The sequence below is a fragment of the Miscanthus floridulus genome, chromosome 8, assembly GCF_019320115.1.
Source record: "Miscanthus floridulus cultivar M001 chromosome 8, ASM1932011v1, whole genome shotgun sequence".
Taxonomy (NCBI): domain Eukaryota; kingdom Viridiplantae; phylum Streptophyta; class Magnoliopsida; order Poales; family Poaceae; genus Miscanthus; species Miscanthus floridulus.
In genome coordinates, this window is record NC_089587.1 from 203,793,613 (window position 1) to 203,865,701 (window position 72,089).

At 49.9% G+C, this 72,089-nt stretch overlaps 1 pseudogene; it reads right to left on the reverse strand.

The window, feature by feature from the left end:
- Nucleotides 1–2,519: 2,519 nt before the first annotated feature.
- On the reverse strand, nucleotides 2,520–5,269 carry LOC136477961 (abscisic acid 8'-hydroxylase 1-like; annotated as a pseudogene).
- Between the last annotated feature and the right edge of the window lie 66,820 nt (nucleotides 5,270–72,089).

The window sequence follows — 72,089 nt, forward strand, 5'->3', positions numbered from 1 at the left end:
TAAGAATCCATTCTAATTGGCATCAACTTGTGAAGGTCCATTCGATTGGTGCCAAATTGTGAAGATCATATTTCAAGTGCTATTTGTGGACTATATTTAAAATTTGGTATATCAAGAAATTTGTCAATACAACAAGAAGTTTTCGTAAGGTTGGCAATCACTGGATCCATGCTATTGGTGTGTTTAATGTGTGCTCCATCTTAATATTTTTATGTTTATTGCATTTTAATTACAACAGGGGAGAAGGAGATGGCATATCCAAGCCTTGTGAATGTAGAGTTCTTTAGGATCCTTGTACCTGGAATGTATGAGGGGGCATTGGTATGTGTTATTTCTCTCACAAGAAGATATGAGGTGACAGAGATACCAACGAGAACTTGATCTATGCCTAATATGATGGACCTACGCGCATAGGCTTTTGACAATCACATTCTGATTATCACGGTTCATAGAAATATCCGGTATAGGTTTTTAAACCATTGGTAAATCAATAAGGAGTTCACGAAGCAACTCGGTCTCAACAGTGGTGGTATACAATGCTATGAGTTATGCTTCCATAGTTGACCTCATTAAGATGGTCTGCCTGCAATACTTTCGTGAAACAGTGCCACCTCCAAGTGTAAACAAATATCCACTTGTGGCATAAATCTCATCAGTATGAGATATTTAGCTGGAGTCACTGTAACCCTCAAGTACCCTAGGATACCCAGCGTAGTGAATTTCATAGCTTATAGTACCTTTTAAATAATACAATACTCTCTCAAGAGCACGTCAATGATCATCTCCCGGATTTGACAAACTGGCTAAGTTTGCACACAACAAACGAGATATTAGGCCTCGTTGCTCTAGCTAGATACATAAGCGAACCAATGATTGGGAATATCTTAATTGATCCCTTGCTATTCTTCGGCTTTTCCTTAATAACACAATAGGATCATAAGTCGTTGGAGCAGATTTGCAGTCACTATACCCAAAGCGACTCAAACATTTTCCATTGTAACCCCACCATATAGTGGGATTGCAGAAGTGTAACCCCACCATTTCCTTCTATCGGTAGCTTGATATTAAGAATAACATCAACCACTCCTAAATTCCTCATGTCAAAATTATTAGACAAGAAGTCCTTAACCTCCTTTCTGCGTATAACCATTAGCCACAAGTCTTGCCTTGTACTACTCTTTAGTACCATCATGTCTAAGCTTTTTCTTGAATACACCCATTTGCATCCTATAGGTTTGCACCCGTAAGGACATTTAACGACTTCTCAAGCTCCATTAGACATCATACAATCCATTATCCATCTAACTCTATATTGCTTCCTTCCATAAGTCAGCATCAGGGGAAGAATATGCCTCTTGAATGGTTCTTAGGGTGTCATCCACAAGGTACACAATAAATTGTGTGTCATCCTCCTGATTTTAAGCATGAGGCTCCTCAATGTGTTATATCAGAATAAATTGCTCATATGGTATTATTGGTTCATGACTAGACATGTTAGGTGTATGTTTCATACAAAATCCACTCTAAAAAAATGTAGTCTCTGGACTCCATAATAGTACAACATGCATGTTAGGTCCTCCAGAGTTTATAATTAAGAACCTATATACAATGTTGTGCTATAAAGAAGGAAAAATAGTCACCAAAACTTTATTAAGCAATGAAAAACTATTTACAAAAGTCATTTTTAAGAAAAGTATTAAAATGCCATCAAAGAAAAGTAGCTACCCACACTATTTGTGTGGGCCACCTTGCTAGTTTGTATTTCCTTCGTTTCAAAAAACAATGCAATTCTAGCTTCATTCTCGATTAAAGCGCTAAAGTTTGACTAAATATATAGGTGAAAATTTTAATATTTATGACGTGAAATGATTATATTATGAAAGTATGTTTCACTACAAATCTAATTATACCTATTTAGTATGATAAATATTTTTTTTGTGAACAAAATATTATTAATTTTTAATATAAATTTGGTCAGACTTCACCTATTTTAACATAACACTATTCTATAACTGCATGCATTTTGGACGTACGGACGGAGGACCAGTAACCTGTAGAAGATAATTAATCATTATATATATAGAACGAGAATAATGGTACAGAGTCGGAAGATCATCATAGCCGGAACATGCGCCCTGTTCGCTTGACTTATAAGTTATACTTTTTTCAGCCAACGAACATTATTTTACTTTCACAATAAATTAATCAATAGTATTTTCAGTCATGGCTTATCAGCCCAACAGGGAATGATCATGGTTTCTTCAGTTTGACCCGGGGAAGTCCGTATGACACCCCAAAGTCCAGCAGATTATTTTTCTTCTTTCTTCAGAGTTCAGAGCTGCAGTGGCAGTGCATTGCATCCTTGGAAGCGTGCACGGACACAGCACATTATGCGATCGAGGACCACTGATATTGCTTAATTAACAACTTAATTAATCGCCGGAGATGGAGTAAACCGAGCAAAGCAGACGCAGACGCACTTAGAGAATTTAATTAGTACGGGCAGGGAGAGCAGTAGCTGTTCTGAAAGCAGTCGCTGTCTTTTGCGTTGGACGAAACAAATACAAGGCGGGGTCGCCGTCGGAGTCCCGGGCCTTAGCTGCGGGAAGGCGACGTGGTTTCCTTTTGACTCCGGCGATGCATCCAATCCATCCATCCGTCCAAGGATTATTCGGCCTAGCTGCCAGCCTGCTTTCAGGCGGACAACCTAGCTGCTAGCTTACATACAATCCCAATCAGGGCCTCTCTCTTTCTTTTATGGTTCTTCTCCTATAGGTGTTGGCTGGCTGGCTTATAAAAAATCTAAAGAAGAACAAGATGAAAAAAAAATGGTTTGGTTTTCCAATTAAGCAGCGCCACTTCTTTGTGGTGCTGCGCTGGGTCATCTGATGCCTACTGGAGTACTAGTAGCTTAGACTGAGTGACACCTACGCGGCTACGCCTAATTTTGTGTTTTGGTCTTGTCTTCCGGCTTCTTGGGATCCGGCCCTACTAGCTGAAGAAGAAGAATCTGTACACGGACTTGCGTTATCTTTCTCTGATCATCCCATGCCTGCCTGATGATGCCCGTCACCGTCCTCGTCCTGTCCGATGGCGGCCGCTGCACGCGGCCGACGCCCAATCCCGGAAGCGGTTTTCGGCGTTCCTAGGTATTACTAGTAGTAGTACTAGCATATACCACCATCCATCCATCCATCCGCTTGTTTGGTGTGGCTCCGATCCGATCCACATCTCGGGCTCGGCTCATCAAATCAGTCCTTGCGAACGAAGGTCATGGGCAGGCCGTTGAGCGGCAGCGCGAAGGGGCCGAATTGCACGCCGCTCTCGGACTTGGAGGTGGACCACCTGTACTTGGTGGCGAGGTGGTGGAAGAGCACCATGCTCTCCAGCTTGGCGAGCTCGTTGCCCGGGCACGAGTGGGTCCCGTTGCCGAACGGCATGAACGTGTTGGGCTTGGGAGCAACCTGCATCACAGAGAGCCATTCAGATTGTTAGAGGACATGGTTTCCCTTTCCCACCCACATCAGTTGTTGAGAGAAACACAAATGGCGAAGCAGCAGCCGGAGAAACTGAGACTGACCTCGAATCGGGAGGGGTCGAACTTCTCCGGGCAGGGGAAGTGGTCGGGGCTGTGGTGGATGTTCCGGAACAGGGGCATCACCTTCCAGCCCTTGGGGATCAGGTACCCTGCAGCCAGCACACACAGCACATACGATGAGTTAGTCTATTCATTTCGGTTAGGAACCCGTCCCGTCCGTCCAGTTCATCCGCAGCAGCGCACGACAGGGACAGGGGGACACAGCCCCGCCTCCAATCTAGCGTGAAACGGTGGCTGGTGGCGGGAGCCGACTAATAACTCTACTGGAGTATTTGCTATCGGGACGGACGTGACGCCTCACCTTGGTACTCCACGTCCTCCACGGCCTCCCGGAAGGTGAAGGACAGGATGGACGCCACCCGCATCGTCTCCTGGATCACACGGCTCGTCATGCGCATCCGCCTCGTGTCCGCCCACGTCAGGGGCTCGTCCGAGGACCCCTTGGACCGCGCGATCTCCTGCTGCTCCTCGATGACCGCCTTGAGCACCGCGGGGTGGTCGCCCAGGAACTTGACCATCCAGGTGAGCACGCTGGCGGTGGTGTCGCGGGCGGCGAAGATGACGCCGATCACGTTGTCCGCGATCTGGGCGTCGGTCAGCGCCTCGCGGTCGTCCAGGAACGACGCCAGGAGGTCGCTCCCGCGCTGCTGCCGCTCGCGCCGGGCCTCGATGATGTGGGCCACGATGGCGCCCAGGCGCTTGCGGGCCTTCATGGCCTTGTGGAACAGGGTGCCCGGCAGGTTCACCGGCATCGAGTTGTACCCTTTCTCCAGCGTCAGGTAGCACTGCTTCAGCTCCTCGATGTACCGCAACTCCTCCTCGCCGAAGATGGACAGCAATGCCACATTCAGCGCGTACTGCAGCAGCGGGAGGTCACAGAATCAGCATTTACAACGCAAGGATGGAAGGAACAGAGCGGCAGAACAGAGCATATCATGAGGAAGAAGAACAAGAACAACAGCAACCCCAGTCCCAACCCACCAGCTTCATCTCTTGGAAGGTGTTGACGAGGCGTCCGTCCCAGGAGTGGAGCGAGCGCAGCGCGATGGCCTCGATGGCCGGCACGGAGCCGCGGATGGCCTTCGGGGGAGAACGCGCGGGAGACGAGGCGGCGGAGGTGGGCGTGGTAGTCGCCCTGCTGGAAGAAGATGGCCTGTGGCCCCAGCATGCGCTCCTTGCTCGCCGGGAACGTGGGCTTGAAGAGGTGCGCCTGCGTGACGAGCACGAAGCGCGCCGCCTCGGGGCTGGACACCATCACGCAGGGGCACCCCAGGATGTGGGTCTTGAAGATCGGCCCGTACCGGTTCTGCTTCCGGGCGAAGAACACGTTGGGGTTCTTGGACGAGTAGAGCTGGAACGTCTCGCCCACGTACGGCCACCCCATCGACCCCGGCGGCAGAGGCAGCGCCTTATTGCCGCACGCCGACGCTGGCGCCGGCCGCTTCCGGCCGCGGACGGCGCAGGCGAACCCGATCATCGGCGCCAGGAGGCAGACAAAGAGTAACAAGGCGCCCATGATGATGGCTTTTGCCTTGCTCGCTCTCTGCTTGTTGCGGTGAAAGGAGGTAAGCAGCAGCTAGGAGGGAGGCGGAGGAGGAGACTGCAACCAACGGCGGACGAGGAGGAGGAAGGCAAGAGAAGAGATGGGGTGTTGGGGTGGAGGGAAAGGCGAGGGAGGTGGTAGCTATTTATAGATTGGCGGTGAGCCTTTTTAGTCTCTCCCCAAAAATCTACCACCACGACGCATCGGCATCGCACTCCACAGGAGGAACAGGGGCCATGCGACTGAGCGAGCGAGGGGGGAATTATTGCGAGCGCGCGATTAATTGAATCCCTCGCTTGCTCCAGCTCAACCTCTCCCTTTCTGCCCCTGTCTGTCTCCGGGCTAGCGGATACCGGACACGCACGCTCTCGTACTGCACTGCACACTGCCGTAGCTCGGTTTGGCTGCTTGCTTATCCGTCCTCGTCCTCCTTGCCTCTCGCCGCTGCATCAGCTGGCAAACCTACCGAAGTACAACTCTCTCGGCTTAGGGCATTCTTAACAATAAAAGATAGTTACTAGTTCTAAGATAATAATTATTTTAAACAATAGTACTAATTTTTTTCTCCCATCAAATATGATTATCATTTCTGGACAGAGAAAGTAGTAGCTCGTAATACGAATAGCCCTATATAACAGCTTCATGTGATTTTGAAAAACAGAGACCTGAATACGTTTTTTTTCTAAAACACATGATATTGATGTGTGTATGAAACTTGAAACTAGATCTTGATCGAGAGATAGTTTTCTCTCTCTACTAGTAAAACATAAAGGCCCCGTTCGCTGGTCTAAAACTTGGCTGAAACGGGCTGAAAAACACTGTTCCGGTTGAATTGTTGTGAGAGAAAAACACTGTTCTGGCTGAAAAAAGAAGCCGAACAAGCCGAATATGGAGTAAGCCGAACAGGGCCAAAATAATATAATTAGAGCTAGCTTATAATAAGTAACCATTGAAGATGCCCTTAGTTGCTGGCTAACCCTCTCAAATTAATTCCTTCCGTCTCGAACATTTCTAGCGATTGGCCTGCTCGGTTTAATTAATTTTACGTAGTGTACACTTTCTTTCTCATAAACGAAGTGAAATAAACCGCTGCAGCAAGGAGGCCTTTTACTAGGAAAAGATTGACATGAGCTTTGCGCGGTGCTCTTGTGTGTTTTTGTTGTGATTATTACTCAGAACCCTCCAAACCCTAATTGTCTAAAAATGTGGTAAATAATCATAGTCATTGTTCATTAAATTTGTACGACTTGGAACTGTCACTACTACGCAAATGATTTTGCAAGACGGTGCCCTTTTATTAACGGAGGCGGCAACAAAATCCAACCGCCTCGGTTAATGCGTACGATTAACAGAGGCGGGCACTTTATATTTACCGAGGTGGACACTTTTGCTCGCCTCGTAAAATCGATTTACGAAGGTGGGCAACTTAAGACATCTGCCTCCAAAAATAGTCTATTTTTAGAGGTGGTCGTCCTAAGTTGTCCGCCTCGATAAATCAATTTTCGGAGGCGGGCGCACTACGCCCGCCTTCTAAAAAGGTCGAGGCCCAATAGGACCAGGCGAGGCCCAATAGCTCTTTGTATATATACCTCAACTTAGGGTTTGGCGGCTTCCTCAGCCATTCAGCCGAGCAGCAGCCTCCCTCTCTCTCCCAGGCCCAGGCGGCGGCCTCCCTCACTCACCCGTCCTCCCTCCCTCTCACTCACCCGTGCAGATCCGGCGTCCTCCTTTCCTCCCTCTCTCTGCTCAGATCCGGTGGCTTCCTCCCTCCCTCTCCCTCAACGGGCTCCCTCCCTCCCTCTCCGTCGGTGGCGGGCTCCCACTCGATGTCAGGCTCGTCGCGCCTCCTCCGCTCAGATCTGCCTCAGGTACGACTCCCTCCTTCCCTCCCTCCCTCTCCCTCGGTAGCGCGCGCGGGCAGATCCGCGCGGCTCCCTCCCTGGTTTTCTCCTCTCCATCTCGCTCACCCTCTCTTCATGGCAGGACGATGCGTCCAGCAGGAGCAGCTGTGCGCGCGTTCGCAGGAGTAACAGCGGCGGCGCGTTCACATGAGGAGCAGCGGCGGCGGTGCACCAGTGCTCGGCATGGAGGAGCTCGGCGTGGAGGAGGACCAACGGCGCGGCGGCGTGGCGTGGATGCTAGCGGCCCAGATGCGGCAGCGTGGACGCGACGGCAGCAGGCTCGATTGGGCTCGACCGTGGGCTCGATTGGGCTTGCTCGGGCTTTTTTTAAACAATTAACGGAGGCGGGCACCCTAATGCGCCCGCCTCCGTTAATGGATTAACCGAGGCGGGCAGGACAACCGCCTCCGTAAAGTCACGATTAACTGTGACCTTTGATTGGAGCTTGTTGCAATGCCCGCCTCCATTAACCCTTTTTGTCCACCTCCAATAAGATTTATGTAGTAGTGTGTGTTTTGTTTCACAACTCTAATTGTCTAAAAACATGGCAAATAATCTTGGCCGGCATTCATTCGACACTACAGTGTATGACTTTGAATTCTATTTTTTTCCACGATTAAGTATAACTCGTAGATCTTTTCTTAAAAAAAAATCTGATGCTAGCAACAGATGAAGGGATCCAAACAGTCCCTTAGAACCCTTTTGGTACTGTTTTGTCTAGCTCGGCTTTTGCCTCTTATAATAGTGTACAGAAGTATCGGAATCAGTGAAGCAAAAAATACTAGTTTCGTCGGTTCATGATTCATTTTAAAGAAAAAGATAAAAACAATACCTTACTACGGCGTATCTACAGTACGCGGAGAAACCAAACCCTAAACCAGTCGGATCTATCTCCACCTAACGAGGCCTTAATTTACAGATCGATGAGTGACGCAGCAGGTAACATAAGAAGGACGACAGGCTGAGGTTGCCGCTATGACTGACCGGTTGAAGGGTTAAAAGCAGCCGGAGCACATTTTGAAATCAAAAGAAGCAGAAGAAGGAAGAACGAAGAAAGGAGCATGCGAGTAAGAACGCTGAACGAGACTCTGAATCTTAAATGAAAGTAGCACACGTGTTGAACAGACGCCTAGTCGGTCTTCCGGGGGAAATGGTCGTACGCATGCTGCTGTGCCCTTTTTTTCAGTTTTCTAAAAAGAAACTAATTCTTTTTCTCGTCTCTTTTTCGGAAGGAGGGTCACCAAAAATCAAAATGTGGTGTGATATACTCCATCTTTTGTTAGGCCTGGTTTAGATTGAGGTTAGGAATCAGTATCTGACACTGTAGCACTTTCGTTTGTATTTGACAATTATTGTCCAATCATAGCCTAAGCTCAAAAGATTCGTCTCGTAATTTACAATCAAACTATGTAATTAGTTATTTTTTTTATCTATATTTAATACGTCATATATGTATCTAAAGATTTGATGTAATTAAAAGAGAGTGAAAAAACTTACAATCTAAAGTAGGCCGGCCTAAGTAGGTTAACATCCCGATCAAAAAGAAATTCAAAACCATGTGCTGGTCAGACGAGTTGACCTTGTGCATGCACGGAGCTAGGTGACAGCTGTGAGGGCGTAAATCAATTCGCAGTACAATGAGACTCGTTTTCTCCGCCCCAGATTCCAGTGTACTTCCTTCTGAACAATAATTTAAACTGATCAACAAATAAATATTTATAGTTTTATCGTACGTTGTGATCGAAGATGGCCTAGCACTTAATGACATAGGGTTTATAGCGGTTCAGGTAACATGTCCTACGTCCAGTTTGGGTCGGTCGGTGACTTTATTACTGAGCCCAGGTGCTCGAAGTTTACAGTGGGGTTACAAACGAGAAGAAGAAAGATGAGGTGTACAAGAGGTCCGGTCGGAAGGACCGAGACCGACAGGAGCTCTACTATGAGCTAAGTATTCAAGCGTGTGCTTGAGGTCCGAACCTAACGGTTCTGTGATTGTGAGCTAGTAAACTTGATCGATCCAATGAATCTAGAATCAATTAAATCCATATTGTTGGGAGAGAGCGCATCCCCTTTTATAGATGAAGGGGATGGCCTTACAAGTGAGAGGGAAGGAGAATGTTTGCTTCTAAGCCTTGTTGCCTACGCTGGTGGGTATAGGATGATGGTAGGCGCCCAAAACACTGTTGGACGTCAGATGCATGTGGGAGGTTGCGTCGTCTTGTTGGGGCAGGGTAGATGTCGGTACCTACATATATTGTTGATGCCCAGAGGCATGTGAGGAATTTCACCATATTCACTCAGTACGGTAAATCCCGGCGCCCTCAACACTATCGATGCCCAGAGACATATGGGGAGGACCCTTACCGTATGAGAGTTAATGGCGTCCACAATACTGTAGGTAAAATATCAACGCCTACAACACTGTTCGTGTTAGGGCGGGTGCAAAGTACTGTTCCTACAGGTGTACAGGGTACGGTCCCTGGTATCGTGGTTTGACTTGTGCGCCTTACCTTGCTTTTCTCCGTTCGTTCCCTAGTCCTTTTCGGGTGGACGTCCCCGGTCGGTTGGTCCCACTCGGCTTTAGTTGCGCTAGTCGGAGAAGAGCGGTGAGTAGGGTCTTTACATACCCTGGTCGGAGATGTGGGGTCGGAGTCGAAGGTAGTGCTTTGCCAGGTCTTCTAGTCGGAGAGACCGTCCGAAGGTGGCTGGGGACCGAAGTGAGCGCTCTGGTCGGAGAGGTGGGCCAGAGTCGACAAACGGACACTGCTCCTCCTCGGCCAGACCTTTCGGTCGGTGATTGGATCGCCTTTCTAGCCTGTTGTTTAGACTCTTGGGCCGGCCCATGAGTTGCACGCTGTCTGCTTGGGCCGAGCTTTTGCAGGGAAGCCGGTCCGCGTGGGACCCTGGGTTTATGAACCAGATAGGAGACCCCGAGCCCCCGGGCGATTTGGACAGAATCGTCTAGGAGATTTTTGTCTTGACAGCGGGTGCACGCGAGCGCACCCATGGGTGTAGCCCCCGAGCCCCCGGGCGGTTCGAGCAGAACCGTCTGGGGGATTTTTCATGTTGCCAGCAGGGGAGGTTTTTATTTTGTCAGTGGGTGCACACGAGCGCACCCGCGGGTGTAGGCCTTCGGCGATTCGGGTAGAATCATCTAGGGGTGTTTGTCAGCGGACGTGTGTGCGTGTTTTTTAGCCAAGATGGAGTTGGCAACCAAGGCGCCATTGCACAGACGAGGCGTTTAGTTTTTTAGGGATCGTGTGAGATGAACCTCGCGGATCCTAGCATCGATGCATGCCGTGGGATCGGTCAAGGCAGTTAGTCAAGGGATCGGAAGAGACGGAGCTCCGCGAGTCCTGGTGTCGGTGTGCGTCGTGGGATCGGGTGAGGCAGTTAGTCGTGGATCCTGGCCTTGGTGCTACCTATGTAGCCGAGGCGATTAGTTAGTTTAGCTTAGGGATCGGTTGAGACGGAGCTCGCTAATCCTGGCGTTGGTGCGCGCCGTGGGATCGGGCGAGTCAGAGTCGTGGATCCTGATGGGGCGAGTTCGGGGTCATAGACCTAGGTAGCTTTGGAGTGTAGTGGAAGCGTAGCCGGATGGGGCGAGTTCGGGGTCGCAAACCCAGGTAGTTTTGAAGTGCAGTCGAAGCATAGCCGAATGGGGCGAGTTCGGGGTCACAGACCTAGGCGTTTTGTGTCTTGAGCCCCCGAGCCCCGTTGGGCTTTGTTAGGGGTCGGTGTGAGTTGTGTGCGTTACTCCGTCCTCGGTTCCTCACAACCGGAGGGGCTAAGTTTTGTCGCTTGTCTCGATAGCTCGGGCTCGAGTGACGCGCTCGGTGAGTTCGCTAATGGGAATGATCGAGTGGAATTCGGGTCCATCGTTCGTGATGGGGTCAGCATAGCCCTCTTGTGATATTCCACTACTCCTTTACCTGCAACCCGACAGATGGCTGGGTTGTTCCGGAGACCGACCCGGGTGACCTAATGGTCTCTCCTCGATGGAGATTCTGTGGGCTTGGCAGAGGCTTAGGATCGAACGAGAAGGTTGAGATGACCCTGTCTGTCAGACTGGGTGAGGGCCGCACGGGGCTCATCTGTGTTTTATCTCCTGACTCTGTCGTTGCTCATATCGAATGAGGCAACTACCGCATCGTGACGCAACATGGAGCGTTGTGATGCATTTCGTTGCATGTGCGATGCTTAGTTCCCGAGCCCCCGGGCGGTTCAGGGCCCGAATCATCCGGGGGGCACGGACATATGGAATGAATGCGTGTATGGATGTATGAAATGATTTATAAAGAAATAGAGGGGGTCGGTAGTGTTACCTTGATGACTCGAGTGACAGGGTTTGAAGAGCTCAAGTCAGAAATGTTCGACCGGGACCCGTGCTCGTCGTTCGTGATGGAGTCGGCATGACCTGCATGGGGCGTCCCTTTGCTCCCTACCTGTCTCTCGGTGTGTTTTTCTGAGTCCTTTGATCGACTTAAGAAGTCCGACGGTCTCTCCCAGCGGAGATCTCATTTTGGGTTTTTTCTAGGAACCATCTAGGGATGCGGAGAGCCTTCTGTGTGCGGTGGTGCTTTGGTTCTTGTGCCCAACATGCGGTAGTGGCTGGCGTGCGGTAGTGGTGGGACATACCCAGGCCACGTCCTGTCTGATCAGGAGCCGTTCCATCGGGCAGGGCATGTCTCATCGGTTAGGGCGCGTCTTATCTGCATTAAATGAGAAAGAGAGAGGGTTTTTTGCTCCACCATTTCGTCTTTCCCGATCGGCATGCCTCCCCTAACTGTTGTACCCTTTTCCTTAAGTAGCAGAAGGGAGAAGGTTTCGCCCTGTTCTTTCGCCTATTCCTCATCTGCCGCCTCCTTTCCTTTTCCTTCTTGCCGTGAGCGTTCTTGAGAGCCACGGCGGTTTCTAGGAAAGAAAAGGGAGAGAGCGAGGGAGAAGAGAAAGACTCACCAATCCTTTTGCGATCTCAGAGTGAAATGTCAGACTAGAGGTCATCCACTGTGAGGGAGTCGGTGTTGAAGGCCTTCGTCGTGAAGGGGTTTCTACCACCAAAGGAGGTGGCGCACTGGAGGGCTCCTGGGAGGGAGGAGTTCCCGCAACCTCGGTCTGACAAGGTGGTTTCCTTTCTCACCTTCTATGAGCGTGGGTTAGGATGCCCCACGCACTAGTTCCTACGTGGGCTCCTCAATGAGTGGGGTCTGGAGTTGCAGCACCTTAATCCGACAGGGGTGCTGCACATCGCCGGCTTTGTCACCATCTGCGAGGCTTTCCTCGGGATGGAGCCACACATGGACTTCTTCCGATGGCTGTTCTCTAGGAGAGCTTTGACAGCGGGGAATCCGACCGAGGTCACGCCGGTGGGGGGTTTCACCTTGTAGAGGAAACCGAGCACGGGAGGCTCGTATCCCGCGTACATCCCCTATGACTCCAACCGGGGGTGGCATAGGAAGTGGTTTTACATCAGGAATCCAGCGAAGGCGCCGTTCCCGGCGCTCACCGGCGGGAGGCCGAAGAAGCAGGACAGTTGGTCATGGGGTTGTGCCCGTATGGAAAAGAAGAAGGTGGAGATTGTCGAGGAGGAGCTCTAGAAGCTTGAGTGGCGTGACCTCGATGGGGTGTGGGTGTTCCACACCCTCTACCGCCGTCGGGTTGCTCCGTTGGTGGAGAGGGCACGACCGATGTGGAGGTACAGTGGCACGTCGGACCCTAATCGTGTGTCATCAGAGGAGCTGCCGGATGACGAGGTCTGGAGTCACCTCAGCCGGGTGCTGCAGCTGAAGCCCAAAGAGAAGTTAAGGGGAAGCCCATACCTCTCAGTGCCTCGGTGGTGTCCAAACTGGTATGCTCCTTTTTCTTTACTTCATGCTCTTTCCCCCTTTATTTTCTTGCTTTTTTATCTTGAGTCGCCTGTTGCGTAGGGGCTTGATGCTTATAGGTCCCAGCTGCACCTTCCGAAGGGGTCGAAGGGCACGTCCCGGTAGGCCACCCAGAAGGAGGCGACAGATGCTAGGAAGAAGAAAAAAACCAGGGAGGTTCAGTAGAAGCAAGAGAAGGAGAAGGAGATTGCCCGACACATGAAGGCCGGGGAACGTAGAAGCGACGTCGAGTCAGAGCTCACGTTAGAGGATCCCATGGATGTGGATGACATGGTTTTCTCTAAGGAGGAGGAAAGTCAGGAGGTCGTTGTGACCATGATGGAGCGTTGCGACTCTGCGGCGATGTCTGCTGGTGATGAGCAGGAGGCAGAGAGGTGCACAGTGGTTCCCATGCTGAGGCAGCGTGTGGTGAGCGCAGACGCCATCGGTGAACGGGAGGCAAAGCGGACGCGGTCACCGCGCCCCTTGGTGGCATCGCCGGTCCCGTCACCGCCTGCCATAGATGCGACCGAGCAAGCCGAGCGGTCCGAGGAGCGGACTGACACCCATGCATCGCTGGGACCGGTGCCAGCGCACAACTCATAGCCAGAGGATGCCTCGCCTGCCGTGGATGCGATCGAGCAAGCCGGGCGGTCTAAGGAGCGGACTAGCACCCGTGCGTCGCACGACTCATAGTCGGACAATGCCCCGCCCGCTGCTTCGGTCGAGAAGTCCCGAGCCGAGGGTCGTGGTGACTCGCTGGCCAAGCAGGAGACGGTTGGGATGACTCCGCCCCCGGCTGAAGTAAGGGGGCATAGGTCATAGCCTGGGAGCGGTCCTTGTCCTGCAGGCCCATCAACATCGGGTCTTGCCTTTAGAGTCATGCCGCACACTTCTCAGTACATTTTTCTTTGTTTCTTTTCGATCTTTTGCTATTGAGTCTTTTTGAAGTGTGACTTATTTGCACTTTTGTCACTGGCCGGGCCATGACGGGGGTGAGCATCGCCCCAACTCCTGTGTAGGAGACTTGGAGGCCCACCCTGCAGCATGTCACGGTGAGCGGCGGGGGGGACAAGGTGGCGGCAGGAACCATTTTCTTCTGAGGGTGGTGCCCCCCGGGTCAGTTGCTGGTATGGTGGCAGCGGCGGCGTCGGCATTGGCGGCGATCCCGGTGCTAATGGTGGAGGTCACATCGGAGGTAACTCTCACGGCCCCTCCTCCACCAGCTACGGCGAAAGAGGAGAGGGAGACCGAGCTCCCTGCCTCACCGGGTGGAGGGCTGCACAGCTCACCCTCATGGTCAGAGCCAAAGGCGTTGAAGGGAGGCGTGGCCAGGATGGAGTCAGAACGCCCGACGGTGGCCCGCGCAACCGAGGTGGTGGATATCCCACCCGACGACGAGGCTGATGACATGGTGGAGCTTCCAGTGTCGTCGCGGGAGCTGGTGGTGGTTCAATCAGAGGCTAAGCCATTCGGCAGGCTGCTAGAGGGTGACCTAGAGTGGCCCTACCCTGAGGACCAGGAAAGGTGCGGTTCGTCCTTCGGAATTCCCAAGAGTGTCAGCTATGGGACATCCTTGGGAAAAAGGACTCGCCACGGTGTCCGAACTCGCCAACCTATCCACGAAGCTCGGGGACGCCGAGGAGTGGGTTAAGTCTGCCCAGCAGTTAGTTGAGGTCGACCTACAGATCACCTTGGAGGTGAGTTTCTCGTATTTGTCCTTGACCTCTGAATCTTTTGTTGGTTGCCTCAGCATGCTTGTTTTTTGTAGGGTCTGAAGGAGATGTCATCTCGCAAGTCCCGCTTTCTCTGGATGGAGCATGCTTGGGTGGCTGAGCTTGAGTGTCATCTAGAGTTTACTCACCGTGAGTCCTAGGACCGGGCGGTAGAGGCGATGGTGGTGCGGGCGAAGGGGCAGTGTGCAGCAGAGTGGGCGACCGCCACCGAGCGAGGGCTTGAGGCGGTGAAGGCCCGCTAGGCGAAGACCGAGGTGAGGTTGCGGACATCCCTGGTGGACACTGAGGTGGTGCTCCAGAAATCCCTAGAGACCCTTGTTCCGGAGCGGAGTGCCTTGGTGTTGGAGCGGAACACCCTGGAGTCGGAGCGAAAGGCCCAGTCAGAGGCAGACCAGGGAAGTGCTCGCGCTTAGGGCTGGGTGATGGGGATGGAGGAGGCGAGCGCCTGACTACGCGAGCAGGTGGCCCGGCAGGCGGAGGAATTCTCCACCCTTGAGAAGTTCCACATTGGTACGTACCTTTTTTGTTTTTCGTCGTGTTGGTTTCTTCCTTTAGCCTGTTTTTGAGCTTGTCGCCCTTCTTTCAGAGCTGGGCGGAAAGGTGAAGTCGTTGGAGCAGGACCTGGAGACGGTCAAGGCGACTTTCAGCCAGAATGCAGAGGAGCTGGCCAAGTCCCATGAAGAGCGACATGCTCTCGAGGGGGAACTTGACTAGATCCACAACGTTGCCTAGCTTGTCGTCTTGGAGGTCTTCAGGTCGGCGCCAAGCACTAGCGCGCCTACCGTCCAGCTGGCAGAGGTCCCGGATGCGGTTCGGGACCTTATCACATGTGGGCTATTCTACGGAGCGTCGAGAGTGTTGACTTCGATGGCGACGTACCACCCGAACCTAGACTTCGTCACTATCTACAGTGGGTACGCTGATGGCTTGAGCACGGAGGACATCAAAACGCTCGGGGAGAGCTTGTTGCCGCACGCAAGGTTGGTGGCAGAGCAAGTCTCTGCTCAGTGGGTGATGGACGTCTACCATGAAGACATGGCCAGAAGCAGTGCGTCAGCAGGACGTTGCCCAGCCCGCGGATGGCACAGAGCCTAGGTTGGAGGTGGACATCACCCCCAGCTTCGACCAAGCCAAATGTCGTCTCGCCGGTGAGTGAGCCGCCCACGCCTTCACCGGTCGCACCGACAGCAGATGCCGCCGAGCCGGCCCAATAGCTTGTAAAATATAAGTAGTTCAGTAAACGTAAAAAGTTTAAGTTTTTGGGGGAGCCCTTGTGTAAACATTCTTGTGTATTTAATGACTACAATCGGTTTTGTTTTTGTGATGGAGTCACTCCGTTCGGGGAAGCTTGTCCCTTTCATTCCTTAGTTTTTTCTTAGCATAATTTTATTTTTTATTATTTCTTTCTCGTACTTGCCCGTTTGTCCCGTAGGCTGCAACCTTGGGAGCCCAGGGTGTGGCCCGCGAGGCTCAGCTGCTTGTAACCTGTAGGTAAAGGCGGGGTGCGATCGGTCAGAATGTTTTAAAGCAAAGCTTCGTAAGGCGAATTAATGGAACGAACTACCCTTTTGATCGGGTAGGAAGAAATTTCTCCATATGATAGTAAACAAAATAGAGAGATAGTAGTGCATCCTCGTGCAGCCCCCGAGCGACCCGGGCCGAAAAGTGTTCGGGTTGGGGTGCTCCTGTCGGAGCAAACACTAAGTAAATAATGGTAAGACTAAATTTTACGGGATGAAAAACGACATAGCTGTTCCAAGCGTTCGGTGAGAATGTCATCGTTGTTGTCCTTCAGTCGGTAGGCATCCGATCGGATCACTTCAACCTTCAGTCATCCGGATCCTTGCCCACTACGCCCCCTTTCTCGGTCGTTGCTTCTTCGCCTTTTTCTTCCTTTAGCCCACCGGCCTGCCACTAGAAGGCACTTGAGGAGCTGGCAGTCCTTGTAGAGGTGTTTGATGGGGTAGTCATGGTTGGTGCACGGGCTCTCCATGAGCTCAGTGGAAGTGGCCCGGAGGGTCCTACTGGGGTTGCTTGCCCACGTGATCAGCCATGGCGACCAATGTGGAGCTGGTCGGTCGGCGGGCATCTTTTCTAGTTCTTTTTCTGCCTCTGCTGTGGAGGGGCCCTTGTGCTGATCCTAGCGCTTGGCCTTGCCTTTGCCTCGGCCTTCCGTTGGAGCACGGCGGGAGTGGCTGCTTGCTGGAGGTGTTGGACAAAGGTCCAGTGGTCCAAGGCCATCAGGGCTGGGACTCTGGTCGCTGCTGCGTGTGTCTCGGTTCGGCCTGAGCTGCGCATATATAGGCGGTCGGTGCTGAAGCAGGTTGTCAAGTCAAGATGAGGTGCCAATGTGGCCTCCTATGCCACTGCTCGATGGTTGTAGCGGTGATCGGGTGGAGCAACCCATCTGCTTGCGTCCCCATTCCCCTGGTGGGGAGTGAGGCCATCAGTCAGCGTCGCGATATGGAGCTCTCCGCCTTGTTGAACGGCGGCGGTCTCCACTAGTGCCCAGAGGTTTCCGATGGATCGCCTGTTCATGAGGGTCGTTTGGCTCGGACAGGCCACGCAGAAGTATTGCCGCAACAACTGATGTTCTGATTGGCCTGAGCGAAACTATGGGAGATCGTTCCCCCTATCCATGGTGTTGCGCTGGATCCCGACGGTCATGACCCCGGGTGCCACTCACCGGTTTATGCGCACTGGGGCATAGTGTGGTGCGCCGAGCGCGCTTGGCGCAGTCAGGTGGCTGGTGCAGCCACTATTGTCGTAGTGCCTCGCCATGCTCCCAGTGTGAGCTCGGGGGTCTCTACACGAGGATCCGGAGGGGCATGTGTCTACAAGGACTTTGTTTCCACCGGTGGCTGTCACGGAGCGTCCGCTATAGCGCACTCCCTGGGACTGGTCGGTGGCTAGGCGCCACATCTCCGATGTTGGAGCCAGTCACTCTCAACATCGTCATCCATGGGGTCGAGGAAACAGGTGGGAGCATAGCTCGCCATCCCCACGAATTCGGACGTGAGAGGGGGTGGCGCTGGCATCCTTTGGAGCCCCCGGGCGTACGCGTCCACGAGAGACTCGAGGCCAGTAGGGGAACCGATTGTACGACCATCACGACAGAGACAACGGGATCCCTCCTGGATAATTGGTGGAAGATAGAGAATAGTAAGTAAATAACAGCATGTACATTACTCATAGTAGAGTTTGAGCAGAGAGTTTGCTCGAAATGAAGCACAGATGCCGCGTCGTTGAAGTTGTTGTGCGTCCCGAAGCCGACGGAGGGCGCCCCTCCAACGGGCGCCGGAACATGTGCCACCTTCGCGGAGGTGTAGTACGCCGAGCCGGTCGGCGACGAAGTCCAGGCTTCTGAGGAGGAAGGCTTAGGATGGCTCGAAGATGGGTGGAACCCACATCCCAACTGGTGGGAGTGCGGGAAACTCCAGTGAGCCGAAGCGAATCGTATCGCCTGAGCCTACCTATGGCGAAGGTGGCAGAAAAGTGGGCCATCCGATGACCAAAAAGTGTTGAACGTACAACGTCTTCCCCACGGACGACACCAACTGTCGGTGTAGAAAGTGACCAACAAGTAGATATTTGTAGTTTTGCCGTACATTGTGATCGGAGGTGACCTAACACTCAATGACACATGGTTTATACTGGTTCAGGCAACGTGCCCTACGTCCAGTTTGGGTCGGTCGGTGACTTTATTTCTGAGCCCAGGTGCTCGAAGTTTGCAGTGGGGTTACAAACGAGAAGGAGAAAGATAGGGTGTACAAGAGGTTCGGTCGGCTCCGGTCGGAAGGGCCAAGAGCGACAGGAGCTCCACTATGAGCTAAGTGTTCAAGCGTGTGCTTGAGGTCCGAACCTGGCGGTTCTGTGGTTGTGAGCTAGTGAACTTGATCAATTTAATGAATCTGGAATCACTTGAATCCATCTTGTTGGGAGAGAGCGCATCCCCTTTTATAGATGAAGGTGATGACCTTACAAGTGAGAGGGAAGGAGTATGTTTGCTTCTAAGCCTTGTTGCCCACGCTGATGGGTACAGGATGATGGTGGGCGCCCACAACATTGTTGGACGTCAGATGCACGTGGGAGGTTACGTCGTCTTGTTTGGGCAGGGTAGATGTCGGTACCTGCATATACTGTTGATGTCTAGTGGCATGTGAGGAATTTCACCATGTTCACTCGGTACGGTAAATCCCGACGCCCTCAACACTGTCGATGCCTAGATGCATGTGGAGGGGGCCTTACCGTATGGGAGTTAATGGCGCCCACAATACTGTGGGTAAAATGTCGGCGCCTACAACACTGTTCATGTCAGGGCGGTTGCAGAGTACTGTTCCTGCAGGTGTACAGGGTACGTGGTATCGTTGTTTGACTTGTGCGCCTTACCTTGCTTTTCTCCGTTCGTTCCCTGGTCCTTTTCGGGCGGGTGTCCCCAATCGGTTGGTCCTAGTCGGCTCTGGTTGCGCCAGTCGGAGAAGAGCAGTGAGCAGGGTCTTTGCATACCACGGTCGAAGACGTGGGATCGGAGTCAGAGGTAGTGCTTTGCCAGGCCTTCCGATCGGAGAGACCGTCCGGAGGCGGCTAGGGACCGAAGTGAGCGCTCCGGTCGGAGAGGTATGCCGGAGTCGACAAACGGACGCTGCTCCTCTTCGGCCAGACCTTCCGGTCGGTGACTGGATCGCCTTTCTGGCCAGTTGTTTAGACTCTTGGGTTGGCCCATGAGTTGCGCGCTGTCTGCTTAGGCCGAACCTTTGCGGGGAAGCCGGTCCGCGAGGGACCCCGGGTTTATGAACCCGACAGTTTCTGATGGGGGAGTTCACTGTGGAAAACTGAATGAAATATCTGCTGACCCAGCTAGGCTCGCGCCACGTGTTCCCTGAAGATGCTGCCTCTCTTCTTCCTCCGGATCCTAATCTTTTTCCTCGTCCCATGCAAGCAAGGGACAAGTGGCAGCGAGGCAGGGCACAGGCTCCTTTATTTTATCATTTTCATGTGGGAAATACACGAGAACATTGCGAGAGGGTGTGTTGTTGCCGCGTTCCAACTTAACTTCCCCAAACGTATACTCAACTCGTTTTCTCTGATCTTCTGTCATGGCTGAGGCCATGACCTTCTAGACTCCAGAGACGTTGCATGCATGCACCATCTTCCCATGCATATATGGGAACAAAGCATATACATGTCTGAAAGTTGTTTGTTAGAATTGTGACGACGTTATGATCAGTTCGTCTGCATGCATAAGCTACCAGCAGTGTACAAGTATGTACTACTACCTGTCTGTCTAGCTCGAAAAATATCGTGGCTGGGAATCATGCATGCTTCACGTAAGAGAACAAGGAAGTATATTTATATGTCTACTACTTCGTACAGCATTTATCTTCAAATCAGAGTTTGATTTGATACGCATTTCTTTTATCTTGACGAGAGATCTGGTAAGATATTACATTCTGGCACAGCAAAATGTGCATGTGTGTTCGATCAAGACAGTGTTACGTGCAGGAATATCATATCTGTGTCGATCCTTGGAGTCAGCTCCCGTCCCGCGGGCCGCGGTTGTGGGAGCAAAGCATGCATGCAGCGCTATGTTTCGTCCACAGAAAGTGGTAGAAGATCAACAGCATGAAAAGTTTGATTCGGATAGATTCTGCTGCGGAGAAAGAAGGCGTGCATGGGTGTAGTAGTATCCTAGTTGCATGTGCATTTGGCTTGGCACGCACTCGTGGATATGCACCGTGGGGGTATGGCTCCCGTATCCAAAAGACAAGACATGAGCCGCATAATTAAAGGTGGCTTAGCCCATAAGATCAAAGCGTGTACAGGCGCTACTCGACGTGCACCGCAAGATATTATAGAACGCACCTAGGAGAAAAATGGCGCCGCATGCGCTCTCTGCGGTGGGTGTTTGTCTGGGACGTACGAGCCAGGAATCCACATGGATGCATGCCCTCGTGCATGGTACTTGCCCGCCATCTCGACCGAGCGAGCGTTTGACGGTGGAGTTTGGATCGGCGCGGACGTATCGGTCCCCTGAGCCGGCCATTGCGTGCTCTCCCTCTCATCGCTTGTCGCGGGGGTAGGGGCCGGGGTATGTGTTGTGTAGGGACCGAGAAATATCCCCTAGCCTAGCCAACGATGACCCAGCCGCCGCCGGCGCTCCCGCCGCGGAAGGCGTTGCGGCGCCGGGACGAGCGGGCTGCGCAGCGCCGCAAGCCACTGCAGCCATGCGCGTGCGCACACACACATGAGCGTCCGCACTCGGATGGTCGGTCGATCGGCACACCGCACACGGCAGGTACGTGCATCTACGCTTCGGGTGAGTTCATCCGGCCCGGTCCACAATCCACTGCATGCATGTCTGTAACTCTGCATTGCATGGCGTCCCAGCAGATGATGATGATCTGGAGCATGCAGTGGACCCTCCATTTTGGGCTTTGCCGCCCCGGCACGTTGCAGCTCGATCGAGTCGAGTGCCCAACGGATTTGCATCGTTGCCAGTTTGGGCAAGTCACTGCTATGAATTGGACATCACTGGGTCTTATCATTGCTGAATTTTAAATTCGTTTTTTGGTAAAACCGACAGTGATAGGATCAACCGACACTGATACTCGGGTATTCACTTGTCGGTTTCATATCACTGTCGATTTTAGCCAAGAACCGACAGTGATATTGGGTCATCACTGTCGGTTTTAACAAAAAACCGACACCTGATACTATCATTGTCGGTTCGTGGCTTGAACCGACAGTGACTACGTTGGAAGAAAACTTCATAAGTTTCTCATATGATATCCGATGAAGATGAACTTTATATCAAAGTCGTAGTACTCGACGAGATCTACAACTTTGAGGTTCAAACTTTTTAAATTTGAGATCGTTGGGATATCCAAACTATTTTCATTTGAAATAATCTATCTAATGAAAATTACGTTTGATTTCTAAAATTTAAAATTAAAATTTTCAAACGGCCTTAGATGGAGAAACGCCAAAAACAAAAGTTGTAGATCTCGAAAAGTTATGCAACTTTGTAGTTGAAAACTTTTTCATTTGAGATCGTTTACTACTTGAAAATACTGTTTGAAATTAAAATTTGAAATTATTGAAGAACTATTTCTCTTTTTAATCTCTGACTAAAACTTGTAACTAACCTTTCTTCCTCGTACTAACTTCAAATTTGATAATTTTTTTTCTAAAATTTTTTAAAATCATGTTCTATTCAATTTATTGTGTTCTTACTGCTATTATTTTATCTATCTTTTTATGTGACTGTGTTTTATCTATTTGAATTTTGAATTTCAAAAAATGACAATTTCAAACGTTATTTTGGAACACTAAATGATTTCAGCTAAAAAAAATCATGAACATAGAAGTTGTAGAACTTAACAAGATCTACAATTTTTACTTTGGTCATTTCTTCATCCGATAAAGTGGTAATAACATTGTTCACATAATTTACATATCTCTCTTATAGTTTCATAAACAATAAGAGGGATATGTAACATTTGTGAACACTGCTACTGCCACTATGTCAGATGAATAAATGATCAAATGACCAAAATAAAAGTTATAGATATCGGAAAGTTATAAAACTCTGTAGTTGACAACTTTTTGATTTCAAATCATCTTGTGAAGGAAAATAATGTTTGAATTTCTAAAATTTGAAATTTAAATTTTGTAAATGATCTTGGATGAAGAAACTACCAAAATAAAAGTTATAGATCCTAAAAAGTTATGAAACTTTGTAGTTGACAAGTTTTTAATTTGAAACCATCTTCTCAAGAAAAACTACGTTTGACTTTCAAAAAAATTGAACTTTGAATTTTTTAAACGACCTCGGATGGACAAACAGCAAAAACAAAATTTGTAGATCTCAAAAAGTTATGAAATTTTGTAGTTGATAACTTTTTGATTTGAAATCATCTTGTCATAAAAAACTACGTTTGAATTTCTCAAATTTGAAATTTAAATTTTGTAAACGACGTCGGATGGAGAAACTACCCAAATGAAAGTTGTAGATTTCGAAAAGTTATAAAACTTTATAGTTGACAACTTTTTCAATTAAATTCGTTACGGTCTTAAATACTCATTTCAAAATTAGATGAACATAAAATGGCTAGGGCGAAAATCTGGTTTGAACACAAACAGCTTGCAGGTGGAGTGGTTAGGGGCTGAAGACACGAAGCATGACGACAAGGGTTCGAACGCTTGTGGCCACGAAGCACGCGATTTTCAGGGAAAAAAATCGCTTGACTCGTGACTTACGACACGCGACCGTGTGGCTGTCCAGTGGTTCCTCTCCCGGTATTAAAAAAAATTCCCTATTTTTTCAATGATTTTTTTGGCTTTCCTATAAACCACATCACAGTCGGTTCATATTACTGTCGGATCATATCCCACACCGCTGCCGGTATACCATTGCCAGTTTAAAATCTGGCAGCCAAGAGGTTTTTAACCGGCAGTGATGGTAGTGAGTAATCATCCAGGAGCACCGAAAAGTACGCGCACGGCACGGAGGCAGCCCTTTGCGACGTCGCGCGTGCCCAGCCGCCCAATAATAAACTACTAGCCCACAATCAGGAATATCGCCGTGCGTGGCAGCGCCCAAGTCACCCCCGCGGCGGCCAGCGGCAATGGCGTCTCTGCGTCTGATCAGCCGGCGGCTCGGCGCTCGCTACGTGGCCGCCGTGCGCGCAGCGGCGGGCCAGCCCTGTGCGGGGAGATATCTGATCAATGATCATTACGAATTCCACCACTGAGCGAACGCTTGCATGCAACAGGCAACAGGCAGGCAACAGGCAACAGCTGGGTTGTGTGATTGTGACTTTGTGAGTCGACACGGATAGAAAGCACTATTCAAGATGGCTTTCTTCTTCCCATGCTGAGAAGACATCCGGTACTCGAATTTCCTTATCAAGACACGAAGTTGGTCGCTCATCGTCGGCCCTAGCCAGATAATAACTCTCATGGATTCAAATGGTATTCCACGTGCACAAGTTAACATTCTGGAGGGTTTTCATCTTTAGCTGAAGCCCAATCGGATCGTATGAGCACATTAATTCCAAGTTTGAGCACAATCTTACTCTTGACCAAAGAAATGTATAGCACTTCTTGCCAATGATCTAGACCTTAGTGGGCCAGCCTCAATCTATATCTATACCAAATTTCAATATCTAATACTAAAGAGAAGTGATCTTTTTGTCTGTGAGAGTGTCCTTGCGTTCTCCTTATCCCGTACTGTGACTTAGACTTATGACTCGTGCTCATACGAGTTAGCATGCGGCAGTGGTGGTATGGAGTTCGATTTCGATATACATTGAAACAGGGACAATCGTTAAAAGAATCTCAGAGCCACAAATCGTTCAGATGACCATGCAACAAGATGTATGTTCCGTTGCAACGTACTAACACGTAACATATGCTAGTTATATTAGTCAGAGAGAGAGAGAGAGAGTTGATAAGCCGAGCCGGTCAATAACTACAAGATGCAACATAATTCTGCCCTAAAAGTTGACCCCTTGAAAAGGCATACAGTATATATATAGCCTCAACCCAACCCAGCCCATTTAATTTAATTTCTTCTCTCTTAAATATCTCGCCTCTTTTTTTTTTTACTAACTAGCTTGAAAAGTCTGCGTTGAACTAAAACTGGAACGTGAAGCTCTAGGAAGGAATGGAACAAAATATATTTTGCATATTTTAATTTACTCCAATTGCCGTGCATAGAACCTCTTAGAATTTTGTTTTATTGAGTTCATGATGTTTGGTTTATCACTTCAAAGTTTAAGCCACATAAGTTGACCTCGGCCCTCAGAAGGAAAGGATCGCCTAACTCAAGTTCAATTCAATCGGTTATGAAATTCTAGCTAAATATACTTCAGGCTTAGTGAGTTTCCGACTTTTGAAAGAGCTTGATTTATTGCGATTAAAGCCGCACATCATGATCCAAACGAAGACCATGGCGCAACAATGTGCCGATATGGTGTTTATATCTAAAAAAGATATCATCATATTGGCACCTGTTGATTACGGATCTCCAAAAGCATGCCATGGGCGCCCAACCTTCTTGCCACCTGTGTGACCAATAATAGGAGATCGTGACCATATCTTCATATAGTTTGCTCATTCATGGCTCATGACTAGTTCCAAATGCTATCAGTGCTTGGCATTTAGCAATACTTGTCATCACCAATCAAGCAATAGGGTGTTTGGTTTGAGGAATGAGTTACTCCATTATCTTCTCACTCCTCACAATTTTTTGTTAGTGGAATGGAATACATTGATGCATCAACACCTCATTTCTCACAAGCCAATAATTAGTACTAGTGTGAGGAATGAAGTCGATCATTCCACCAAAAATCCGAGGAATGGATTCATAATGCACCATCTCATCTAGAGTGGTTTGATTTCTCAAACCAAACACCTTACAAACTCTTTGTTCGATTGGTAGGCCCGGTCGTATATATGAGCCTAGCCCGGTCTGGCCCAACCGATTTCACTTTATAAAATAGCTCTCCCCCAGCCAACCCCCTAAAAAATCTAGTTTGTACTCTCTCTCTCTCTCTCTCTCTCTCTCTCTCTCTCTCTCTCTCTCTCTCTCTCTCTCTCTCCGTCCACAAAAGGATGCAATTCTTATTTTTTGATGAGTCAAACAATTTAAAATTTGACCATTATACAAAAAAACATTAACATTTATGATACAAGATAAGTATCATTAAATTAATTATGACATATATTTCCGTAGTTAAACTAGTTTGAGACATAAAGGTTAATACCATTCACTATAGATTTGATCAAAGTTAAGGTAGTTAACTTACATAAACACCATAGTCGTTGCATCCTTTTATGCACGAAGAGAGTAATACACAAAGTGCATCACCCAAATGACATAAATTGATCTCGGTCCTCAAACTCGAGCTAAATTTTCCGTTCATCTTAAAGGCAGGACACCATTAACATTTTACTCATACTTTAACCAACAATATTTATTCAGTTACCTAAAGTAAAACAAATACCACTAGATGTATCACCAAAAGTTCTTAAAGTGCGCCTTATATATATGTCTATTAGTACAAAATATTTATAAAAAAGAAGAGTAGTCAAACAAATGAAAAAAGACGACATGGGCATAAACGAGGTTTGCACATAATTCAAATAAAATCATTTTTTGTTGTTGCGAAGCCCTTTTGGGGTGTCCTTGTTGCTTTGTTGTAGTGTCCAATTTGGGTTTCTTATTTTTATATAATCACCAGTTCTCCTGTCACATTCTTTCAAAAAAAATGCAACCAGTTTACACGATTATGGATGTCTGCACAACAATTCAAATAAAACCTATTTATACAGCTGTGAAATTTTAGCTAAATATACGAGTTTTGAGAGAGTTGATCTATTAGCACTTCGCCCCAATAAGATGCCAAAGTACATCATAAATTAAAGTATTTTAGATATGAATTAAGCATGCTTTAGTTGGTTAGATTTCTTGTGGTAGAACTGGTTTATCCATATTTGAGCTTTTAACTTAGCATGGATACTTGCATCTACAACCATCATTCTTTAAATGCATCGTAGGTGGTGTGTCCGTCAATGCTGAGGCGTATATTTGATGAATCCATCAATCTCCATATCTATGAGTTCAAATGCACCCATGTCTGTAACACTCTCGGTGTTACACTGTAAACCATTTGCTAAAACATGTCATGAGCATCATGTTTATGTGTTAATGCATATAATAAAGAGTGTAGATCAAGTTCCATAACTCAAAACGATCAACGGAAATGCGAAACAAAAGTTTATTTGATAGTTATGTTGTATCACTTAGGGTTTAAAACCATTTTTTATTAAGCAAAAGTGCTATAAAACATATATGTGCACCATAATAAAGTTTGAAGCACACATTTTATAGAAGATAGTGCAACTTTTGTTTTCACAATATAGTAATGATAGATAACATTTCAAATAGCTTGGAAATCGAATTTGAAACAAATCCAACTCAAGACTTAGTTGATTTCTTAAGTCTGAAAATAGATTGACAAAGCTATGTTTGGTAATTTTTGTTGAGAAATTAGGTTAAGGAGTGGTGTGGTATTATAGCTGGTTTTGGTAGCTTATTATATCCTCTAAAGCATAGCAAAGGTGGTTTGGGGATTGGATCAACGGTTTAGATTTTCCGAACGCTTTAAAAAGCGTGCAGGGCACAGCCTCGGTCGGTTTCCTCACGTTAGGCGCAGTCACCGTGCCCCTGTGCCACGGCATTGACGCTGCTGCCGCTCGCACGCACGCCTGGCAGCTGCTCGGCTGGCTGCTATGTCCGACAGCCCTGGCGCGCGGCTGCCCTGCCTTAGTGCCGCGCCACAGCACGCTGCCTGTCGCGTCAGCCTGTGCCTCTACGCCGTCGTCGTCCCTGTCACCGCGCTGCACGCTAACTCGCTGCCCCATCGCCCACTGCCGCTGCCGTCATGTCACCATCCCGCTCTCGCTTGCCGCTGCACCGCGCTGCATCTCTGCTCCACTTGGGCGCTGTGCGCGCGGGGCCAGACCGCCGTCGTCATGCCATTTATGGCATTGCAATGTGTGGGCCACGCCGACCTCGTGTGTGTGCCATTGGCTAGCGCCGGCCGTGGACTGCACTGGTTGCGCTAGCCGCATCACGCGAAGGTGCACTCTCTAGCTACCCACCACTTCCTCACCGCCTCCCATCCTTTGTTTCTCCCCTACTCGCCTCTGTTTCTGCCGTCGCGTCATGGCCACGTTGTGCTAGGGTGCAGGCGCTCGCCTTCAATTTTGCGTGCCCGTGTATGCGCTGGACGTCCGCGTGCCAACCGTACCCACCCCACTTTGAATTGAGCCACGACGAACTCCAATTTGGAAGTTCCCCTCTGCCATGCCATTAAGGCCAGGAACTGGCCGTGGCTAATGGCAGCCACCTGCCGCACCACCCCTCGTCAATCCAACTTCACCACGAGCTCCGCCTCCACCTCCACTTCACCCTGCGCACCTCACTTGCACCTCTTCCGCTTTGTCGTAGCCACTGACATGGTTTCCCTGTCTCGGAGCGTCGCCGCATCCTACCACACGCACGTGGCCAGCCCTGTTCGGGGAACCTCCGACCAAACCACCACCATAGCTACAACTTGGGTAAGATAGTGATGCTGCAGCGCTAGCTAGTTCACCCCGCGGTGGCTTAGGGTGGCCGGCATGGCCACGCCGCTATCGCGCATGGACGCATGCCGTGGTCACCACTTTCATGAATTTCGCCGCTCCTGTAACCTAGGCTAGTGGAGGCGCTAGGGTTGTAGGTGCAGATCGGCCCGCTATCTGGGCCGGGGCAGGTCTCGGTTGGTCGGCGTGGTCGTCCAGTGCTGCGTCCACTGCCCCAGCGCGTGCAGGGGTGGCCAGGGACCTAGCCGTGGTGAAGGTGATAGATTGCAGGGTCCTATTCGCATAGTCTCTCTCTTGGGAAATAGTGATGTGGACTGCGGGTTGATTTAGTGCCGCGCCACAGCACGCTGCCATCGCGTCAGCCTGTGCCTCTACGCCGTCGTCGTCCCGTCACCGCGCTGCACGCTAACTCGCTGCCACATCGCCCACTGCCGCTGCCATCACGTCACCATCCCGCTCTCGCTTGCCGCTGCACCGCGTTGCATCTCTGCTCCGCTTGGGCGCTGTGCGCGCGGGGCCAGACCGCCGTCGTCATGCCATTTATGGCATTGCGATGTGTGGGCCACGCCGACCTCGTGTGTGTGCCATTGGCTAGCGCCGGCCGTGGACTGCACTGGTTGCGCTAGCCGCATCACGCAAAGGTGCACTCGCCAGCTACCCACCACTTCCTCACCGCCTCCCATCCTTTGTTTCTCCCCTACTCGCCTCTGTTTCTGCCATCGCGTCATGGCCACGTTGTGCTAGGGTGCAGGCGCTCGCCTTCAATTTTGCGTGCCCGTGTATGCGCCTGGACGTCCGTGTGCCAACCGTACCCACCCCACTTTGAATTGAGCCACGACGAACTCCAATTTGGAAGTTCCCCTCTGCCATGCCATTAAGGCCAGAACTGGCCGTGGCTAATGGCAGCCACCTGCCGCACCACCCCTCGTCAATCCAACTTCACCACGAGCTCCACCTCCACCTCCACTTCACCCTGCGCACCTCACTTGCACCTCTTCCGCTTTGTCGTAGCCACTGACATGGTTTCCCCGTCTCGGAGCGTCGCCGCATCCCACCACACGCACGTGGCCAGCCCTGTTCGGGGAACCTCCGACCAAACCACCACCATAGCTACAACTAGGGTAAGATAGTGATGCTGCAGCGCTAGCTAGTTCACCCCACGGTGGCTTAGGGTGGCCGGCATGGCCGCGCCGCTATCGCGCATGGACGCATGCCGTGGTCACCACTTTCATGAGTTTCGCCGCTCCTGTAACCTAGGCTAGTGGAGGCGCTAGGGTTGTAGGTGTAGATCGGCCCGCTATCTGGGCCGGGGCAGGTCTTGGTTGGTTGGTGTGGTCGTCCAGTGCTGCGTCCACTGCGCCAGCGCGTGCAGGGGTGGCCAGGGACCTAGCCGTGGTGAAGGTGATAGATTGCAGGGTCCTATTCGCATAGTCTCTCTCTCGGGAAATAGTGATGTGGACTGCGGGTTGATTCAGTCTTAGCGCGGGGGCGTTTTTGTGAAGTTGGCAGCGCACGCGGGCCTCCCCGTTGTGGGCCACCTCGCGTGGGCTACGTCCGCTTGGGCCACGCGGTGATGGGCCGTGGGTGGAATTCATTTTTCCTTTTTCTTAAGGAATTGGAAATAGCTTTATATTTTAATTTCTGAGCTGAACTTTAAAAATCAATATCAATTCGCATAGGTGTCCAAAAATTGTGAAACCAATTTTGTTAGGTTTCCAAAATTGTGCTCTATCTGCTAGTGTATTTAGTTCATATATATATATATATATATATATATATATTTGTTGATACCAGCGGCTATTAAATCAATTGCGAGTGTTTAATATTATTAGGTTACAATTTGAAGGAATTTTTGTGGCAAATTGGTAATAGCTTTGACCATGAAATTTTTACAGTAGGTTCATTGTATTATTATGTGCTCACTGTAATTTTTGTAGCCTTAGAATAGGTAGATAAATAGGGTAGTTAAGTACTCCTTATTTTAGTATATATGAAATCATAAATAAAGTAAGAAATGCATTTTTGATTGCTAAGATAATACTCAAACGTTTCATACCTGTTTAGTGGAAATGATGGGTAGCTTAGCATCTTAGTCATTAGAGTTAGCTTGGTAGATGTATTCTTATTTTAAGAGTCGTTGTTGCCATATTACTAAGTGTTGCATCATCATTTCATGCATGTAGATAACGAGTTGGTAGAGTTCGTGACCGCGTGCGAGCCGGCATATGAGGAGATAATCAAGGAGTACGAAGAGGAGATCCTCGTCTAGGAGGGAGCCCTAGAGCTACCAGTTGCTGACTTTGCTAACACCACGCCTGCCCTAGACAAGCCCCGGTGCATAACCCTTATTTTGAATAATCACTGGATATATATATGTGATATGCATTTACGTTACAGGCATTTTATGGAAACTACATGCATAGATATACCTACCTATGAGTCCTACTAGCATACATCGAGTAGCTGCTATGCTTAGGATTTTTGGTAGCATGAGTAACCAACCATTACTCACAATAGGTGATTATTATTATCACTCTTATGATAAAAAGGTGAAAGGAAAAATAGAGATCGTGCAGGGATATGGTATGGATATTCGTGGGTGTAAGAGGTTGTGTCCCGTAGCCAACGGGGCATAGCTTGGTTATACTATTTTCCCTATCTGTGTCGGTTAAGGACCGACTGTTGCATTGGATTCTAGTCAGGTCACAGACTTATTATCCTGAGCACATACTTGTTTATGAGAGCAGGGAAGGCTCATTGCTCTCTTGTCGTGGGTTCAGGCTCTTTCTGGACTGACTGATTGGAGGCAGGGATGGTGGAGGTCTAAGCACCGCACTGAGTCTGGGCCTCAGGTGTGGGGCCTTGGAGTCCATGTTTGGACGGGGACCTAGACCCCTTGATAGGAGAGTAATGGGTTGGTCCTACTTGTGCCTGGGGTACAAGCAGGGCGTGTATTTTGGGGTACCTAGCTGGGCTCATTGGTTTGTGAATCGCCGGGTAATCTGGTATGACTTGTCTATAATCTAGCACTGTAGTAAGAACTGGAAAATGAAAGGTGGTGAAATGGATCTGTTTGCTCAACTCTTGCTTGAAAGTAGAACAGGTGCTTACCTAGAATGATTGGATAATGAACTAATCATGACTGCTAATAAGAAATATACATAATGATTCACTACTAGTATTGCTTTCCGTAAAAACAAACCCAACAAACCAATAAGCCTATCATATCCTTTAGAGTCAGAAAATTATTCCCACTAGTCAGATAAGTCTTGTGAGTACATCGTGTACTCAGGGTTTATTTACCCTATTGTAGGTGCAGCTTGAAGAGTAGCTATTGTGTGGAGGATTCTTCTGGTGGGCACAGACAGATCCTTGTATTCTACCGTTAGATGTTTATTGTAATTCCGCTGTTTAAATTTCGTACTCTGAACTTGATACTATAATAATTGTCGACAGAATATGCTCGGCAGTCTACCAAGGGGTATCCCATGATGGTAGATTTGTCGGTGGAGGTGCGCGTAATCAGGAACCGGATGGTGACACAAGGCGTAGAGACAACGATTTAAACAGGTTCGGGCCGTCTGATCGACGTAATACACTACATCCTGTGTCTTTGGTGTATTGTATTGATCTAGACGACCAAGTAGCTTGTCCGCTAGGGGACCCCTACCTCTCCTTATATAGTCTGGAGAGATAGGGTTACAAGTCAGTTAGATCTAGGAGATAACCGGAAAGTAATAACTGATTACAAGAATCTAGGGATCGTACATATCCTAACAGATCTCGTAGTATCTTTAAGATATCGTCCAGATGTCTTGTGGGAGGCGCTGAGCAGAGCTGTGCCTCGCAAGGCTTCATCTTGTGGGCTGGGCTGCCCTGGGGCTATAGCCCATGTGGTCTGCCGTGGGTATCCGGGGTCATACCCCCCACAGCTAGTCCCCGAGCCTAACAGTAGGTGACGTAGTCACACAGTGCCAGGGTTAGAAAGTAGAAGACCAGCCGAGGAGGCAGCCAGTCCCCGGGTGTAGCCTCGAGATGAGAACAAGCACATTCACCGCAAGGTGAAGTGTGCCCACTTAGTCCCCGAGCCTGCTGGAAGATGATGAATGAATCTTGTAGCAGGGTCAAAGAAAAAGAAGTCTGAAAGCTTGCTGACGTCGTCTGATATGCGCGTATCACGACACCAGACGTGCTGCCCAAAATCAGCACCCTGATCCGAACAGCATGGAGCAGCTTGATAGCACACCGACAAGACGTAGCAAGATCCAACCACCAAGGGAGCACCAAGGAGCAAGGAGTCCCCGGCGCTACTGGTGATATCCGATCACCAAGGAGCGAGGAGTCCCCGGTGTCACTAGCGATGACCGAGCACCGAGGAGTCCCCAGCGTCACTAGCGATGACCGAGCACCAAGGAGCGAGGAGTCCCTAGCGTCGCTAGCGATGATCGAGCACCGAGGAGTGAGGAGTCCTAGGTGTTGCTAGCGATGACCGAGCACCGAGGAGCGAGGAGTCCCCAGTGTCGCTGGCGATGACCGAGCACCAGGGAGCGAGGAATCCTCGGTGTCACTGGCGATGATCGAGCACCGAGAAGCGAGGAGTCCCTGGCGTCGCTGGCGATGTTCGAGAACCGAGGAGCGAGGAGTCCCCGACGTCACTGGCGATGACCGAGTAGTGAGGAGCGAGAAGTCCCCGACGTCGCTGGCGATGACCAAGCACCAAGGAGCGAGGAGTCCCTGACGTCGCTAGCCATGACCAAGCACCGAGGAGCGAGGAGTCCCTGGCATCGCTGGTGATGATCGAGGAGCAAGGAGTCCCTAATGTCGCTGCAGTGACCAAGCACCGAGGGGCGATGAGTCCCCGGCATCGCTGGCGATGACTGAGCACTGAGGAGTGAGGAGTCCCTAGCATCATTGGTGATGACCGAGCACCAAGGAGCGAGGAGTCCCCCGCGTCGCTAGCAATGACCGAGCACTAGGGAGCGAGGAATCCCTGGCATCGCTGGCGATGACCGAGCACCAAGGAGCGAGGAGTCCCCAATGTCGCTGGCGATGACTAAGCACCGAGGAGCGAGGATTCCCTGGTGTCGTTGGTGATGACCGAGCATCAAGGGGCAAGGAGTCCCCGGTGTCGCTGGCGATGACCGAGCACTGAGGAGCGACGAGTCCCCGGCATCGCTGGAGATGACCGAGCACCGAGGAGCGAGGAATCCCCGATGTCGCTGGCGATGACCGAGCACCAAGGAGTCCTCGGCGTCGCTGGCGATGAACAAGCACCGAGGAGTCCCCGGTGTTGCTAGCGATGATCGAGCACCGAGGAGTCCCTGGGATCGCTGGTGATGATCGAGCACCGAGGAGCGAGGAGTCCTTGGCATCACTGGCAACGACCGAGCACCGAGGAGCGAGGAGTCAATGACATCACTGTCGATGACCAAGCACCGAGGAGTCCCCAGCGTCGCTGGCGATGATCGAGCACTGAGGAGCGAGGAGTCCCCGGTATCACTGGCGATGACCGTGCACCGAGGAGCGAGGAGTCCCCGGCGTCGCTGGCGATGACTGAGCACCGAGGAGCGAGGAGTCCCTGGCATCGCTGGCGATGACCGAGCACCGAGGAGCGAGGAGTCCTTGGCGTCGCTAGCGATGACCAAGCACCGAGGAGCGAGGAGTTCTCGGCATCACTGGCGATGACCGAGCACCGACGAGCGAGGAGTCCTCAGCGTCGCTGGTGATGACCGAGCACCGAGAAGTCTTCGATGTAGGTGGCAATGTCCGAACATCAAGGAATCCTCGGTGAAGCTGGCGATGTCCGAGCACTGAGGAGTTCTCGGTGTAGGCATCGAGGTTCGAGCACCAAGGAGCGAGGAGTCCTAGGAGTCACTGGCGATGACCGAGCACCGAGGATCAAGGAGCCCCTAGGGTCGCTGGTGATGACCGAGCACCGAGGAGCGAAGAGTCCCCGGCGTCGCTGGTGACTCCCGAGCACCGAGGAGCGAGGTGTCCCCGACGTCGCTGGCGATGACTGAGCACCAAGGAGTCCCGATGTCACAGGCGATGACCGAGCATCGAGGAGCGAGGAGCCCTCGGCGTCACTGGCAATGACCGAGCAACGAGGAGCAAGGAGTCTCAGGTGTCGCTGACGATGTTCTAGCACCGAAGAGGGAGGAGTCCTCGGCTTCGCTGGCGATGACTGAGCACCGAGGAGTCCTCGGCATTGCTTGCGAGGTTTGAACACCGAGGAGTCCCCGGTGTAGCTAGCGATGTCTGAGCACTAAGGAGCAAGGAGTCCCTAGCATCGCTAGGGATGTCTGAGCACCGAGGAGCGAGGAGTCCCCGGCGTCGCTAGAGATGTCCAAGCACCGAGGAGAGAGGAGTCCTTGGCGTCGCTAGGGATGTCCGGGCACCGAGGAGCGAAGAGTCCCCGATGTCGCTAGCGATGACCGAGCATCGAGGAGCGAGGAGTCCCCAGTGTCGCTAGCGATGTCCGAGCACCAAGGAGCGAGGAGTCCCCGACGTCGTCGGCGATGACCGAGCACCAAGGAACGAGGAGTCCCAATGTCGCTGGCGATGACCGAGCACCGAGGAGCGAGCAGCCCCCGGCGTTGCTGGCGATGACCAAGCACCGAGGAGCGAGGAGTCCTCGGCATCACTGGCGATGTTCGAGCACTAAAGAGGGAGGAGTCCTCGGTGTCATTGGCGATGTCTGAGCACCGAGGAGTCCCCGGTGTCGCTGGCGATGACCGAGCATCGAGGAGTCCCCGACATAGGCGGCGATGTCCGAGCACCGAGGAGCGAGGAGTCCCCGACGTCACTGGCGATGACCAAGCACGAGGAGTCCCCGACATAGGCGATGATGTTCGAGCAACGAAGAGGGGGGAGTCCTCGGCGTCGCTGGTGATGTCCGAGCATCGAGGAGCGAGGAGTCCTCGGCGTCGTTAGCGATGTCCAAGCACCGAGGAGCGAGGAGTCCCCGACATTGCTAGCGATGACCGAGCACCGAGGAGCGAGGAGTCTCCGGCGTCACTGGCGATGACCGAGCACCAAGGAGCAAGGGAGTCCCCGATGTCGTAGGCGATGACCGAGCATCGAGGAGCGAGGAGTCCTCGGTGTCGCTAGCGATGACCGAGCACCGAGGAGTCCCTGGCGTAGACGGCAATGTCCAAACACTGAGGAATCCCCGGTGAAGCTGGCGATGTCTGAGCTCCTCGGCGTAGGCGGCGAGGTCCAAGCACCGAGGAGCGAGGAGTCCCCGGTGTCGCTGGCGATGACCGAGCACCGAGGAGCAAGGAGTCCTCGGCATCACTGGCGATGACCGAGCACTAGGGAGCAAGGAGTCCTCAGCGTCACTGGCGATGACTGAGCACCGAGGAGCGACGAGTTCCTAGCATCACTGGTGATGACTGAGCACCGAGGAGCAAGGAGTCCTCGGCGTCGCTGGTGATGACCGAGCACCGAGGAGTCCTCGACGTAGGTGGCGATGTCCAAACACCGAGGAATCACCGACGAAGCTGGCGATGTCTGAGCACCGAGGAGTCCTCGATGTAGGAGGCGAGGTCCGAGCACCGAGGAGCGAGGAGTCCCCAACATCGCTGGCGATGACCGACCACCAAGGAGCGAGGAGTCCCCGGCATCGCTAGTGATGACTAAGCACTGAGGAGCGAAGAGTCCTCGGCGTCACTGGTGATGTTTGAGCACCGAAGAGGGAGGAGTACTTGGCTTCACTGGCGATGACCAAGCATCGAGGAGTCCCCAGCGTAGCTGGCGATGTCCAAGCACCAAGGAGCAAGGAGTCCTCGGTGTCGCTAGGGATGTCCAAGCACCGAGGAGCGAGGAGTCCTTGGCGTCGCTAGGGATGTCCGAGCACCGAGGAGCGAGGAGTCCCTGGCGTCGTTGGCGATGAAGAAGCACAGAGGATCGAGGAGTCCCTAGCATCGCTGGCGATGTTCGAGCACCGAGGAGTGAGGAGTCCCCAGTGTTGCTGGCGATGACCAAGCACTGAGGAACGAGGAGTCCTGATGTCACTAGCGATGACCGAGCACTGAGGAGCGAGGAGCCCCTGGCGTCGCTGGTGATGATCGAGCACCGAGGAGCGAGGAGTCCCGGCGTCGCTGGTGATGTTCGAGCACCGAAGAGGGAGGAGTCCTCGGCGTCACTGGTGATGTCCGAGCACCGAGGAGCGAGGAGTCCCTAGCGTCGCTGGCGATGACCGAGCATCGAGGAGTCCCCGGCGTAGGCGGCGATGTCCGAGCACCGAGGAGCGAGGAGTCCCCAGTGTCACTTGCAATGACCGAGCACCGAGGAGTCCCTGGCATAGGCGGTGATGTTCGAGCACCGAAGAGGGAGGAGTTCTCGGCATCGCTGGCAATGTTCGAGCACCGAGGAGCGAGGAGTTCCCAGCGCCGCTGGCGATGTCCAAGCACCGAGGAGCGAGGAGTCCCCGGTGTTGCTGGCGATGACCGAGCACCAAGGAGCGAGGAGTCCCCGGCATCGCTGGCGATGATCGAGCACCGAGTAGCGAGGAGTCCCCGGTGTCACTAGCGATGACCGAGCACCGAGGAGCGAGGAGTCATCGACGTCGCTGACGATGACCAAGCACCGAGGAGTCCTTGGCGTAGGCGGTGATGTCCGAACACCGAGGAATCCCTGGTGAAGCTAGCGATGTTTGAGCACCAAGGAGTCCTCGGTGTAGGCAGTGAGGTCTGAGCACTGAGGAGCGAGGAGTCCCCGGTGTCGCTGGACGATGACCGAGCACCAAGGAGCGAGGAGTCCCCGATGTCACTGGCGATGACCGAGCACCAAGGAGCGAGGAGTCCCCGGCGTTCCTGGCGATGTCCGAGCACCGAGGACCAAGGAGTCCCTGACATCGCTGGTGATGTCCAAGCACCAAGGAGCGAGGAGTCCCCGGCATCACTGGCGATGACCGAGCACCGAGGAGTCCTCGGCATAGGCGGCGATGTCCGAACACCGAGGAATCCCCGGTGAAGCTGGTGATGTCCGAGCACCGAGGAGTCCTCGACGTAGGTAGCGAGGTCCGAGCATCGAGGAGCGAGGAGTCCCTAGCGTCGCTAGGGATGTCCAAGCACCGAGGAGTGAGGAGTCCCCGGCGTCGCTAGGGATGTCCGAGCACCGAGGAGCGAGGAGTCCCCGACGTCGCTAGGGATGTCCGATCATCGAGGAGCGAGGAGTCCCTAGTGTCGCTGGCGATGACCGAGCACCGAGGAGCGAGGAGTCCTCGACGTCGCTGGTGATGTCCGAGCACCAAGGAGCAAGGAGTCCCCAGCGTCGCTGGAGATGACCGAGCATCAGGGAGCGAGGAGTCCCCAGCGTCGCCGATGATGACCAAGCACCGAGGAGTCCCCGGCATAGGTGGCGATGTCCGAGCACCAAGGAGTTCCAGGTGAAGCTGGCGATGTCCGAGCACCGAGGAGCGAGGAGTCCCCGACGCCACTGGCGATGACCAAGCACCGAGGAGTCCCCGATGTAGGCGGCGATGTTCGAGCACCGAGGAGTCCCAGGTGAAGCTGGTGAGGTCCGAGCATCGAGGAGTCCCCGACATAGCTGACGATGTCCATGCGGTGAAGTGTGCCCACTTACTCCTCAAGCACGAAGAAACCGAGCATTGAGGAGTAACCGACATAGCTGATGACGCCCATGCAGTGAAGTGTACCCACTTACTCCTCGAGCATGAAGAAACCAAGCGCTAAGGAGTAACCGATGTAGCTGACGACGCCCATGCAGTGAAGTGTGCCCACTTACTCCTCGAGCACAAAGAAACCAAGCGCTGAGTAACCGACGTAGATGACGATGCCCATGCGGTGAAGTGTCAATGCTTATGCTCGGCAGTCCATCGAGGGGTATCGCACGATGGTAGATTTGTCGGTGGGGGTGCACGTGATCATGAATTGGATGGTGACACATGGTGCGGAGATAGCGATTTAGATAGGTTTTAGCCGTCTGATCGACGTAATACCCTACGTCCTGTGTCTTTGTTGTATTGTATTTCTCTGGATGACCAAGTAGCTTGTCCGCTAGGGGACCCCTGCCTCTCCTTATATAGTCTAGAGGGACAGGGTTATAAGTCGGTTAGATCTAGGAGATAATCAAAAAGTAATAACTTATTACAAGAATCTAGGGATCATACATATCCTAACAGATCTTGCAGTATCTTTAGGATATCCTCCAGATGTCTTGCGGGAGGCGCCGAGCAGAGCCGTGCCTCGCAAGGCTTCAACTTGTGGGTTGGGCTGCCCCTGGGGGCATAGCCTATGTGGTCTACCATGGGTATCCAGGGTCATACCCCCATAGCTAGTCCCTGAGCCTGACAGTATGTGACATAGTCATGTGGTGCCAGGGTCAGAAAGTAGAAGAATAGCCGAGCAGGCAGCCAGTCCCTGGGCGTAGCCTCAAGATAAGAAAAGTGCACATTCACGTCAAGGTGAAGTGTGCCCACTTAGTCCCCGAGCCTGCTGGAAGATGAAGAATGAATCTTGTAGCAGGGTCAAAGAAAAAGAAGTCTAAAAGCTTGCTGACGTCGTCGGACATGCGCGTATCAAGACCCCAGACGTGCTGCCCAAGATCAGCACCCTAACCCAAACAACAGGGAGCAGCTTGATAACACTCTAAAGAGATGTAGCAAGATCCATCCACCAAGGGAGCACCGAGGAGTCCCCGACGTCGCTGGTGATGTCCAACCACCAAGAGAGCAAGGAGTCCCCAACGTCACTGGTGATGACCGAGCACCGAGCACCGAGGAGTCCCCGGCGTAGGCGATGATGTCCAAACACCGAGGAATCCCCGGTGAAGCTAGCGATGTTCGAGCACTGAGGAGTCCTCGGCATAGGCAGCGAGGTCTGAGCACTGAGGAGCAAGGAGTCCTTGGTGTCGCTGGACGATGACCGAGCACCGAGGAGCGAGGAGTCCCCGATGTCACTGGCGATGACCGAGCACCAAGGAGCAAGGAGTCCCCAGCGTTCCTGGTGATGTCCGAGCACCGAGGACCAAGGAGTCCCTGACGTCGCTGGTGATGTCCGAGCACCGAGGAGTGAGGAGTCCCCGGCGTCGCTGGCAATGACCGAGCACCGAGGAGTCCCCGGCATAGGCGGCGATGTCCGAACACCGAGGAATCCCCGATGAAGCTGGTGATGTCCGAGCACCGAGGAGTCCTCGACGTAGGTAGCGAGGTCCGAGCATCGAGGAGCAAGGAGTCCCTAGCGTCGCTAGGGATGTCCAAGCACCGAGGAGTGAGGAGTCCCCGGCGTCGCTAGGGATGTCCAAGCACCAAGGAGCGAGGAGTCCCCGACGTTGCTAGGGATGTCCGAGCATCGAGGAGCGAGGAGTCCCTAGTGTCGCTGGCGATGACCGAGCACCGAGGAGCGAGGAGTCCTCGACATCGCTGGTGATGTCCGAGCACCAAGGAGCAAGGAGTCCCCAACGTCACTGGGGATGACCAAGCATTAGGGAGCGAGGAGTCCCCAGCGTCGCCGATGATGACCAAGCACCGAGGAGTCCCCGGCATAGGTGGCGATGTCCGAGCACCAAGGAGTTCCAGGTGAAGCTGGTGATGTCCGAGCGCCGAGGAGCGAGGAGTCCCCGACGCCACTGGCGATGACCAAGCACCGAGGAGTCCCCGACGTAGGCGGCGATGTTCGAGCACCGAGGAGTCCTAGGTGAAGCTGGTGAGGTCCGAGCACCGAGGAGTCCCCGACATAGCTGACGATGTCCATGCGGTGAAGTGTGCCCACTTACTCCTCAAGCACGAAGAAACCGAGCATTGAGGAGTAACCGACATAGCTGACGATGCCCATGCGGTGAAGTGTACCCACTTACTCCTCGAGCATGAAGAAACCAAGCGCTAAGGAGTAACCGATGTAGCTGACGACGCCCATGCAGTGAAGTGTGCCCACTTACTCCTCGAGCACAAAGAAACCAAGCGCTAAGTAACCGACGTAGATGATGATGCCCATGCGGTGAAGTGTCAATGCTTATGCTCGGCAGTCCATTGAGGGGTATCGCACGATGGTAGATTTGTCGGTGGGGGTGCGCATGATCAGGAATTGGATGGTGACACATGGTGCGGAGATAGCGATTTAGATAGGTTCGAGCCGTCTGATCGACGTAATACCCTACGTCCTGTGTCTTTGTTGTATTGTATTTCTCTGGACGACCAAGTAGCTTGTCCGCTAGGGGACCCCTGTCTCTCCTTATATAGTCTAGAGGGATAGGGTTATAAGTCGGTTAGATCTAGGAGATAATCAGAAAGTAATAACTTATTACAAGAATCTAGGGATCATACATATCCTAATAGATCTTGCAGTATCTTTAGGATATCCTCCAGATGTCTTGCGGGAGGCACCGAGCAGAGCCGTGCCTCGCAAGGCTTCAACTTGTGGGTTGGGCTGCCCCTGGGGGCACAGCCTATGTGGTCTACCGTGGGTATCTGGGGTCATACCCCCCATAGCTAGTCCCTGAGCCTGACAGTATGTGACATAGTCATGTGGTGCTAGGGTCAGAAAGTAGAAGAATAGCCGAGCAGGCAGCCAGTCCCTGGGCGTAGCCTCAAGATAAGAAAAGTGCACATTCACGTCAAGGTGAAGTGTGCCCACTTAGTCCCCGAGCCTGCTGGAAGATGAAGAATGAATCTTGTAGCAGGGTCAAAGAAAAAGAAGTCTAAAAGCTTGCTGACGTCGTCGGACATGCGCGTATCAAGACCCTAGACGTGCTGCCCAAGATCAGCACCCTAACCCGAACAATAGGGAGCAGCTTGATAACACTCCGAAGAGACGTAGCAAGATCCGTCCACCAAGGGAGCACCGAGGAGTCCCCGACATCGCTGGTGATGTCCAACCACCAAGGGAGCAAGGAGTCCCCAACGTCACTGGTGATGACCAAGCACCGAGGACCGAGGAGTCCCCAGCGTCATTGGCGATGACCGAGCACCAAGGAGCGAGGAGTCTCTGGCGTTGCTGGCGATGACCGAGCACGGAGGAGCGAGGAGTCCCCGACGTCGCTGGTGATGACCAAGCACCGAGGAGCGAGGAGTCCCCAGCATCGCTAGTGATGTTCGAGCACCGAGGAGCGAGGAGTCCCTGGTGTCGCTAGCGATGACCGAGCACTGAGGAGCGAGCAGTCCCTGGCGTCACTGGCGATGACCGAGCACCGAGGAGCGAGGAGTCCCCGACGTCGCTGGTGATGACTGAGCACCAAGGAGCGAGGAGTCCCCGGCATAGGCGGTGATGTCCAAGCACCGAGGAGTAAGGTGTCCCCGACTTCATTGGTGATGACTGAGCACTGAGGAGCAAGGAGTCCCTGGCATCGCTGGTGATGGCCGAGTACCGAGGAACGAGGAGTTCCTGGCATCCTGGCGATGTCCGATCACCGAGGATCGAGGAGTCCCCGGTGTCACTAGTGATGACCGAGCACCAAGGAGTGAGGAGTCCCCGGTGTTGCTGGTGATGACCGAGCACCGAGGAACGAGGAGTCCCCGGCGTCGCTAGCGATGATAGAGCATCGAGGAGCAAGGAGTCTCCGGCATCGCTGGCGATGGCCGAGCACCAAGGAGTCCCCAGCGTAGGCGGTGATGTCCAAACACCAAGGAATCCCTAGCAAAGCTAGCGATGTCCGAGCACCGAGGAGTCCTCGGCATAGGTGGTGAGGTCTAAGCACCGAGGAGCGAGGAGTCCCCGGTGTCGCTGGCGATGATCGAGCACTGAGGAGCGAGGTGTCCTCGGTGTCGCTGGCGATGACCGAGCATCGAGGAGCGAGGAGTCCCCGGCGTTATTGGTGATGTCCGAGCACCGAGGAGTGAGGAGTCCCTGACATCGCTGGTGATATTCGAGCACCATGGAATGAGGAGTCCCCAGCATCGCTGGCGATGACCGAGCACCAAAGAGTCCCTGGCATAGGTGGTGATGTCCGAACACCGAGGAATCCCTGATGAAGCTAGCGATGTCCGAGCATCGAGGAGTCCTCGGTGTAAGCGGTGAGGTCCAAGCACTGAGGAGCGAGGAGTCCCCGGCGTCGCTAGGGATGTCCGAGCACCGAGCACCGAGGAGTCCCTAGCATCGCTAGGGATGTCCAAGCACCGAGGAGCGAGGAATCCCCAGCATCGCTAGGGATGTCTGAGCACCGAGGAGCAAGGAGTCCCCGGCATCGCTAGGGATGTCCGAGCACCGAGGAGTCCCTGGCATCGCTGGCAATGACCGAGCACTGAGGAGCGAGGAGTCTTCGACGTCGCTGGTGATGTCCGAGCAAAGAGGAGCGAGGAGTCCCCAGCATCGCTGGCGATGACCAAGCACCGAGGAGCGAGGAGTCCCCGGCATCACTGATAATGACCTAGCACCAAGGAGTCCCCGACATAGCGGCGATGTCCGAGCACTGAGGAGTTCCTAGCGAAGCTGGCGATGTCTGAGCGCCTAGGAGTGAGGAGTCCCTAGCACCGCTGGCGATGACCAAGCACCGAGGAGTCCCCGACATAGGCGGTGATGTTTAAGCACCGAGGAGTCCTAGGTGAAGTTGGCGAGGTCTGAGCTCCTAGGAGTCCCCGGCGTAGCTGGTGACGTCCGTGCGGTGAAGTGTGCCCACTTACTCCTCGAGCACAAAGAAACCGAGCACTGAGGAGTAACCAACATAGCTGACAACGCCCATGTGGTGAAGTGTACCCACTTACTCCTCGAGCATGAAGAAACCAAGCGCCGAGGAGTAACCGACATAGCTGACGACGCCTATGTGGTGAAGTGTGCCCACTTACTCCTCGAGCATGAAGAAACCGAGCACTGAGTAACCAACGTAGCTGACGACGCCCATTCGGTGAAGGGTCAATGCTTATGCTCGGCAGTCCACCGAGGGGTACCCCGTGATAGTAGATTTGTCAGTGGGGGTGCGCGTGATCAGGAACCGGATGGTGTCACAAGGCATAGAGACAGCGATTTAGATAAGTTCGGGCCATCTGATCGATGTAATAATCTACATCCTGTGTCTTTGGTGTATTGTATTGATCTGAATGACCAAGTAGCTTGTCCGCTAGGGGACCCCTGCCTCTCCTTATATAGTTTGGAGGGATAATGTTACAAGTCGGTTAGATCTAGGAGATAACCGGAAAGTAATAACTGATTACAAGAATCTAGGGATCATACATATCCTAACAGATCTCATAGTATCTTCAGGATATCCTCCAGATGTCTTGCGTGAGGCACCAAGCAGAGCCGTGCCTCACAAGGCTTCATTTTGTGGGCTGGGCTACCCCTAGGGGCATAGCCTATGTGGTCTACCATGGGTATCCGGGGTCATACCCCCCATAGCTAGTCCACGAGCCCGATAGTAGGTGACATAGTCACGTGGTGCTAGGGTCAGAAAGTAGAAGAATAGCCGAGCAGGTAGCCAGTCCCCAGGCATAGCCTTGAGATAAGAAAAGCGCACATTCACCGCAAGGTGAAGTGTGCCCACTTAGTCCCTAAGCCTACTAGAAGATGAAGAATGAATCTTATAGTAGGGTCAAAGAAAAAGAAGTCAAAAAGCTTGTTGACGTCATCTGACATGCACGTATCAAGACCCCAGACGTGCTGCCCAAGATCAGCACCTGACCCGAACAACATGGAGCAGCTTGATAGCACACCGATGAGACGTAGCAAGATCTGACCACCAAGGGAGCATTGAGGAGTCCCTAGTGTCGCTGGCGATGTCCAACCACCAAGGGAGCAAGGAGTCCCTAGCGTCGCTGGCGATGACTGAGCACCGAGGAGCGAGGAGTCCCCGATGTCGTTGGCGATGATCGAGCACCAAGGAGCGAGGAGTTCCCGGCGTTGCTGGCGATGACCGAGCATCGAGGAGCGAGGAGTCCCCGGCATCGCTGGCGATGACTGAGCAAAGAGGAGTGAGGAGTCCCTAGCGTCGCTGGTGATGTCCGAGCACCGAGGAGCGAGGAGTCCCCGGCGTCGCTGGTGATGATCGAGCACCGAGGAGCGAGGAGTCCCAGGCGTCGCTGGTGATGACCGAGCACCGAGGAGCGAGGAGTCCCCGACGTCGCTGGTGATGACCGAGCACCGAGGAGTAAGGAGTCCCTGGCGTCGCTGGTGATGACCGAGCACCAAGGAATGAGGAGTTCCTAGCATCGTGGGCGATGTTCGAGCACCGAGGAGTCCCCGGCATCGCTGGCGATGACTGAGCACCGAGGAGAGAGGAGTCCCTGGCATCGCTGCCAATGACCGAGCAACGACGAGCAAGGGAGTCCCCGGTATCGCTGGCGATGACCGAGCACCGAGGAGCGAGGAGTCCCCAGCGTCGTCGGCGATGACCGGGCACCGAGGAGTCCCCGACGTAGGTGGCGATGTCCGAGCACTAAGGAGTTCCCGGCATCACTGGCGTTGACCGAGCACCGAGGAACAGGGAGTCCCCAATGTCGCTGGCGATGACCGAGCACTGAGGAGCGAGGAGTCCCTGGCGTCGCTGGTGATGACCGAGCACCGAGGAGCGAGGAGTCCCCAACGTCGCTGGTGATGACCGAGCACCGAGGAGCAAAGAGTCCCTGGCGTCGTCGACGATGACCGAGCACCAAGGCATCTCCGGCGTAGGCAGCAATGTCCGAGCACCGAGGAGTTCTCGGCGTCGCTGGTGATGTCTGAGCACCGAGGAGCGAGGAGTCCACGATGTTACTGGCGATGTCTGAGCACCGAGGAGCGAGGAGTCCCCAGCGTCGCTGGCGATGGCCGAGCACCGAGGAGCGAGGAGTCCCTAGTGTCACTGGTGATGACTGAGCACCAAGGAGTCCCTAGCATCACTGGCGATGACCGAGCATCGAGGAGCGAGGAGTCCCCAGCATCGCTGGTGATGTCCGAGCACCGAGGAGTGAGGAGTCCCTGGCGTTGCTGGCGATGTCCGAGCACCGAGGAGCGAGGAGTCCCCGACATTGTTGACGATGTCTAAGCATCGAGGAGCGAGGAGTCCCTGGTGTCACTGGCGATGACTGAGCACCGAGGAGCGAGGAGTCCCCAGCATCGCTGGCGATGACTGAGCACCGAGGAGCGGGGAGTCCCCAGCCTCACTGGCTATGTCCGAGCACCGAGGAGCGAGGAGTCCCCCGCGTCACTGGCGATGTCCGAGCACCGAGGAGCGAGGAGTCCCCGGTGTAGGTGGTGATGTTCGAGCACCAAGGAGTCCTAGGCGAAGCTGGCGAGGTCCGAGCACCGAGGAGTCCTCGGCGTAGCTAGCGACATCCGTGCAGTGAAGTGTGCCCACTTACTCCTCGAGCACGAAGAAACCAAGCGCTGAGGAGTAACTGACGTAGAAGACGACGCCCATGCGGTGAAGTGTACCCACTTACTCCTCGAGCACGAAGAAACCGAGCGTTGAGGAGTAATCGACATAGCTGACGATGCCCATGCGGTGAAGTGTGCCCACTTACTCCTTGAGCACGAAGAAACTGAGCACTGAGGAGTAACCGACGTAGCTGACGACGCCCATGCGGTGAAGTGTCAATGCTTATGCTCGGCAGTCCACCGAGGGGTATCCCACGATGGTAGATTTGTCGGTGGGGGTGTGCGTGATCAGGAACCGGATGGTGACACAAGGCGCAGAGATAGCGATTTAGACAGGTTTGGGCTGTCTGATCGACGTAATCCCCTACATCCTATGTCTTTGGTGTATTATATTGATCTAGACGACCAAGTAGCTTGTCCACTAAGGGACCCCTGCCTCTCCTTATATAGTCTGGAGGGACAGGGTTACAAGTCAGTTAGATCTAGGAGATAACCGAAAAGTAATAACTGATTACAAGAATCTAGGGATCATACATATCCTAACAGATCTCACAGTATCTTTAGGATATCCTCCAGATGTCTTGCGGGAGGCGCCGAGCAGAGCCGTGCCTCGCAAGGCTTCATCTTGTGGGCTGGGACGCCCTTAGGGGCGTAGCCTATGTGGTCTACCGTGGGTATCCAGGGTCATACCCCCCATAGCTAGTCCCTGAGCCTAACAATAGATGACATAGTCACGTGGTGCCAGGGTCAGAAAGTAGAAGACTAGCCGAGCAGGCAGCCTGTCCCCAGGCGTAGCCTCGAGATAAGAAAAGCGCACATTCACCGTAAGATCCGACCACCAAGAGAGCAACGAGGAGTCCCTGGCGTCGCTGGCAATGTCCAACCACCAAGGGAGCAAGGAGTCCTCGGCATCACTGGCGATGACCAAGCACCGAGGAGCGAGGAGTCCCCGGCATCGCTGGCGATGACCGAGCACCAAGGAGAGAGGAGTCCCCGGCGTCGCTGGTGATGTCTGAGCACCGAGGAGCAAGGTGTCCCTGGCGTCGCTGGCGATAACCGAGCATCGAGGAGCAAGGAGTCCCCGGCGTCGCTGGCGATGACCGAGCACCAAGGAGCGAGGAGTCCCCGGTGTTGCTGGTGATGAACGAGCACCAAGGAGCAAGGAGTCCCCGGCATAGGCGACGATGTCCGAGCACTGAGGAGCAAGGAGTCCCCGATGTCGCTGGCGATGACCGAGCACCAAAGAGCGAGGAGTCCCTAGTGTCGCTGGTGATGACTGAGCACCGAGGAACGATGAGTTCCTAGCATTGCTAGAGATGTCCGAGCACCGAGGAGTGAGGAGTCCCTAGCGTAGCTGGCGATGACTGAGCACCGAGGAGCGAGGAGTCCTCGGTGTCGCTGGCGATGACCGAGCACCAAGGAGCAAGAGAGTCCCCGGTGTCGCTGGCGATGGCTGAGCACCGAGGAGCGAGGAGTCCACGGCGTCGTCGGCGATGACCGAGCACCGAGGAGTCCCCGATGTAGGCGGTGATGTCCGAGCACCAAGGAGATCCCAACGTCGCTGGCGATGGCCGAGCACCGAGGAGCAAGGAGTCCCCGGCATCACTGGCGATGATCGAGCACCAAGGAGCATGGAGTCCCCGGTGTCGCTGGTGATGACCAAGCACCGAGGAGCGAGGAGTCCTCGGCGTCGTTGGTGATGACCAAGCACTGAGGAGCGAGGAGTCCTCGGCGTCATCGGCGATGACCGAGCACCGAGGAGTCCTCGGCGTAGGCAGTGATGTTTGAGCACCGAGGAGTTCTCGGCGTCACTGGCGATGTCCGAGCACCGAGGAGCGAGGAGTCTCTGGCGTCGCTGGCGATGACCGAGCACCGAGGAGCGTGGAGTCCTCAGCATCGCTGGCGATGACCAAGCACTGAGGAGCGAGGAGTCCCCGGCATCACTGGCGATGACCGAGCACTGAGGAGCAAGGAGTCCTTGGCATCACTGGTGATGTTCGAGCACCGAGGAGCGAGGAGTCCCTGGCATCGCTAGCGATGTCCGAGCATCGAGGAGCGAGGAGTCCCCGGCATAGGTGGCAATGTTCGAGCACCGAGGAGTCCTAGGTGAAGCTAGCGAGGTCCGAGCACCGAGGATTCTCCCACATAGCTGGCGACGTCCGTGCGGTGAAGTGTGCCCACTTACTCCTCGAGCATAAAGAAACCGAGCGCTGAGGAGTAACCGACATAGCTGACGACGCCCATGCAGTGAAGTGTACCCACTTACTCCTCGAGCACGAAGAAACTGAGTGCTGAGGAGTAACCGACGTAGCTGATGACGCCCATGCGGTGAAGTGTGCCCACTTACTCCTCGAGCACGAAGAAACCGAGCGCTGAGGAGTAATCGATGTAGCTGACGATGCCCATGCGGTGAAGTGTCAGTGCTTATGCTTGGCAGTCCACCGAGGGGTATCCCACGATGGTAGATTTGTCGGTGGGGGTGCGCGTGATCAGGAACCAGATGGTGACACAAGGCGCAGAGATAGCGATTTAGATAGGTTTGGGCCGTCTGATCGACGTAATACCCTACGTCCTATGTCTTTGGTGTATTGTATTGATCTAGACGACCAAGTAGCTTGTCCGCTAGGGGACCCCTATCTCTCCTTATATAGTCTAGAGGGACAGGGTTACAAGTCGGTTAGATCTAGGAGATAACCAAAAAGTAATTACTGATTACAAGAATCTAGGGATCATACATATCCTAACAGATCTCGCAGTATCTTCTGGATATCCTCCAGATGTCTTGCGGGAGGCGCCGAGCAGAGCCATGCCTCACAAGGCTTCATCTTGTGGGCTGGGCTGCCCCTAGGGGCGTAGCCCATGTGGTCTGTCGTGGGTATCCGAAGTCATACCCCCCACAATAATGTATTTCTAAGAACTTCGGTTGTATGAAATGAACTAAGTATTGTAAAACTCCTTCTCATTATTTGATCCTGGAGGAAAAACGTGGATTATTCGAGTTCTCCCTTGGGGTGTGCTCGATGGAATCCGCCCGATGAAGCTTGCTTTCGAGGTGCTTAGTGTCTGGTGGAAGACGAGCGCCTCCGAATGTGTGTTATTTTGGGTGGTTTGGCCACAGGTGGTACCAGAGCCAATAATGAGTTTACGAGTTTCATAACTCTTTTCCAAAGCCTAAAAATTGACCAACGAAAGTCCTGTGAAAAGTAGGATGCAACAAAATTATGTAAATAAGTATAAGCCCTTGTAATATGGTCTATTAGGATAGCGGCACAAGTTTTATCTAATCAAGTTTCTACAGGTACACTAACTTACGCTGCGTAAAAATCGTTTAGCGTATGCAAAGTGAGTGTGCGAGGTGCCGAAAATTTGTTCGAATTCCGCTATATTCTGGCTTGAGTGAACGGGTAGGCCGATGCATGCATCATGAAAGGAGAATCTTGCTTAAACTCCCCCCTACACGTATAAATTGGATTAGTGAATTGATATGATAACCTAAAAGAATGCTTTAATAAAAAGCTTATCATTTCTCTAATCTCATGTTCCCAATCTAGTGGGTTGTCCCTAATGGTTGGTTCTTATCTGTTCTCTAGCATCTTCCAAAGATATTGATTAAGCAACAAAGGTGCCAGGCTAGCTAGAGCTCGCCTAACCAATTTTAGAAGCAAGGTCACACAAACCTATGCCACTAGTACTTTAAGCAACAAGAGAGTTCCTATACAAACTAGTAAGCAAAAGCACAAAGCTATCTAAGCTTACTAGCAATGCTCAATAACAAGGCAACCAATACCAAATTAGGGAGCGCAATTACTTAGCTACACAAACTAAGCAATATGACTAACAAGGTTACACAAACCAAATTAGCCACACAAGGGAGCTACTTCTATGCTACACAAGCAAGAAGGTAACTAGTGAGCTACACAAGCTAACTAATTACAAGAGCAACTACACAAGCACAATGTATATAAAAGTAATCACAAGCTTGTGTAAGGGGATTGCAAACCAATGGAAAGAACAAGGTTGACACGGTGATTTTCTCCTGAGGTTTACGTGCTTGCCAACACGCTACGTCCCCGTTGCGTCAATCGCTCACTTGGTGGTTCAGCGGCTAATTGGCATCACCCACCAAGCCCGCACGTCAGGCACTGCAAGAACCTACACTGAAAGTGAGGGTAGCTCAATGACACGCTCAACTAGAGTTGCTCTTTGTGGCTCCCATGGGGCGAGCATAATGCCCCTCACAAAGCTCTTCTTTGGAGCACCGCACAAGCTTCTTGTGGGCTTCGACGGAGACCACCACCAAGCCATCTAGGAGGTGGCAACCTCCAAGAGTAGCAAGCACCACCGGCTTGCAACTCGATCACCTAGTGCCACTCGATGCAATCTCACAATGCAACGCACTAGAATCACACTCACTCGCAATCGATTCGCACTCTTGCAAGCACAAGTGAGTTAGAGGGCATCCAAGCACTCCTACACAAGTCACATAGGCGTGAGGGTGCTAAGCAACCAGCCCAAGGCCAGCCACACACTCCTTTTATAGCCCCAAGGGCTAAAATAGTCGTTACCCCTTCACTGGGCAAAGCATGTACTGACCGGATGCGCAGGTCATAACGACCGAACACTGAAACCTAGCGTCCGGTCACTTACAGAGAGGTTCCAGCGACATTTTTCAGCGACCAAACACGTCCGATCATCACTGACTAGACTCTCCCAGCATCCAATCACTTCTGGACACGCTAAAAACACTAATCGGACTCGCAGGTGCTGACCGGATGCTGGCGTCTGGTCGTTTTTCGCGCCAGCGTCCGGTCACAGACCTTTCAGCGCTAAAATGGCTATAACTCTTAGCTCTGAACTCCGATTTTGATGATCTTGGATATTTTGAAAAGCTTACTCAGAGGGCTACACATCCCACATGCATACTTGATCCAAATCAGAATGGATCATAATAGTATTCCAATCCAAGGACCATCCTATAGTTCGGAGTACACCGAAAAATATTTTTTCTCTTCTCTAAGTTGATTCACGACAACTCTAACTTCTTCTCCTTTGCAAATGTGCTAACACCACCAAGTGTGCACCACCATGTGTATGTGTGTTAGCTTTTCACCAATATTTTCTAAAGGATTAGCCACTCAACTTACCACGCCACTCGATCCTAGCGATGATGCAAAGTTAGATCACTCGAGTGGCACTAGATGACTGATATGCAAACAAGTTTGCCCCTCTTGATAGTATGGCCATCTATCCTAAACCTAGTCATCAACTTCTCTACACACCTATGACCGGTGAAATGAAATGCCCTAGGTTATACCTTTGCCTTGCGTATTTTATTCCATCTCCTCCAATGTCGATGCAACACATGCACCAACATGATCAACAATGATATGATCCACTTCATATCATCATGTGATTATATTGGTTCATTGATCTTGACTTCACTTGCTTTTCATCGTTGCCTTTGTCCATCAGCGCCAAGTGTTGCTCAAGCTTCACCGCCACGCGGTCCATCGCTTTAAAGCCTCCGACTTACCCTTCACGCTTGCAACCGGTCTATCAACCCAAGTTTTGTCTTGATCTTCTCCACCTTGATCACATGACTCAATGTCATGTCTCATGTGCAATAAGCTCTTTCATCATCACATGTGTGAGCTTTGCAACATCTCCAAACCATTTTCACATTCACGGCATATGTTGCTCACACATATGTACTTGTGGACTAATCTCCTATGTATCTCACATAAACACAATTAGTCCACCTAGGGTTGTCACTCAATTACCAAAACCACACAAGGACCTTTCAACAGCCAAACATTTCTTGTTGGCAGTGACCCACTTCCTATGCTCAAGGTCATAGGACATCTTTTGTGATTCAAAATCCCTCTCTCTAGTTGCCCACGCGGTATCAACCTTGTTTGTCTCCCTCACCGGTGCCATAGGCTCAGTGGGACACGGTGAGGTGACTACCCAGTCTACCTCAGCCAAGATGAAGGCCAGGTCAATCTTTTTCTTCCACTCCGTGTAGTTATCACCTTTGAGAGTGGGGATCTCTTTGATACAACCCATCAAGTTGTATCCGCCTAAAAACACAATTCATATAGAGTAAGAACATAAATAATAACAACAATTGCATGCCTTGATTCTAACGTTGATCAAAATTAAATCATACAACTATTTATACATTAAATCTATATCATCGTTGGATAGAAATAAAAATAATACATAAATTCATTAAAATTAAGATATTATTATTAACAATGTTGGTAAGAAAATAACAACATCATAATCATGTCAAAATCACTTTTTCTCCAATTAAATATCACGTTGGTTCAAAATAACTGGAGAATAACTATTTCTTTAGCGGCGGAAAATGTAAAAATTATCTATTTTTCAGAAGCATTAAGCTTTTCTCAAATATTCGAGGTGCTCAGCACCAGCCATGGCTGAGACCATCTTCTATTTATAGCCCCACAGGCTAAACTAGCCGTTACCCGTTCACTGGGCAAAACTCGGGACAACCGGACGCTCTGATCGTATAGACCGAATGCAGGACCTCAGTGTTCGGTCAACGGATGCTCACCATGTGTCGCCTCCATTCAACCTCAGTCACTTGATCTCAATGGTCAAGTGATGACCGGACGCAGCTGTACAAACTGACCGGACGCAGCAACCCCAGCGTCCGGTTGTTTCTAGTAAGGTACCAGTCGCGACAGGACATGTCCAGTCGGTCACGATCGGACGCAGCGTCAGCGTCTGGTCCTTCTCCAACTTTTCTGTGCTGCCTACATCACTGTACGTCAACCTAACCAGATGCACCCTGTCAGCGTCCGGTCACTTCTAGCGCCAGCGTCCGGTCGAAGACCAACACCTGCACGCTCTCTATAGCCACTGACCGGACGCAGGACCCCAGCATCTGGTCACTGCGTGACCAGCATCTGGTGCACTCTGTGAGACCCTGTCTTTTCTATATAGGGCACCGATGGCACCAGTGCCGGTGGAGTTTTGAACCCTTCTCACCTCCGTTCCATCGCCGAGTTGATCCACATCAACTCCAACTTCATCTCCTTTATAAATGTGCCAACCCCACCAAGTGTACAACACTATGTGTATGTTTGTTAGCATTTTGACAATCATTTTTTTCAAAGGATTAGCCACTCAACTTGCCACGCCACTCAATCCTAGCAACGATGCAAAGTTAGATCACTCGAGTGGCACTAGATGACCGATATGCAAACAAGTTTGCCCCTCTTGATAGTACGGCCATCTATCCTAAACCCGATCACAAACTTCTCTACACACCTATGACCGGTGAAATGAAATGCCCTAGGTTATACCTTTGTCTTGTGCATTCCATCTCATCTCCTCCAATGTCGATGCAATACATGCACCAACACGATCAACAATGATATGATCCACTTCATATCATCACATGATCATATTGGTTCATCGATCTTGACTTCACTTGCTTTTCACCATTGCCTTCGTCCATCGGCACCAAGTCTTGCTCAAGCTTCACCGCCACGTGGTCCATCGCTCCAAAGCCTTCGACTTGCCCTTCATGCTTGCAACCGGTCCATCAAGCCAAGTCTTGTCTTGATCTTCTCCACGTTGATCACATGACTCAATGTCATGTCTCATGTGCAATGAGCTCCTTCATCATCACATGTGTGAGCTTTGCAACATCTCCAAGCCATTTCACCTTCATGGCATATGTTGCTCACACATATGTACCTGTGGACTAATCACATGTGTATCTCACATAAACACAATTAGTCCACCTAGGTTGTCACTCAATTACCAAAACCACACAAGGACCTTTTAGTTTTGCAGCGCAGCAGCTGTTGGGTTCTGCTAGTGCATGGTGGGATACGTTCAATGCCATGTAGCCGGTAGACCACCATGTGACTTGGTAGGAGTTTACTGCTGCTTTTAGAGAGTATTACATTCCTGTTGGTGTTCTGAATAGGAAGTTGATGGAGTTTCTGGACCTGAGGCAAGGGAGCATGTCTATGATGGACTATGTAAACAAGTTTAACCATCTGTCACAATATGCTAGGACTCACGTTGATACTGATAAGAAGAGAGACCATTTCTATCGCGGCCTCTCTTGCAGTCTACAAGAAAGAGCTGTACACAGGAAACTATTAGACTTTTGATGCTATGATGAATGCTACTATTGCCATGGAAGGACTTCAGTATGACTCTCAGGCTGAGTGGAAGCGTAAGCGGGTGATTACTGGGTCTTCTAGTCATCCACAGGCTCAGAAGGTACAGGTTGTCAGGCGGGTGCCCTATCAGTCTTTGGGTGGGCATTCGTTCTGATAGCCTCAGCAGACCTACCAGGCACCTTCCACCCAGTATTGTGCACCTACTCAGCAGGTGCAACAACAGCAATAGCCCTAGGGACAGCAGGTCCCACCTCGTTAGGGATAGGGGAACAAGCCTGGTGCTTGTTTCAAGTGTAGCAAGGAGGGCCACTATGTTCAAGAGTGTCTATAGAATTAACCTGCATAGTCTGCTCAGCCCTCAGCTAACTCCCATCTGATTAAGCAGATAATTATCAAGATTAAGGTGCCAGTAAGCCACTCTGGGCAAGTTAATTTCACTGAGGCTAAGCAAATCTTACAGAATGAACCGGTGATGGCTGGTATGTTTACCATTGATTCCCATCCAGCATATGTGTTGTTTGATTCTAGTGCATCACATTCATTCATGAGCATGGGGTTTGCACAAAGGCACAATATATCTCTTATGTCTATACCTATTTCCTATAGAACCAATACTCTGGGTGTGTAGTTGTGTGTTAATACTTGGACGGGCATAGTCGGATTAGTGCTAGCCACTCACACTTACTGCCTCTAGTTCATGGTGCTGCCCGGGTAGGGCATTGATGTAATTCTGGGCATGAACTGGTTGTGTGTATATAAGGTAGTCTTGGATCTTAAGTAGAGAGTTGTTGAGTTACGACTTCCTTCTTTCGAGGATAGGATGTCTCTTCTTATGCCCTCAGATCCAGCCTTACCAGTTGCTGCTCATGTTGAAGCTTCTCCTGATCTTGCCTCTATTCCTAGGGTCTGTGAGTTTCTAGATGTCATTTCTAAAGATCTATCTGGGTTGCCCATGGATAGAAATGTGGAGTTTTTCATTGAGTAAGAACCTAGCACTGCTCCTATTTCTCGACGTCCCTACCTCATGGCTCCTAAAGAATTAGCAGAAATGAAGAAGCAGTTAGAGAAATTATTGGAGAAGGGATTTATCCGTCCTAGTTCTTCACCATGGGGTTGTCCAGCCATTTTTGTGAAGAAGGATGGCACTCTTCGGATGTGTGTGGATTACTATACTCTTAATGCGGTAACCATTAAGAACAAGTATCCTTTACCTCGTATTGATACTTTGTTCGATGAGTTGCCTAGTGCCAAAGTACTTTCAAAGATTGATCTTCTTTCTAGGTATCATCAAATTAAGATCTGGCCATAAGATATACCAAAGACAACTTTCTCTACTAGGTATGGGTTGTATGAATACCTAGTCATGTCTTTTGGTCTTACCAATGCTCCTGCATCTTCATATATCTCATGAATTTAGTCTTTATACCAGAGTTAAATAAGTTTGTAGTGGTGTTCATTGATGATATTTTGATATATTCCAAGAACAAGGAAGAGCATGCCCAACATCTTCAGATAGTACTGACTCGATTAAGGGAACACAAGTTGTATGCCAAATTCAGCAAGTGCGAGTTTTGGTTAGATCGAGTGTAGTTTTTGGGACATGTTCTGACACTCGAAGGTATATTTGTGGACCCAAGCAAGGTGCAGGATGTATTACATTGGAAGTCTTCAAAGTCAGTGCATCAGATCCATCAATTCCTAGGTCTTGTTGGTTATTATCGGTGCTTCATTCCTGACTTCTCCAAAATAGCTCAGTCGATGACCAAGTTGCTCTAGAAAGATGTCAATTTTGTTTGGAGTCCGGCTTGTGAAGAAGCTTTCCAAGCTCTGAAGAAATTTCTTATCACTACTCCTGTTTTTGCCCAACTAGATATTGACAGGCCATTTGATGTGTATTGTGATGCCTCAAGGATTGGACTAGGATGCGTGCTTATGCAGGAAGGGCGGGTGATAGCTTATGCTTCACGCTAGCTGAAAAAGCACGAGGTGAATTATCTCACCCATGATTTAGAGCTGGCTGTTGTGGTGCATGCTCTAAAAATTTGGAGGCATTATTTGTTGGGAAATAAAATACACATTTTTATGGATAACAAGAGCCTCAAATATATTTTACTCAGTCCGAGCTGAACATGAGGCAACGGAGATGGTTGGAGCTAATCAAGGATTATAATTTGGAGGTTCATTACCATCCTAGAAAGGATAATGTGGTAACCGATGCTCTGAGCTGGAAGTCGTATCAAGTCGAAGAAGCATCCTTGTCTCTCAACCATGCTGAGGTTCTAGCCCATATTGCTCTAGTCTCATATTTACTTGAGCAAATTATTATAGAGCAAAGGCAAGATGTTTCGGAAATCCCGCATATCAAGAAGTTAATTGCCGAAAGGCATGGTCCTCATTTTGGTATTAATGATCAAGGTGTAGTGAGGTTCAAGAACAGATTGGTTGTTTCATCCAGTGAGGAGCTTAAAAGAAAGATTTTGGATGAAGCTCATCATTCCAAGTTGTCCATCCATCCTGGAAGTAACAGGATATACCATGATTTGCGCCACTTGTATTGGTGGTCCAATATAAAGCAGGATATCACCAAGTATGTCATGGAGTGCGATACTTGTGGTAGAGTTAAGGCAGACCATATGCGTACACCGGGATTTTTGCAGCCCTTGCCTATCCTTGTTTGAAAATGGGAAGATATTTCCATGGATTTCATTGTGGGTTTACCACGAACGTCCAAGGGCTATTACTCTATTTGGGTCATTGTAGATCGCCTTACCAAATCCTCTCATTTCTCTTGGTGGATACCAGATATTTAGCCAAGAAGTATGCCAAGTTGTATTTTGACCGGATTGTGACCCTGCTTGGAGTTCCTCTTACCATCGTCTCTGATAGAGGGTCGGTCTTTATCTCTCATTTTTGGGAGCAACTCCAGGAATGTCTTGCTACTAGTCTCCACAGAAGTTTAGCTTATCATCCGCAAACTGACGGTTAGGCAGAAAGGGTAAATTAGGTACTTGAGGATATGTTGAGAGCTTGTGCCATTTCTTTTCCTAAAAAGTGGGATGAATGCTTGAACTTAGCTGAGTTTTCTTACAACAATAGCTATCAGGAAACCATTCATATGGCACCCTTTGAAGCTCTGTATGGAAGGAAATATAGAACACCACTTAACTGGGTTGAAGTAGATGACCGTGGATATTTTGGGCCTAATTTTATCAAAGAAGCTTGAGAACAAGTCAGTATTATTCAGAGCCATTTGAAGGCAGCTCAAAGTCATCATAAAACTTATGCGGACAAGTAAAGAAGGCCCTTGCAATTTGAAGTTGGTGATCACGTGTATCTCAAGGTATCTCCCATGAGATGTGTACATTGATTTGGTGTCCGTGGGAAGCTAGCCCCTCGCTATGTTGGACCTTACAAGGTTTTGGCCCAGTGTGGTTCTGCTACCTACCGTATCTAGCTCCCGGATAACTTGTCGGCAGCACATAATGTCTTCCATGTTTCCCAATTAAAGAAATGTTTGCGGGTCCCTAACGAAGCTGTGGAAATTGAAGGACTTCCCCTCTAGCCCGACTTGTCGTATATTGAGCATCCTATCAAGATCTTGGACGAAAAAGAAAGAGTGACGAGAAACAGTGTGAAGTTCTACAAAGTTCAGTGGCAAGATCACTCAGAGGACGAAGCGACATGGGAGCAATAAAGTTATATCTTGAAGCATTATCCCCACCTTCTTTCTGGTTCACCGAGGTAGTTGTTACATCGAAATGTATTTGTTATCTCTATTCCCACACTAGGTACATGAAATCTCGGTACGAGATTTTGTTTATGGGGGGTAGATTTGTAACACCCTCGGTGTTACACTATAAACCATTTGCTAAAACATGTTATGAGCATCATGTTTATGTGTTAATGCATGTAATAAAAAGTGTAGATCAAGTTTCGTAACTCAAAATGATCAACGGAAATGCGAAATGGAAGTTTATTTGATAGTTATGTTGTATCGCTTAGGGTTTAAAACCAATTTTTATTAAGCAAAAGTGTTATAAAACATATATGTGACACCTTAATAAAGTTTGAAGCACACATTTTGTAGAAGATAGTGCAACTTTTGTTTTCACAATATAGTAATGATAGATAACATTTCAAATAGCTTGGAAATCGAATTTGAAACAAATCCAACTCAAGACTTAGTCGATTTCTCAAGTGGTGTGGTATTATAGTTGGCTTTGGTAGCTTATTATATCCTCTAAGGCATCGCAAAGGTGGTTTGGGGATTGGATCAACATTTTAGATTTTTTGAATGCTTTAAAAAGCGTGCAGGACACTGCCTCGGTCGGTTTCCTCGCGTAGGCATGGTCATCGCGCCCCTATGCCACAGCGTTGACGCTGTCGCCGCGCGCACACACGCCTGGCCACGCTCGGCTAGTCGCTGTGGCCGACAACCTTGGCACGCGGCTTCCCTACCTCATTCCACGCCACAGCACGCTGTCGTCGCGTCCGCCTGTTCCTCTACGCCGCCGCCGTCCTGTCACCGCGCTGCATGCAAACTCACTGCCCCATCGCCCGCTGTCACTGTCGTCGCCTCACCATCCCGCTCTCGCCTACCGCTGCACCGCGCTGCATCTCTAGTCCTCCTGGGCGCTGTGCGTGCGGGCCACGCCGACCTCGTCCGTGTGCCATCGGCTAGCGTCGGCCGTGGGCCGCACTGGTTGTGCCAGCCACATCGCGCCAAGGTGCACTCGCCAGCTACCCGCCACATCATCACCACCTCCCGTTCTTTGTTTCTCCCATGCCCACCTCTATGCGCCGACCGCCTCAGTTTTTGCCGTTGCGTCACGACAATGCTGTGCCAGGGCGTAGGTGCTCGCCTTCAATTTCACATGCCCGTGTATGCGCCTAGACATCCGCGTGCCAACCGTACCCACCCCGCTTTGAATTGAGCCACGACGAACTCCAATTTGGAAGTTCCCCCTCCGCCGTGCCATTAAGGCCGGAACCGGCCGTGGCCGAGGGTAGCCACCCATCGTACCACCACCGCAGCCACAACTAGGGTAAGATAGTGATGCTGTAGCGCTAGCTAGTTCACCCCGCGGTGGCTTAGGGTGGCCGGCATGGTCGCGCCGCTGTCGCGCATGGACGCATACCAAGGTCACCACTTTCGTGAGTTTCGCCACTCCTGTAACCTAGGCTAGTGGAGGCGCTAGGGTTGTAGGTGCAGATCGACCCGCTATCTGGGTCGGGGCAGGTCTCGATTGGCCGGCGTGGTCGTCCAGTGCTGCATTTGCCGCACCAGCACGCACAGGGGTGGCTGGGGACCTGGCTGTGGTGAAGGAGATAGATTGCAGGGTCCTATTCACATAGTCTCTCTCTCGGGAAATAGTGTTGTGGACTGCGGGTTGATTCGGTCTTAGCGCGGAGGCGTTTTTGCAGAGTTGGCAGCGCACACGGGCCTCCCCGTTGTGGGCTGCCTCGCGTGGGCCGCGTCCGCTTGGGCCGTGGGTGGAATTCATTTTTCCTTTTTCTTAAGGAATTGAAAATAGCTTTATATTTTAATTTCTAAGCTGAACTTTGAAAATCAATATCAATTCGCATAGGTTTCCAAAAATTGTGAAACTAATTTTGTTTGGTTCCTAAAATTGTGCTCTATCTGCTAGTGTATTTAGTTTATATATATATATATATATATTTGTTGATACCAACGGGTATTAAATCAATTGCGAGTGTTTAATATTATTTGGTTACAATTTGACGGAACTTTTGTCTCAAATTGGTAATAGTTTTGACAATTAAATTTTTACAATAGGTTCATTGTATTATTATGTGCTCACTGTAATTTTTTGTAGCCTTAGAATAGATTGATAAATGGGGTAGTTAAGTACTCCTTGTTTTAGTATATATGAAATCATAAATAAAGTAAGAAATTGCATTTTTGATTGTTAAGATAATACTCGAATGTTTCATACCTGTTTAATGGAAAGGATGGGTAGCCTAGCATCTTAGTCATTAGAGTTAGCTTGGTAGATGTATTCTTATTTTAAGAGTCGTTGTTGTCGTATTACTAAGTGTTGCATCATCATTTCATGCATGCAGATAACGAGTTGGTAGAGTTCGTGACCGTGGGCGAGCCGGAGTACGAGGAGATAATCGAGGAGTACGAGGAGGAGATCCTCATCCAGGACGGAGCCCCAGAGCCACCAGCTGCTGACTTTGCTGACACCACGCCTGCCCCAGGCAAGCCCCAGTGCATAATCCTTATTTTGAATAATCACTGGATATATATATGTATGTGTGTGTGATGTGCATTTATGTTACACGTATTTTATGGAAACTACATGCATAGATATACCTACCTATGAGTTCTACTAGCATAGGTCGAATAGCTGCTATGCTTAGGATTTTCAGTAGCGTGAGTAACCTACCATTACTCATAATAGGTGATTATTTTTATCACTCTTATGATAAAAATATGAAAGAAAAAATAGAGACCGGGCAGGGATATGGTATGTGTATTGGTGGGTGTAAGAGGTTGTGTCCCGCTACCAACGGGGCATAGCTTGGTTACACTGTTTTCCCTATCCGTGTCGGTTAAGGACCGGGCGTTGCATTGGATTCTAGTCAGGTCACTGACTTGTTATCCTGAGCACATACTTGTTTATGGGAGCAGGGAAAGCTTGTTGCTCTCTTGTCGTGGGTTCCGACTCTTTCCGGACTGACTGATTAGAGGCGGGGATGGTGAAGGTCTAAACACTACACTAAGTCCGAGACTCAGGTGTGGGGCCTTAGCGTCTAAGTTTGGATGGGGACTTGGACCCCTTGATAGGGAAGTGATGGGTTGGTCCTGCTTGTGCCTGGGTACAAGCGGGGCATGTGTTTCGGAGTACCCAGCTGGGGTCATTGGTTCGCGAATCGTCGGGTAATCTGGTACGACTTGTCTACAATCTAGCACCGTAGGAAGAACTGGAAAATGAAAGGTGGTGAAATAGATCTGTTTGCTCAACTCTTGCTTGAAAGTAGAACAGGTGCTAACCTAGAATGGTTGGATAATGAACTAATCATGACTGCTAATAAGAAATATACATAAGGATTCGCTACTAGTATTGCTTTTCGTAAAAAGAAACCCAACAAACCAATAAGCCTATCATATCCTTTGGAGTCAGAAAATTATTCCCTCTAGTCAGATAAGTCTTGCGAGTACATTATGTACTCAGGGTTTATTTACCCTGTTGCAGGTGCAGCTTGAAGAGTAGCTGTTGTGTGGAGGATTCTTCTGGTGGGCACAGACGGATCCTTGTATTCTACCGTTAGATGTTTATTGTAATTCCGTTGTTTAAATTTCGTACTCTCAACTTGGTACTGTAATAATATATTTCTAAGAACTCTGGTTGTATGAAATGGACTAAGTATTGTAAAACTCGTTCTCATTATTGGATCCTGGATGGAAAACATGGATTATTCGAGTTCTCCCTTAGGGTGTGCTCGATGGAATCCGCCCGATGTAGCTTGCTTTCAGAGTGCTTAGTGTCTGGTGAAAGACGAGCGCCTCCGAATGTGTGTTATTTCGGACGGTTCTGCCACAATGTCATATGGTAGGGTGTGGGTGTGCTTATATAAAGAGTATATGTAAACATCTATGTGATTATGTGCACCATATTGGAGGAAAAGAAATGAGTCTCATATACAGCGACACCATGTTTATACATCAGAAAATAAACTCTATCCAGACACAATACCCAATGGCAGTTGACTTATTGTAGGTTTCCTTTAATCGCATTGTTTGGTCTATACTACTAGTACGGTCATAGGTTATAGTACTACAGACGACTGTGGGCGCTTTTGAGTTTTGACCAAGCAACTTTGGTGGTATAAAGTTTACGCACACTTGCAATGTCGGCACTAGCTGCCGCTGCCTGCAAGTCGTCGTTGCGCGTGACAGTTCGTGCCGCAGCATTTGTCTGCATGAGGCTGAAAACGTCGATATCGATAATCTGGAAACGGCATATACAATGACTTTTTCCATGCATGCATGCATGTCTACTCCTCCCGCGATCCAAGTCAGAGAGAGATTGCATGCCCTGGGGAACTCCTGGTCCTGGATGCAATGCAGCGGCGCTGGGCTCGAGTGAGGCCTTGCATCTGGATGCCTATAGTTGGTGGTTGCTCCTCTACTGGTCAAGTCATCACGTTGCATACTTGCATTGTGCGGATAACAATAATGCAACATGTGTGGTACTTGTTTCACGAACTCCAAATCCAGGGATTATTGCTAGCTACTAAAAAAACGTTTGTAGTAATAGAATAATTTTTTTTAGGGGCGGCTGGTGATGGAGCCGCTCCTACAGTGGGCATGCTCGGGACCCATGAGACCAGCCGCTCCTACAAATGGCACAGTAGGGGCGGCTGATGATACAAGCCGCCCCTACAAATTGGTCTATTCGTAGGGACGGCTCACTCACCAGCCGCCCCCGGTGTTGCGATTTGTAGAGACGGCTCAATCACCAACCGCCCCTACAAATCACACTTGTTCATCATTGATCATCATAAATAATTATGATTTTTCTTTTTAATCTCTGGGTAAAATTTATAACTAGTCTTTCTCCCTGATACTAACTCCAAATGTGTTGATTTTTTCCTAAAATTTTCTAAAATCATGCCCTATCAAGTTATTGTGTTGATTTGGTCATTCTTTTCGTTTGACAAAGTTTGAGCAATTTAAATTTTCAAATTTAAAAAAATGACGAATTCTAACAAGATTTTGAAACACCAAACGATTTTAGCTGAAAAAGTGATGAATACCAATGCCTGGTGTCGCTGCGGGTGGCCCAAAGTCGCCGGCCAGCGCTGGAAGTCTGGTCCGGCGGTGCCACGAACCTCCGACGACCGGGGCGGTGGGGCGTCGCGCCGGTGCCAAGGGGCCGAGCGAATCTACGCCGGGGCCGAGCGGATCTGCGTCGAGGCGCCGCCAACCGGGGGTCGGGGAGCTCAGCGATCGGGCACCGGGCGGTGAGCGGCGAGTGGTCAGCCTTTTCCGTTTATCCTCTCCCTCTGAACTCATCTCCTAAGAGGGCTTCAGATCTAAGCATACCCATTAGTGTGTAGGGTATTGGTGCCTAGATTTTGGTGTGAGCGACTGGAAATTTGTTTCTGCTCTATACACCAGCTGAAGGTTCTCCAACATTGATGGTAATGTGTAGTTGTCTTCTTTGTTGGCGCAATTTATTCTTTCTTGTATGGCAAATTTTTAAGTTTTGGTTTGAAGTAAATGAATCATAAATGGTTCCTTTTTTGTCTTGTTTCAGATGTAAGGAGGGGCTGCTGCTTAATGGTGCGCAAATTATTTTTCTCTAATGCAACTCTCTATGTGTTATTTACAATAATTGGATAGGTAAATTTCTAAAATGAGTTAAGCTTCTTGTTAATTACTAATATTCAACATATTCAGAACTTGCCAATCAAACCAGGGAAAATTCTAAAATGAGACGAGCTTCTTAGTAGTTAATAAAATGATAAGATCATCCACTCTGTAGTCTCTACCCTCAAATCGATCATGCCAAGACTCACTGTAAAAACTGATGACTATGGGTGAATATACTATTATACTCATTTCTAATATCATACTAATATGAGTGAAATCTTTTATAAAACAAATCTGGTGTACAGTTTTTATTAAGTATGCACTACTATTTATTTTTGGTAAGTTACCTTGCACACTTCCTTGTAGTTGACTTCTATAGGATCTCATGCTCATGCTATCACTACCACAAAACATTTTTCTCTTGACTCTGATGTTTTTATCTCATATATCTTGCTGCAAAGTTGGATACCAATATTTTTTATCATGTGTTGCAGAGTGCAGACTCTGATGTGACATGAGCTGTAAATTTCTAAGAGGTAAGTTGATCTAGTCCTCTATTGTTGCCATTTTTTCTGCCTACATATTTGTTTTTTGCCTTCAAAGTTACGGATCCTGTATTGAGCAGTAGCTGTATTGGTGCTTCTGAAGTAGTTGCTAGTCACATTATTCTTAGAAAATAAATTTGCACAATCATCGATCTCAACATTATTCTTATTTTTTTGGGAGAGAACTAAATCTCAACATATATTCTAATAAGAAATCGTCGATCTCAGATTTGTCCAGGGGCTACTGCCATATCCTTCCATACCTCACTTAAACGATAGACATTTTAAATAGCCAATAAGTTTTTCCTCTGATACCTTGCCTTACATCACTATAACTGTGATGATGTTCTTCTCATAAAAAATTGAGACTTTAGCTGTTGCAAATTAGTAGGGTGTGATGATATTGTATGGACTGTTGTGTGTGATAAACTGCTTTAGTTACCATTAGAATGCTTGTTAGTTACTGTTTTAGCAGGCCACTTGAGGTACGGTTCTACTTTGGTCAATTATCTGATTGCAACCTTATGCCCAAAACATGTATGGATCATATTGGTACTTTACTTGCAGCTCATTTGTCAAAAATTTCAAATAGGCATACCACCATAATTAACTAGCCCTTTTGAATCACAATACATGTTACATCACTGGTGATATGGTTACCAGCCTACAACTTGACCATTCTGAAATTTTTATGTTCCTACAAGTATCGATTTACTATATACGCAGCAAACATGAATATAACTCTTGTTTCCACATTTTATGGTTCATGTGCGAAATATAAATATATACATGTTCTGGTCGAATTTGAATTGTAAATTTAAATTTTTTTTACGAAAAAAATATTATAGGGGCGGTTATAGACTGAACCGCCTCTATAAACAGGTAGTATAGGGGCAGCTACCAGCTGTCCCTATAAATCGATTTGTAGGGGCGACTGATAACATTAGCCGCCTCTACAAATCGATTTGTAAGAACGATCTGAAAACTGCCCCTATAAACACATAATTTGTAGAGAGCCTCACCAGCCGTCCTACAGACCATTCGTGTAGTAGTATCAGTCTCGTGAGACCACGTGCAGGACTGCGGCGTACACTGCACGTACGGACATGCCGCGCACAGACACAGCCCGGATCTCCACTTCGATCTCCTCACACTGTGCACAGCAAGCACCATCTGCATGTCAGGTTGATAGCAAGCTAGAGGACAAGCCACGCATGCAGCTAAGCTGGGGCATGGGATCGTGCGTGCATATGCAGCATCAGATTGAAGCACACCGATCGAATCCAACAGATAGATGTATGTGGAGCCCGGCCGCCGGGGCGCGCAGGCAGGGGCTGCGTTGGTTGGGGTGGGGCGGCGGTTGGTCCCTCGTCACGTCCGGCCGTCTCCCCGTGCTCGCCAGCCGGCGGACACCCGTCATGGGATTCTGCCACACATATTCTGCCCATCCGTCGTATGGGGCCGCTTGCACGTCCTCCCGTCTTCAAAGCGTACGCGGGTGGCGGGTCACCACGTATTTGTCATGTTTATTTGAGCTTATTTGGCTTATAAATTATGATTGAAAGTACTATTAGTTAATTTAGTGTGAGAGAAAAATATTATTCGTTGGCTGATAAGTCATGGCTTATAAATCAAATACGACCAATCAAGAGAACAGGTTGTTGATCAGATACGCACGAATATGCCCAAAGCCTGTTGTTAGCCTGGCCTGCGGGCCTGGGGGCCGGTGCATGATAGATTGATATTATGCATGCATGATCAGACGACGCCCTCAGATCGAGTGAGTGCAGGCCACTCATGCATCTGTAGCAGTACGCGTAGGAGTATAGCATGGGCCACCAGAACCACTGCACGAATTATTGGCCGTACAAGTAGCAGCCGTCCGGCTCCGGCAGTCAGGGACTCGTTTGGTTGGCGAAATTTTTTTGAAAAACGGTATCGTAGCACTTTCATTGTTATTTAGTAATTAGTGTCTAATTATAGTCTAATTAGGTTTAAAAGATTCGTCTCGTAAATTTTGTCTAAACTGTATAATTAGTTTTATTTTTTATTTATATTTAATGCTTCATGTATGCGTCTAAAGATTTAATATGACGGAAAATCTTGAAATTTTTTGTAAAATTTTGGGAACTAAACATGCGCCAGGAAGCAGACAGAATATAAATCTAGCTGGCCGTACGTGTCGAGATCGACGTCGCGCCAGAGACCGATAGCGCGCGCATCATCTGCAGACCTGCAGGGTGGTCAATCCATCCATGCATCGTACGTACGACCACACCATAGGGCTCGAGAGATTTCGTCATCCCTACCCTACCAATCGCGATCGGAGTCGGAGCTAGGCGCAGTGCCGACTCTAGCGACAGTTACATGTGCCTGCTTCGGTGCCACTGCACATGCCGGACTTCACTCCAATCAGCGTTCGATCGGTCGCCGAGGCCAAGTCACGCGTGCATGTGAAGGTCGCGGTTGACCGGGCTATGGCATGACAAATTAGCCGACTACACAAAGCACCAAACTGGAATAGTATAGACTATACTCTTCCCTCTGGTAGTGCACTATATTTGCACCAAATTAAAATTTTTAAAATTTGACCAAATTTATAGATAGCATCCACATTTATGTCTCCAAATATGTACTATGAAAATATATTTTTATTATTAATTTAATGGTATTTTTTGTGTTATAAATGTTGATACACTTAACGTTTTCATATATGTTTGGTCAAACTTAAAATTACTATAAACAACTAACGCATCCAAGTGGCTAGTTTGACAGATCTTGAAATCGATAAAAGTTATCATAAACTTCTTACTAATGCATCACTTGCCACTAAAAAAATAATTCACTCATTGAATCAGAGACTCATCCACTACTACATAATCGATTTTTAGGGGCAGCTCGTAACCATTTTTAGAGGCGGTTTGGCCAGCCGCTCCTACCGAACCGTCTCTACAAATCATGCATTTGTAGGGGCGGTTCCCAGGCCGCCCCTACAAATTGATTTGTAGGGGCGGCTGGTATTTCCCGTTGCCCCTACAAATCGATTTGTAGGGGCGGCTCGTATTACCAGTCGTCCCTACAGATCGATTTGTAGCGGCGGCTGGAAACACCAGCCGCCCCTACAAACAGGTATTTGTAGGGGCGGTTCAATCTAGAACCGCCCCTACAGTACGTTTTTCCGCCAAAAAAATTCAAATTTGCAATTCAAAATCGCGTTGCCGAACGTCCCGTGACCAACGTTCCGAACCGTGTTTGCGTTGCTGAACGCCCCACGACCAACGTTCCGAACCGCGTTCGCGTTGCCGAATGCCCCGCGACCGCGACTACAAGCACAAGAGTATTCTATAAACTACAATTACAAGTCCAATTCATAAGAATATATACAACCCATCATTAAATATACAAATTCCATACACATTCTTATTAACGTCCTAGAGACAGCCTTTCAGTCTCACGAATGTGTTGGTACTGAGGATTTGTACCTAACTCAGCTTTTCGGTCATGGTAGGCGCCTCTGACGTGTACAATCTGGTCTAATATGAAGTTGCAAAGGTCGTCGACGAGCTCTAAGAGTTGGTCATCCTTGTATGGGTCTCTTTTCATTCCTTTCTCTTATCTTCACTACAAGAGAACAAGTTTTGGTTTAGTATTTCATACCATGTACGAAGTTTTTATACTACGGGTGAAGAGGCTCAAACTTACCCTTAAGGGGTGTCTCCTGTAGGCACCGGTGTTACTCATCATAGAACATATATAGTATCCACAATGTACACTCCCAGGCCTCTGCTTGGGGCACTGTGTGTTTTGCATATGAAAATGTTAAGTAATGCTTTTGACAGCCATGTAACGGAGTACTGAAGAAGTAAGTTACACTTACCGCACATAGTGTTTTTATAGCCAGCTTTTCCTTTCTTGCTGGATCATGCCTTCCATGATGATTAGTGACATAGAACCTAAATGCCCTGTTCGAATTATTTTAGCAAATACAACTTGTTAGTATCCAAAAATGAACGTTACAAGTATGTATACAAACATATAAGCTAATGAGGGTATGTATACGTCTTGAGAATTGATATGAAGTCTTTGTATGTCACCGTGTCCCTATCTAATGAATCAAAGACCCATGCCATGCTCCTCCCGACATCGACTGCTATACAAATCCAGTGGTTACTGCATGGATTTAATCATAGAATTAGATAGGCTCTTTTGCATCGAATAAAATATATCAAACAAAGCTTTAAGTATAGAGTTGAACTTACTCGAAGTTGTATGGTAGCCATATAGTAGAGTGTTGTTGGAGATTTTTGAAAGCCATCGCAATGTATGCTGCAACCTTAAGAGGCTCTTCCCTTAGTTTCGCCGTATGGATGCGCTCTTTCTCCCGAAGAGTCTTTGCAGCAGCTAGCTCTTTGGCATCTAGTGTCCACCGTTTAGGGTAATTAAAATTTGTTTGGGCTATAGCTTGAGAGTCTACATATCCGGCTTTCACACTTGGCATTTGTTTGACAATGTGCACTTGCATTCTACAAATCACGGCGTGGGTTAGTTACAACAAAATTCAAAGATTACATTCATATCATATCGGGAGGACAAGGACTTACAGGCACCACGTGCGAATTAGATTCATCTCCATTTCTCCCAAATGAAAGCATGTATGCATGTCATTGAAGTCAAAGACAATTTTCCCGGCTGGGCTTCCAAATGTGCCAGTGGGGAAGCATGCTTGTATGATATCTATGCTCGTTGGGAGAACACGCAAGTACCATTCATGGAACCTTCTCATTCCAAGTGGTAGGTGCTGGATGTCCCAGTTTGGTAGGAAGGGCTTGCCTCTTTCATATGTTTTTGGGCAATCCTTTGACCATTCGATGGCATCAACATTTGGATACTGCTTTGCAATTTGGTAGAGTTTGCTAGTGACGGCCTCCTCAGAATCCCATGATGGGACTTTTTTAACTTGGTTCTATGGCTTGAACTGGTCATAGGAATACCACTTGGACACCGACGAGACGTCTTTGATCGAAACATAAATTGGCCTTATGTTGATTGGAATCTTCTTTTGGGGTTCCCATTCAGGCACGTCCTCATCTTCTTGTGCATCACCTTCTTCAGGAGGCACTCGTTGTTCATGTATCGGTTGTGCTTGTTGAGAAGACTATGGCATCTCATCATGCACTTGCTCAGTATGAGCTGGAGAAGGTTGTGGCATCTCATCAGGCACATGCTCGCTAGGAGGTGGGGAAGAATGTGGCATCTCAGGAATGTGGGGGTCACGAAACGGTGAAAATATCTCCCCGACCTCAACAACTCGCTCCAAATTTGGGAGAGGGGGAGGCGGCGAAGAAGCAGTCAATATAATGTTCCATTTGTGCTAGAGGATGAACTCCCCATAACATCTCTGAGTAACACCAGCCCCTCGGGAGTTGCGTAGTCTATCATCCACTGCATGAACTTGGGCTTCACTGTATGCACCTCAACCCTAGTGTAGTCTGGCGGTATCTTATTATTATGGTGTAAGCCACCGGGAGGATATGCCACACCCATTGCCACCTTCATCACAGTGTTATAACGGCCGCTGAGAAACACCAAGGTGCAACTAGTTGGTTCCTATATGCGATCGACTAGGGTTATGGCTGTAGTGGAACCTTGGCTGCTAGGAACTTTCGGAGGGCTGCCAACTAATGCCAGTTCTCCCGGCGGCATCTCTAATATCCGTGGCTCCGTAGACAGTCCTTGCTCCTCTAGCGCCTTCGCAACTAGAGCCTTCACTTAGAGCTCAAGACTAGTCTCCCAGGCTCGGTCATGTTTCTAGTACATGTGCCTGTCCTCTTCGAATCCTTGCTTCCAGGTCGTCCTTTTCCCTAGCCCCATGGTGCGGCCTGTGTGCTCCTTGTTTCCTAAGCCAAGGCTAAGCTCGTCCCTCTCTCTGGAAGGATTGAATGAGTCCTTCTCCTTGTCTTCAGCATATTTTAGTATCCTTGATACTGTCTCTTGGGTCTCCGACTTATCAAACTTAAGATTACTGCCGGATGATTCTGTACTCTTTGCATATATCCAGTTTCTTGAGCGTACCTTCAAATTCATCACATCGATTTTCCCAGCAGTTACGGCCTTTCGTCCATCTTCCTAAACTGTTCTTCCTTGGCATAGTAGCCACCAGGGCCTAGATGATGGTGGTGTTTGTTTCTCTTTGCTAGCTTAGTGTTACAGGCACTAAGCTCCAATGCCTCAGGTGAAGTCTTTTGAGTCACGAGCACCTCCCATTGACTAGGAGTTATTTTGCCGAACTCGTTGAAGGGAGTTAACCCCTTTTGGATATACTTTGTGTTGAGCTCCGACCTCCTACGTCGGAATGACTCTCCCATCATCCTGATAGCATTTTTACCAATTCGTGCTTACCCTCCGGAAATCTAAAATTGAGCTTCAGCTGCCTATCCCATAGTGCATTCTTTGTGTTCTCTGGTACCTCTTTCCAGTTAGGGATTGTTGGGTTTAATTTATCTCTTACTAGGGCCCCGATCGTATTACGGAATCGTCCTCTTATTTCCTTCGGCTCAAGGCGTCCCCTGCTGGCCCGACCTCCGTTATCACATAGCATGCCTTATCTGGATATAGATTTCCTTTTCTATCCCCTCATTTCCTCTTAGGCTTGGTAGTCATGGTTGTGTCTTGAGGTTGTGGAGCAGAGGCATCGTGATCCGTCTCTGTGGCTGTTGCCTCTGCTCTCCTTTCCTCTACTCCGTCTTGTCCAGCGAGATGTCGCGGACGTCGACGTTGTCTTTTTTGAGTTTTAGGAGGGACCTGTATATACGATAGGTCAAAGTGTTAGTAGGGGTAACAGAGCCAAAGCTTTAGCAAAATTTACAAGCTAAGGCTTTTTCCCTACCTCCTCGTTTGGGTCAAAATCCTTGTCCAAATCTTCCTCCATTGGCCTCCTTCTGGCTTCACATGGGAAAGGATCCTCGGGACTTTCATATCCCTCTTCTGAGTCATCATCATCATCATCATCCTCTTCTTCTTCTTCACCTTCAGCAGCCTCTCTTGCTCTTCCTTCTGCTCCGCCTTCCTCCTTGTCACACTGCTCCTGAGTAAGCATCACTTCTAGATCATTTTCTAACTCATTATCGAACTGCTCCTGAGTTAGCTGGTCCTCTAGTGCTTGCTCCTTATTGGTTGGGTGCTCATCATGCTCGGGGCATCGGGCTACACTATCTGGTATCCGCGACATTATTTCACGCTTTATTCTAATAGATGTAAGAAAGTGTGCTTTAGGTACGTGAGAAGGTATAAGAAATAAAAAAGGGCTATAAACCAAAGTAGTCCTATAAAACAACAATATATCAAAAAAAGAGTAGTAGCAGTGGTAGAGGCCTCAGAAACATGTCAATCATCATCTGATCTTGAACTTGGAGCATCAAGGCATCATAACAGAGAAGAGAGGAGAAGGTAATGTAGGGGCGGCTGCTAATGATGCCAAGTTCCTCACAAGTTCTTGATCATCAGCTCATATTCTACATAATGTATGGACTTGGACAATTTCATCATCGGCAAAACAAAGAAGAGGAGAGGAGAGGATAGGGGAGATTTGGCAAAAAACCAATAGCTGCTTAGCAAACATAGTGCAACAGCTGATGGCAAAAGATAGGACAACAAGTCCTGGGCAAGTCCTAGGAGATTTGGCAAAAAAAAGCAACAACAGCCAACAGTTAGTAGCTAGAAGTAGCCACTTAGGAGTAGTAAGTAGAAAGTAGTTGAGTAGAGTAAGTGTAGCAGTAGAGTGGTAGTAGTAGAGTAAGAGCAGCAACCACTTAGGAGTAGTAGTAGGAGCATCACTAAAAGAAGAGCAGCAGTAGGAGTAGCAAGTATAGGGAGGAGTAATAGGAGTAGTAGGAGGAGGAGGAGTAGGAGGAGGAGTGGTAGGAGGAGGAGTAGGAGGAGTAGTAGTAGCAACAGCCACTACACACCAGCAATATATAAGCAAAAAACAGAGAAGGGGTAGTAGTAGGAGCAGGAGGAGTACTAGTAGGAGTAGTGGTAGGAGGAGGAGGAGTAGTAGTAGCAACAGCCACTACACACCAGCAATATATAAGCAAAAAATAGAGAAGGAGTGGTAGTAGTAGAGTAAGAGCAGCAGCCACTTAGGAGTAGCAAGTAGTAGTAGTAAGTAGAAAGTAGTAGAGTAGAGTAAGTGTAGCAGTAGAGTGGTAGTAGTAGAGTAAGAGCAACAGCCACTTAGGAGTAGTAGTAGGAGCATCACTGAAAGAAGAGCAGCACTAGGAGTAGCAAGTATAGGGAGGAGGAGTAATAGGAGTAGTAAGAGTAGTAAGAGGAGTAGTAGGAGTAGTAAGAGGAGTAGGAGGAGGAGGAGTAGTAGTGGTGGTAGGAGTAGTAGTAGTAGTAGTAGCAGCAGCAGCAGCAGCAGCCACTACACACCAGCAATATATAAGCAAAAAAACAGAGAAGGAGTAGTAGTAGGAGCAGGAGGAGTACTAGTAGGAGTAGTAGTAGTAGTAGTTAAGTAGTAGTAGTAGTAGCAACAGCCACTACACACCAACAGTATATAAGCAAAAAAACAAAGAAGGAGTGGTAGTAGTAGAGTAAGAGCAGCAGCCACTTAGGAGTAGCAAGTAGTAGTAGTAAGTAGAAAGTAGTAGAGTAGAGTAAGTGTAGCAGCAGAGTGGTAGTAGTAGAGTAAGAGCAACAACCACTTAGGAGTAGTAGTAGGAGCATCACTAAAAGAAGAGCAGCAGTAGGAGTAGCAAGAACAAGGAGGAGGAGTAATAGGAGTAGTAAGAGGAGTAGTAGGAGTAGTAAGAGGAGTAGGAGGAGGAGTAGTAGTAGGAGTAGTGGTAGGAGTAGTAGTAGTAGCAGCAGCCACTACACACCAGCGGTATATAAGCAAAAAAACAGAGGAGTAGTAGGAGCAGGAGGAGTACTAGTAGGAGTAGTGGTAGGAGTAGTAGTAGTAGTAGTTAAGTAGTAGTAGTAGTAGC